This window comes from Neolamprologus multifasciatus, chromosome 12 (genome assembly GCF_963576455.1).
Source record: "Neolamprologus multifasciatus chromosome 12, fNeoMul1.2, whole genome shotgun sequence".
NCBI classification, from domain to species: domain Eukaryota; kingdom Metazoa; phylum Chordata; class Actinopteri; order Cichliformes; family Cichlidae; genus Neolamprologus; species Neolamprologus multifasciatus.
This window is the reverse complement of record NC_140450.1, coordinates 1,003,797-1,073,323: the sequence shown is the minus strand read 5'-3', so window position 1 is coordinate 1,073,323 and position 69,527 is coordinate 1,003,797. Positions and strand designations below refer to the sequence as shown.

At 44.6% G+C, this 69,527-nt stretch overlaps 5 protein-coding genes and 1 long non-coding RNA gene across 9 annotated transcripts in view; 2 read left to right on the top strand and 4 right to left on the bottom strand.

Annotated features, from left to right (window-relative positions):
- The first annotated feature begins 1,262 nt into the window (after window positions 1–1,262).
- LOC146506098 (GTPase IMAP family member 8-like) lies at window positions 1,263–12,089 on the top strand. Of its 3 annotated transcripts, none has more exons than XM_085179990.1 (4): window positions 1,263–1,444; window positions 2,946–2,997; window positions 6,138–7,292; window positions 7,376–10,203. In XM_085179990.1, exons 2-4 carry the CDS (start codon window positions 2,979–2,981, stop codon window positions 8,935–8,937), a joined length of 2,736 nt encoding a protein of 911 aa, XP_085036116.1. In that variant the 5' UTR covers window positions 1,263–1,444; window positions 2,946–2,978; the 3' UTR covers window positions 8,938–10,203. The 3 variants fall into 3 exon arrangements, 2 of the variants coding, with proteins under 2 accessions (XP_085036116.1, XP_085036115.1); XR_014877172.1 differs by lacking the exons at window positions 1,263–1,444; window positions 2,946–2,997 and adding exons at window positions 3,573–5,227; window positions 10,354–12,089 and having other exon boundaries at window positions 7,376–10,094; XM_085179989.1 differs by lacking the exons at window positions 1,263–1,444; window positions 2,946–2,997 and adding an exon at window positions 3,573–5,227.
- A 5,484-nt stretch (window positions 12,090–17,573) lies between these two features.
- LOC146506096 (phosphatidylinositol 3-kinase regulatory subunit alpha-like) lies at window positions 17,574–36,984 on the bottom strand. Of its 2 annotated transcripts, XM_085179998.1 has the most exons (17): window positions 36,767–36,984; window positions 33,651–34,102; window positions 32,780–32,909; window positions 30,280–30,372; window positions 29,738–29,809; window positions 29,536–29,652; window positions 29,240–29,438; window positions 28,697–28,779; window positions 21,830–21,935; window positions 21,653–21,751; window positions 20,959–21,139; window positions 20,762–20,887; window positions 20,380–20,522; window positions 19,915–20,091; window positions 19,748–19,822; window positions 19,266–19,436; window positions 17,574–19,157 (listed from the first exon to the last, which is right to left on the bottom strand). In XM_085179998.1, the coding sequence occupies exons 2-17, from the start codon at window positions 33,840–33,842 to the stop codon at window positions 18,968–18,970; spliced, it is 2,154 nt and encodes a 717-aa protein (XP_085036124.1). In that variant the 5' UTR covers window positions 33,843–34,102; window positions 36,767–36,984; the 3' UTR covers window positions 17,574–18,967. The 2 variants fall into 2 exon arrangements, with proteins under 2 accessions (XP_085036124.1, XP_085036125.1); XM_085179999.1 differs by lacking the exons at window positions 28,697–28,779; window positions 29,240–29,438; window positions 29,536–29,652; ... (3 more) ...; window positions 33,651–34,102; window positions 36,767–36,984 and adding an exon at window positions 26,783–28,603.
- Window positions 31,459–32,773, bottom strand: LOC146506097 (uncharacterized). The gene is made up of 2 exons (XR_014877183.1): window positions 32,252–32,773; window positions 31,459–32,211 (listed from the first exon to the last, which is right to left on the bottom strand). It is a non-coding gene; the product is annotated as an uncharacterized LOC146506097 (long non-coding RNA).
- A 1,110-nt stretch (window positions 36,985–38,094) lies between the features above and the next one.
- Window positions 38,095–42,462, bottom strand: shld3 (shieldin complex subunit 3). Its single transcript, XM_085180060.1, has 3 exons — window positions 42,019–42,462; window positions 40,457–41,757; window positions 38,095–38,803 (listed from the first exon to the last, which is right to left on the bottom strand). Exons 2-3 carry the CDS (start codon window positions 40,964–40,966, stop codon window positions 38,600–38,602), a joined length of 714 nt encoding a protein of 237 aa, XP_085036186.1. The 5' UTR covers window positions 40,967–41,757; window positions 42,019–42,462; the 3' UTR covers window positions 38,095–38,599.
- Window positions 42,463–42,570: 108 nt separating this feature from the next.
- On the bottom strand, window positions 42,571–55,250 carry LOC146506094 (serine/threonine-protein phosphatase 2A catalytic subunit beta isoform). Its single transcript, XM_085180048.1, has 8 exons — window positions 54,837–55,250; window positions 52,622–52,660; window positions 49,812–49,982; window positions 48,400–48,573; window positions 45,927–46,016; window positions 45,274–45,435; window positions 43,930–44,048; window positions 42,571–43,272 (listed from the first exon to the last, which is right to left on the bottom strand). Exons 1-8 carry the CDS (start codon window positions 54,936–54,938, stop codon window positions 43,200–43,202), a joined length of 930 nt encoding a protein of 309 aa, XP_085036174.1. The 5' UTR covers window positions 54,939–55,250; the 3' UTR covers window positions 42,571–43,199.
- A 4,017-nt stretch (window positions 55,251–59,267) lies between these two features.
- LOC146506093 (uncharacterized) overlaps window positions 59,268–69,527 on the top strand; it is a 19,693-nt gene continuing 9,433 nt past the window's right edge. The window contains exons 1-4 of the mRNA XM_085179935.1: window positions 59,268–59,472; window positions 63,705–63,787; window positions 65,677–65,791; window positions 66,500–66,544. Coding sequence (XP_085036061.1) covers window positions 63,709–63,787; window positions 65,677–65,791; window positions 66,500–66,544 — 239 coding nt within the window. The 5' untranslated portion in view covers window positions 59,268–59,472; window positions 63,705–63,708. The remainder of the gene's footprint in view (window positions 59,473–63,704; window positions 63,788–65,676; window positions 65,792–66,499; window positions 66,545–69,527) is intronic.

Below are 69,527 nucleotides of genomic sequence, written 5' to 3'. Positions count from 1 at the left end.
TCCTCCTCACTGTCACCCAGCCGCCCTCTTTCCCCAGCTGCTTGGGGTCTGCCGGGGAACAGCTAGCGGGGCCTACGCTTTCTTCGGCTGCACCAGCTACAGGGGCCTGGCTAGCTACGGGTGAATGAAGGGTGCGAAGCCGAGTCTCCAATTCAGTAATCCTGGCCTCCAGAGCTGCAAATACATTTGTTACAGATATCATTACTGGTAAAGGAGCCCGAGGAGTAGCTAAACATCTGACACAATGAGCAAGAAAGTGCAGGAGGGACAGGTGAAGTAGCCATGGTGCTAACGGGTCGGCTACGAGCTAAGCTAAGTTATACTATGAAAAAAAGAATGTATTTAACAGTTTTCAATTAAATTGCTAAGCAGATAAGCTACTCAGAAACACCACTTGGAACAGGAACAGGAAGAGATATTCTACCACAGAGACAGCGAACACAAACTGACAGCGCCTCATTTTTCCAAACTCGTAATATAGGGATGTTGTCATGATGGGCTGTGTGGCAGGCAGGCCACAAAGGTGGACCCAAGAGCAAGACTCAAAACCAGGAGGGTTAAACTTAAGGAGCAGCTTTTATTGCTGGAAAAACACTTCTCATAAATAAACTCACAAAAACAAAACTCAACGCCGAACAGAGAAGCTGGAAGACAGGTCAGTCAGTCACCCTTCTGTTCAAAAATTATCTTCAGTATTTACAAATCACACTTGTGGTGTCTAATAGACTCCAATTTGTTCATCAAAATTGAGAGTCATCTTGAGAAAAAGTTAAGCTGAAGAGAAAAAGCAGGAGCAACTGTAACAGGCACGCACACTCATATTTTTCTTGTGACAATCTTTGTCTCACACTTTTGTTTGTAACCGTCGTTCCTAACACAGCAGGCTGGAACAGGCCCTGGATTCTTTAGCTTTCTGACAGATTAGCTGTAGTCTGTGGAGTTATTAAATTTCATGCTCTCGGCTTCTCACACAATGCACGCTGCATTAAAGTGACAGAGGGCAAATGTATTCTTTTAAACTTTAAACAACGAACATCAGACCGACAACACATCAGGATGTCGTACAGAACAACGGTGCAACCAGACGACAAACATGAAGGCGCACCGATGCAGATGTTTTGTCATCTGTTCTCCATGGATCCAGCCTCTGAACGTCGACACAAATCTGTACAAATATAAAAATATATAAAAATATAAAGCATAAATTTGTGTCGAGTAGGCTCTCCCCCTCCCCCCCAAACACCAGCACACAGAGTATGGGTGGGTGGTTGTTCCCACCCAATTAAAAGTGAAGAAAAGAAGGCTCAGAGAAAACATGAGCAGTGCTTCTAACTTCTGATTGGGTGGGCAGCGTTAAGCCCGCCTTCATACCGTCGTCAGAGGTGCAACCAAACAAAGAAGCAGACGCCATGTCTCACCTGTGAACTGAGAGGACGACAAACAGGTAAAGCACAAATTTATCTGCTGTTTTTTCTGAACAGTTAAACTCATCACTAAATGTTTTTTCATGTTTTGGATTCTCTGCAGGTTTGCTTCACCTTTGTTAGCTGTGTTTGTGCTGTGAGGTGCGCTGTGATTCTCTTTGTTAATGATAGTTTCATTTTGATCGTTACTGCCTTTAATATACTTTCAATTTTTCCTCATTTACATCTTTTCTTTTTGGTTGCAGAGAGTGAACCTTTGTGTTATGATGCTATACTATAATTCCTAATATTTGTTTTGTGCTTTTATCAAATGACTGCACAGAATGAGCAGAAACAGGAAAATTAGGTTATTTGTTATATAACATATGATGACATAAATAATTTCCTCTGAGTAGACAGAAAGATTGCATATAAACTGGAGGGTGAGACAATTGAGTGAAGAGGAATATTTTAATATTTTATCTATATGAAAATTTTAATTTCTCTACTGAAACTGCCACAACTCCCCCCTCACACACACACACACACACACACCTTTTTTGCAGCTGCTCACTTATACCCAGCAGGCTGGAACAGGTCCTGGTATTCTCTTTGTTGCTGATTGTACCGCCCACACTCAGATCGTGTTTCACTTTCTGGAGTTTTTAGACTTTCGTGATCTCATCTAATCATCATTCTCAGAAGCATTTGCTAAATTAGTCTTGTAGTAAGATGTGAATGTGGTTATGATCCAGGTGATGTGGTCTATAGTTGGTCGTTTCTGTCCGACTGTTTGGAATAATCTCGGTCCAATTATGCACTTGAATGCAGCACACATGAGTGGATCTGTGGATCAAATGGATCCATCATAATATTCTTTAATTAAAACTCATTCAAGTAATATCTTGTTGTGCACAGTAGGCTTCCTGAAAGCAGAAATGATCTCTGAGGTTGAGAACGTGAAATAAATCATCCATGTGTATAAAACACTTCTACATGTGTTCAGACTGAGGCCCCTGATTCTGATCTGGTTGATCAGTCTTGGCCTTTAAAAAGACTTCAATTTCACTTATTAAAGGTGAAAGATGTGATCCCTCTTTCAGCCGTTACTCATGATGTGGGCGACTGTGGCTCAAGAGTTGGCAGTTCGTCTTGTCAATCGGAAGGTTGTCTCGGTCGTTGTGTCCTTGGGCAAGACGCTTCACCCGTTGCCTACTGGTGGTGGTCAGAGGGCCCGGTGGTGCCAGTGTCCGGCAGCCTCGCCTCTGTCAGTGCGCCCCAGGGCAGCTGTGGCTACAATGTAGCTGCCATCATCTGTGTGTGAATGACTGAATGTAGTGTAAAGCACTTTGGGGTCCTTAGGGACTAAGTACAGTGCTATAGAAATACTATTTACCATGTCTAAATAAACTAAATGTAACTTGTGTTACACTCTTTTTTCTGCCGTTCCATTCGAACCATTCTTGCTTACAGCCCCTGTGTCCACCTACCATCACATGTCGTATGATTCAAAGAACCTAAAATGCATTTTTTTCCTTCCAGTTCATCCCCTGGTCTTTTCAGAAAATCGACATCATGGCAACCAAAACAGCTGGTGAGTCCATTCATATGTTATTGATCAGCAGTGAGGATTTTGCACTCACACCGTCCACAGAGAGTAGATTTAGAGAGTAACTGTAACATCTGTTCAGGTATTGGAAGTGAAAGCACACAACAAACAGGTGCAGCAGCAGGGTGGAGCATCATCCAACTGCCATGATCACACTGTGCTGCTGGTTTTAGAAGCAACGTTGGCTGATAAACATATCCAACATCCTCACAGTACATGTCGCCCTGTTCTGCCAACAACAACAACTTACAAGATAATCCAGTGTAACACTATCTGTACTTACCAAAGGTTTAATGCTTGGAAATCAGGATTGTTGACCTTCACTAAGTATCAGTATCAACAATTTAGCCACGATGCCTCGGCCAAAAAAATCACACAGTTGGAATCAGGTTGCAAGAACTGAAATGTGTCCCAAATATCTGGATCCCATCAGAGGCTAGTTTCATAAAGGAGATTGGCAATAGAATAGAAAAGAATAGAATAGAACAGAATAGAAAAGAATAGAATAATCCTTTAATGGTTCCACAGGGGGGAATTTGGTTCTAACAGCAGATGTCTCCTTGTGCTCGTGACCTCTCAGTCACTTTAAAGAAGACTGTTGGTTGTTTTAAGCCTGCAGGGTCTCCAAATGATGCTGTCCCTCCTCGACTCTTAAAAGAGGTGTTACCTACAGATGGACCGTTGGTTCTTGAGCTGGTAAACCAGTTTGATGTCAGGTGTTGTCCCTAAAGATTTTCAACATGCAGTAGTCAAACCCCTGATTAAAAACCCTGCTCTTGATCCTACAGTTCTTGCAAATTACAGGCCTATCTCCAAATTACATTTTCTTTCCAAAATTCTTGAAAAGATGTTTCACAGCCAATTAATGACCTTCCTGGAAAAGCAAAATATTTTAGAGGTTTTCCAATCTGGTTTTAAATCCTTTCATAGCTCTGAATCAGCCCTTTTAAAGGTTTTGGGTGGGTTTTAGGGGCACGGCACTGGAGTGGTTCAGGTCCTACTTGGCGGGGCAAACTTTCTGTGTCAGTCTCTGTGACCATGTGTCGTCCTCCGCTCCTCTCTTGTGTGGTGTCCCACAGGGCTCAGTTCTAGGCCCCCTCCTCTTATCATTATACTGCTTCCTCTTGGTTCTATACTGAAAAAACACGGCATTGCATTTAAATCAATCAATCAATCAAGGCTTTATTCGCCACATGCAGGTTGCCCTGCAGTGAAATGGGAAGAAAGAGTACAAGATAAGTTCACTCAGAGAGGGAACAAGATGTAGAATTACCGACAGGACAGGAGATGGAGAAGAGAGGCTAGAGTTAAAGGTCAGGACTGGTCAAGGACACTTGATTAACCTCCAGGGGCTGCAGCCTAACCAGAGAGGAGCAGACCTCCCTCTCCTTGGCCATCTCCTACGGCTTGTCTGGGGGAACACCAAGGCCTTCTCAAGCCAGCCGAGAGATATAATCTCTCCAGTGTGTCCTGGGTCTGCCCCGAGGTTTCCTCCAGGTGGGACATGCTTAGAACACCACAAGCAGCAGGCGCCCAGGAGGCATCCATATCAGATAGCCGTACCACCTCAACTGGCTCCTTTAGATGTGGAGGAGAAGCTCTACTATGAAGGAAGCCAATTTCCGCCGCTTGTATCTGCGATCTCGTGCAAGGTGTCAGACGTCACCTGTTGTTGCCAACAGAACTACATCATTTGTGAAAAGCAGAGATTAGATTCTGAGACCACCCAAGTGGAAGCCTTCCACCACTTGGCTACAACTAGAAATTCTGTCCATAAAATTATAAACAGAATCTGTAACACAGCCCTAGTAGAGTCCAACACCCACTGGGAACAAGTCCGACTTATTGCCAACTATGCGCCCTGAGCGCTTGCAGTGGTTGTATAAGGATCAAATGACCTGTAGCAATGGACCAGCCACCCCAGTACTGCCCATACTCCATGTTCACAAAACACATCTAGACTGGTTTTGCAAACTCCCATGCACCTTGAAGTGTCCTCTAGAGGGTAAAGAGCTGGTCCAGTGTTCCAAGACCAGGACAAAAACCACATTGTTCCTCCTGTATTCAAGGTCAGACTAATGAAAGGACTCTCCTTTCCAGCACCCTGGCATACACTTTCCCGGGATGAGGTGTGTGTGCCCCCTATACTTGGAGCACACCCGCTGGTCGCCCTTCTTAAAGATGGGAACCACCAGCCCGGGCTGCCAATCCAGAGGTACTGCCAGTGTAAACAGGTTAGCTTAGAATTGTGTTGGACTGGTGCACAGTGGCTGATGTGCTCATGATCAGAGTGCTCATAATTTGCGTTTAAGCTGATGATTCATTAGCTAAATTCCAACTTTATCCCAACTCTATACTGTCTAGTGTAAAGACAGTATAAACAGTTTAGTATCAGTGTAGAGGATAGACATCAGTCAAGAAAATCTACTGAAGCTCATATAAAAAGATTTTTGTGAGTTGTAATATTTTTCCCTCTTAGGGTTTCCCACCCGCCCACTATAACCCTTGACTGTACTCATTTCACTGTTACCATTTACAACAGGCAACAGAAAATTATTTTTTTAAAGCTATCATTCAATGCACGTGTCCGAGATAACAGATTCAAACTGAGTACATTCATTAGAATTTAGATTTATGCACTAACATTATTTAATTGTCATATTAGTATAGTACAAGGTTCAGTTACCTTTGTATGAAAGTTGTTCATAGAAATGTTCTTCAACAAGTTACATTTGACTTTCTTACACTGAGCACATTTCAGAGCCTGTACTTTTCCACTTTTACTTGAGTAAAGAAGTTGCTTCATTACTTCTACTTAAGTAAAGAAAGTTTGCACCTTTGCCACCTCTGCCCAACAATATCAGGCTAGTGCCTTTAAAACCTGCCCAGAAGCTTAATAGAGAGCTGACGTGGCTGTTCAAACTTAGCCCGGCCGGTCATCAAGAAACCATATTTGAAAGTGTACCTGCCAGCTGCCGCTATCACTCAGCAACCTGTTTTAAGACAAAGTTGTAAATGATTATTTCTCAAGTGATATGATTAACAATTGCAAACTATGTAATGGAATGTGACGTAAATATGTGTTTCATAATGTTTGAGGTAAAATAACTTTTTTCTAATTGCAGCACGTGAACTCAGGATAATGCTGTTTGGAAAAAGTGAGAAGAAGAAATCAGCCCTGGAAAAGCTCCTCGTTGGGAAAAAAGAGTCTAAAGGTTTTGGAGGAAAGCAATCTGGTTCTGCCTCTGGAGAGAGGAACAGGAAACCTCCCACAGTTGTAAAAACTCCCAACATCTTCAGTCTATCTGTGGATGAGCTGTTTAAAGTGATGAAGAGCTGTGTGAGTCTCTGTCCTCCTGGACCAAACGTTCTGCTGCTGTTAGTGAAACCTTCTGATTTCACTGAGGAGAACAGACAGACTCTGAACTTGGTCCTGAGCTTGTTTGGTCAAGATGCTTTTAATCACTCCATCGTCATCCGAACACATAATGAGGAAGGGAATAACTCAGTAGATAAACTCATTGAAGAATCCAAACAAAGACAGCACTTTGTTAATTTTGACAGGAAAGACTCCTTCTCAGATTCCTCAGAGTTGATGGAAGAAATGAATGAGATAGTGAGTAAAAACTGGGGAAAATATCTAATGTTAAAAGAAGACGCTAAACCCAATCTGAAGTCCAGTGTGAACCTGGTTCTGTGTGGGAGGAGAGGAGCAGGGAAGACGTCAGCAGCCAAGGCCATTTTAGGTCAGACTGAGCTTCATTCAGTCTCCAACTCATCAGAGTGTGTTAAACATCAGGGAGAGGTGTGTGGACGTTGGGTTTCCCTGGTGGAGCTGCCTGCCTTGTATGGAAAACCTCAGGAGGCAGTGATGGAGGAATCACTCAGGTGTATCTCCCTCTGTGATCCTGAGGGTGTCCATGCCTTCATCCTGGTCCTACCTGCAGCTGCCATCACTGATGAAGACAAGGGAGAGTTAAAGACCATCCAGGATGCATTCAGCTCTCGAGTCAATGACTTCACTATGATTCTGTTCACTGTCAAGTCAGATCTGACAGATCCAGCTGCTGGTAACTTTGTAATGGAAGACAAGGACATGCAGGAGCTCCGTGAGAACTGTGGAGGAAGATCTGTTGTTCTCAACATCAAGAACAAACAGCAGATCCCAGAACTGTTTGAGATTGTGGATAAAATTAGTCAGCCTACAGGACAACTGTGCTGTTATACAACTACAACATTTTTACACGCACAAATGGAGAAAGTCTTAAAACTTGTCACTGGTAAGTAGATGTTATATTTTCCAATGACCCACTGAGTTGTGATATAACTCCTTAAGTTAAATGCAACTGTTTTCATGTTTTAGGTGGTGAAGTTGGAGAACAGGACTCAGACTGTCTCAGGATTGTGCTGATAGGAAAGACCGGCTGTGGAAAGAGCTCTACAGGAAACACAATTCTAGGAAGAGATGAGTTTAAAGCTGAATCAAGTCAAATATCAGTTACACAACAATGTCAGAAAGTACACGGTGAGGTGGACGGTCATCCCGTTCTTGTGGTCGACACTCCTGGTCTGTTTGACACAAGTTTGTCCAATGAGGAGGTTCTAGAAGAGCTGGTGAAATGTGTCAGTCTTTTGGCTCCAGGACCACATGTCTTCCTGTTGGTGATTCATATCGGCAGATTCACAGCAGAGGAGAAGGAGACACTGAAACTCATCAAGCAATTCTTTGGGAAGAATTCTGAAAAGTTCACCATTGTTCTTTTAACCAGAGGTGATGAACTGGAGCATAGCAGATTGTCCTCAGAGGACTACATCAAAAACAACTGTGATCCTTCCTTTAAGAAGCTGATCTCTGACTGTGGAGGAAGATACCATGTGTTCAATAACAATGACAAACAAAATAAAAAACAAGTCAGTGATCTGATAGCAAAGATTGACACCATGATGAAGAACAATGGAAGGCGCTGCTTCACCAATAAGATGCTGCAAGAGGCTGAAACTGCGATAAGGAAGGAGATGCAGAAGATTTTAAAGGAGAAGGAAGAAGAGATGCAGAAAGAAAAGGAAGAAATTGAAAGAAGATATAAAAAAGAAATGGAGGATATGAAGAAAAGAATCGATGAAGAGAGAGAAAAGGAGAGAATACAGAGAGAAAAAGATCTAGAAAAAATGAGAAATAAAATTAGAGAAGAAGAAGCGAAGAGGAAGCAGGAACAGGAAATCAGGGAAAAGGAGAAAAGGGAAAAGGAAGCTGAAGAAGAAAGACGCCGACAAGAATTTGAAACAGAACTTGAAAAGCTGGACAAACAAATTCAGTCAGAAAAAGAGGCAAAAGAAAATGTGGACAGAAAACTGGAAGAAGCCAGAGAAGAGATGAGAAGAAAACAAGAGGAGTGGGAGAAAGAACAGAAGGAAGGGTGGGACAAACAACGACAAGAAGAAGACAAAAGACGAGAGGAAGAGAAAGAAAAAATGGAAAAACTACAGGACGATTATAACGAAAAGCTGGAATGTGAAAAAATCAATAAAGAAGAGGATCAAAGAAGAAGAGAAGCGGAAATAAAAGGATTGGAGGAAATTCATAAGAAAACTCTGGATGATCTAAAGAAGAAACATGAAGAGGAAGCCAGAAAGAAAGCTGAAGAGTTCAACCAAGCCCAGAAGAAACACATGGATGAATTAGCAAAACAGAGGGAAGAACATAAGAAGGAAATGTATGACTTAGTGAGACGTGTGACCAAAAAGACTGAAAACTTGAACAAGATCAAGAATTTAATGCAAAAACATGAAAAACAAATGAAGAATCAGACTAATGAGGAGGACATGGAAGACCTCCAGGAAAAACAAAAGGATCAACTAAATGAGTTGATGAAAAACATTTTGGGAGAAGAGATCAGCAGCTCACCAGCCTGCAGCATTTTATGAAACGAAACGTCAGATGTTCTTCTCTTTCTGTCATTTAGATAACAGAATCTTTAAAGTAGCACTGATTTGTTGTTGTGCATGTTTTACACCTGCTGTAGATCACAGCCACAGAAACTGATTAGTGATCATCAGTCTCAGCAGTGTCATCATTAAACTACAGGTCATTACACCAACATTAAAACTGCTTCTGACTGGTGAAACTAATTCATCTCATGTATGGTAATTAGCTGTTGTTACATGTTACATGCACTTCTGTGTTCCTGAGTTCTAACGTTGATTTACTTTTAACCGTTGTCACCACATTTTATTATCGAGGCTAGAACATGCTGTTGGTCTCAAAGGCACAGTCCTATCTTAGTTTAAATCATATCTCTCAGAGAGGACTTTCTCCGTTGCTATGGGACAATACTTTTCCTCTTCTGCCCATATCTACTGTGGTGTGCCCCAGGGGTCTGTTCTTGGTCCTACTTTGTTCTCCCTGTATATGCTGCCTTTGAACTCTACTTTCTAAAACTATTAACATCTCTTTCCACTGCTATGCTGATGACATCCAAGTTTACTTCCCCCTGAACTTGGATGTCTCTGACCCACTGCAACCTTTGTTTAACTGTCTTCATGATGTTAAAGTTTGGTTATCACAAAACTTTCTCGCATCGAATGAAAATAAAACTGAAGTAATAGTCTTTGATAGACATACCCCTTTGCTTCAGAAGCACTGTGTCGAGGCTTGATTCATTTGGCCACAGTCATGTGATGTCTGGTTCTGTTGTGTGTGTGAGTATGTTGAGTTGATTTTGGTCAATCGTGTGGGTTTGTTAGGATTCTGTTCTTTTCATTTGCTTTTGTTTTGTGTGTGTTTATTTTATCTGAAAACATTAAATACTTAAAATGTCAAAAATCTGCTCTTCATAATATAAAAATCATTAAATAACTTTAAAAGACCTCCAATTGACTCTTTCAATTTAATTGAATAAAAATTGAATAAAAATATATTTTAGTTTTAATATAATCTTAAAATGTTATTCTAATAAATGTGCAGCAATTTAATTTGTTTATTCTCTTTAGCTGATAGTCAGTGGGACCCAGGAAGACCATACTCCTGCATCTCTACCCAATTGTGTTGCAGTTTCTGTGCTTTCCAGCCTCTTCTGTTCCATGTGAGAGGATTTTCTCTAAGGCAGAAGAAATTATCTCCAAGAAAACAAGCAGACTCGGCCATCACACACTGAAATAAATTATTTTCTTTAATAAAAACCAAACAAGATATCCTTAAATGCATCATGTTTTTTCATTTACAAGTTCATAAGCATTTCCCCTTTCCAGTTCACAATCAACTCTACCCCCAGGTCAAAGCTATGTATAAGAAAATTGGTCAAATATAATACTATTTATAAACGTACCTGTCCATCTCTCCAGTGATTAATTGCGTAAGTACGAAGTCACGAAGAGGTGAAGGATGACCTGAATTGCAGCTATTCAAAGACCAAATATAACGTTCCAGAACACTCCAGCTCACATGTTGGTCTGCTCCAAGCCTTTCCACAAATGTAAGTCTTTTGTTGTAGATGTTATGTAATTTATTATAAAATAATTGTTGATGTATGTTACAATAATAATATTGATTTGAACTGAATTCATTAAGCTATGCTGCTTTGTTTACTGTGGCTCTGCGGGCTAATGCTTGTTGTGCTTTGTAGGCAATCCAGCCTACAAAATGCTGGAATGCGATACAGACTGGGCACCCCCTATCAACCTGGGTCATACCGAGTTTAAAGCTGCTACCAGAGCGAGATTTGATCGGTTAAGGAGAGCGAGATCAAAACAGCCACGCAAAGTCACGCATATATGTGCCCAAGGTTTGTATTGAAGCAATCACGTGATGAATAAATGTTGTTCAGTATGTTGTTTTGAAATTATTTTTTTTCCAGTGTTAATTTGTTTTTCACCGAAGCAGCTAATAAAACACAACGTAATACAATTTTGCCTCGTTCTTGTAAGATTCTATAATAAAATGAAACAATAATGGCAGTTAGTGGCAGTTAGTGGCGCTGTCACTTGGTGTTCGCTCGCTCTGTGGTAGAGTATCTCTTCCTGTTCCTACTCAAACACAGTGGTGTTTCTGAGTAGCTTATCTGCTTAGCAATTTCATTACAAACTTTTAAATACATTCTTTTTTCATAGTATAATCTTCACGTGCTTCATCCGAAGCACACTCTCTGTGTACTCACTACCTAACTTATAGCCAAAGTATTCACTCACTGTCTCTGTACTGTTTCGCTAGCATAGCTTAGCTTAGCTTGTAGCCGACTCGTTAGCACCATGGCTACTTCACCTGTCCCTCCTGCATTTTCCTGCTCATTGTGTCAGATGTTTAGTTACTCCTCGGCCTCCTTTAGCAGTAATGATATCTGTAACAAATGTAGCATATTTGCAGCTCTGGAGGCCAGGATTACTGAATTGGAGACTCTGCTTCGCACCCTTCATTCACCCGTAGCTAGCCAGGCCCCTGTAGCTGGTGCAGCCGAAGATAGCGTAGGCCCCGCTAGCTGTTCCCCGGCAGACCCCAAGCAGCTGGGGAAAGAGGGCGGCTGGGTGACGGTGAGGAGGAAGCATAGTCCTAAATAGAAGCCCCAGGTACACCACCAACCTGTTCATGTGTCTAACCATTTTTCCCCACTCAGCGACACACCCGCCGGGAGTCAAACTCTGGTAATTGGTGATTCTGTTCTCAGACATGTGAAGCTAGAGACACCGGCAACCATAGTCAATTGTCTTCCAGGGGCCAGAGCAGGCGACATTGAAGGAAATTTAAAACTGCTGGCTAAGGGTAAATATAAATTCAGTAAAATCATAATTCACGTCGGCAGTAATGACACCCGGTTACGCCAATCGGAGGTCACTAAAATCAATATTGAATCGATGTGTAACTTTGCCAAAACAATGTCGGACTCTGTAGTTTTCTCTGGTCCCCTCCCCAATCAGACCAGGAGTGGCATGTTTAGCTGCATGTTCTCCTTAAATTGCTAGCTGTCTGAGTGATGTCCCAGAAACGATGTGGGCTTCATAGATAATTGGCAAACCTTCTGGAGGAAACCTGGTCTTGTTAGGAGAGACAGCATCCATCCCACTTTGGATGGAGCAGCTCTCATTTCTAGAAATGAGAAAAAAAAAAAATGACTATCCAGAGTTGGGACCAGGAAGCAGAGTTGCAGTCTTACACGCCTCTCTGCAGCTTCTCTCCTCCTGCTACACCCCCCCCCCCCCCAAAAAAAAAAACCCCATCTCCATAGAGACTGTGTCAGCTCCAAAAAAGACAAAAAACAAACTAAAAACCAGCAACAGACAACTTAAACATATAAAAATCACAAAGAAAGAATAATACAGTATCCACATCTGAACCAAAGAGTAAAGCAGTGAAATGTGGATTATTAAATATTAGGTCTCTCTCCTCCAAGTCTCTGTTAGTACATGACTTAATAATTGATCAACAGATCGATTTACTCTGCCATACAGAAACCTGGTTACAGCAGGATGATTATGTTAGTTTAAATGAATCAACACCCCCGAGTCATTCTAACTACCAGAAACCTCGAAGCACAGGCCGAGGGGGAGGTGTGGCAGCAATTTCTCACACCAGCTTATTAATCAACCAATCATTTGAAAGCCTGATGCTTAGCCTCGTCCACCCCAGCTGTAAAACTCAGAAACCAGTCTTACTTGTTATCATCTATCGTCCACCTGGGCCTTACACAGAGTTTCTGTCTGATTTCTCAGACTTTTTATCTGATTTAGTTTTCAGCTCAGATAAAATAATTACTGGTTTCTCGGTCGTTGTGTCCTTGGGCAAGACACTTCACCCGTTGCCTACTGGTGGTGGTCAGAGGCCCGGTGGCTTCAGTGTTAATAATGTGTTAATAATTTTACCTCCTCACTACGTACGACTCTGGATACTGCAGCTGCTGTGCAGGGGCGATTCTAGAATCAGAGCTTTGGGGGTGCTGAGCACCCAGAGAGCTGCCCATCCAGGCAAGGTAAACTTTACTTGTCACGATGAGACTTCTTCCCAATCTTTGTCAGACCCTGCATCCTTAAATGTCTCCAGTTGTCCAGGACATGTCCTTCAACGCACATATTAAACAAATATGTAAGACTGCGTTCTTCCACTTGTGCAACATCTCTAAAGTTAGAAATATCCTGTCTCAGAGTGACGCTGAAAAACTAGTTCGTGCATTTATTACTTCCAGGCTGGACGACTGCAATTCATTATTATCAGGAAGTCCTAAAAACTCCCTGAAAAGCCTTCAGTTAATCCAAAATGCTGCAGCAAGAGTCCTGACAGGGACTAGAAAGAGAGAGCAGATTTCTCCTGTTTTGGCTTCCTGTTAAATCCAGAATTCAAAATCCTGCTCCTCACATACAAGGTCTTAAATAATCAGGGCCCATCTTATCTTAATGACCTTGTAGTACCATATCACCCTATTAGAGCACTTCGCTCTCACACTGCAGGCCTAGAGTAACAGGTGTTTAGCATCGCTAACTAGCTAGCAACTAGCCTCTAACACAGTGTGTATGCTAGCAGCTAATCTAACTAACGAATTAACAACAGAGTTATTTTAGAACTATAAGATGATGACCTGTGTGTCTTTTTTATAACAGTGATGTGGTTGTATTTACCTTAATTAAACGAGTCGTCAGTCGCGGTAAACCAGCAAAAAACTCGAGCAGCCGGGCTACGTAAAAAGTGTAGGGGGCGTGTTAGCGGTCACGTCCAGCGGGTGTGTGGGCGGGAGCGTTACACAGTCGCTCCACCTCAAGTCACTACTGCACAGACTCTGGCTCCAAATTTGCAAGATGGCAGCCTCCACAAGCGGGATATTTTGGCTTCATTTTTGCAGAATGGGAGGAGGCGAGGTCGCGTCGTCCATCTTTTATACAGTCATTGGCTCTGACACACACAGCGTGTGCTTCTTGTCTCTTTGTCCCTCTGATGATAAGAAAGTGCTCTTGAGGATGGGCTGTACAGCCAATCAGTAGCTAAGAACTGCACAGCTCATCTTTGCTTTTCATGGGTTAGGTCAGGCCCCGCTGTTTGAGTGGTTCAGGATTTAACTTTATTGTCATTACACATGTATGAATACAGGGTAACAAAATACAGTTTGCATCTGATCAGAACTGCAAGAGCAGTAGGTGCAATAAGAACAGATTCTGTACAGATAGGGGTAACTATACAGATTCTGTTCATCTGGACGTCATGTTTTCAATGGAAGAAACGTTTCGTCACTTGGATGCACTAGAGACAAACGTACAGATGTAGCGGTGTGAGGTAAACAGATCTACAGAGTCCTATGAACATATCTACAGTAGTGAAAGCTACTGAACAGACTATAGTAGTGAACAATCTATGCACTATGACAGAGACTATACTGTGTCAGTGTTCTGAGTCCTACGCTATAGCAGTAACCAATGCGAGCATATGGTGTATATAGAGAATGAATGACAGTCATGATCATGGTCATTGGGAGGGATAACGGGATCTACCATCATAGCTCAAAACAATCTGAAAGATCTGTGAAGCTGAAGTTTCAAATCTGCACTGTTCACTTTACAAACACGTCAGATCAGATACAAGGAGCTGAATTCAAAGACACGCCGAAGACCAAAGAGAAAAAAGTGGCTCGTTTATTTCACTGAAATGTCATGTGACCAACTCAAAACGGTTCTCTGTCGTTTGTTTGGCCCCCACGTGATCGTGTGTATGCCTGATGACACCAGGGCCTGCTTCTAATGAGACGACCTGTGGTGTCCTGGGGGCTCCTCCCAGGTCTGGACAAGGCATCACTGAGTTCCTGGACAGTCTGAGCCACCAAATCACTGATACAGAATGATGTTACACTGATCGTGTATGTCGATCGCTCTCCTTCAAACATCTGCATCAGTGCAGGTTAATGTCTGATATCTGGCTGTCATCTGACTGTTGTTCCTCCTCTGCCTGTTCATTTTCTCATTAAAATAAACATTAATAATCATTTGTCCACTGTCACTTGAACGCAGCGTGCATTTGTGATCTTGTGAGAAGCTGAGAGTGTGAAGACGATCTGTTTGTCCGAGGCGACCTGCATGCACAAAGAATGCAGGCCTGTTCTGGCCTGCTGCTGTTTGTAGCTGCAGTAGCACAAACACAGGAAGAGTCTGACAATCAGAAACATTCATCAGGACAACAGTCAGATTAAAACAGCTGAACCAGTTTCATCAGGTGAACGATCTACGTGGAGGTTTTTTGGGTCATTATCCATCTGCACTGCAACACTGGCTCCACCATGTTGGTCACATGATGTGGTTTCCTTCAGATCATTGGCTGTTTCTCTCCTCCCGTCAGTCCGGTGCTATCGAACCTTGGCTTCATGTGTTTTTCACACCTTCAGTCTTTTGTCTGAGTATATCTGCTTCTTTTGTCATAAACATGATTAAACTGCCTGTCAGTCAACTGTCCAATTACTTTTGACACTCTGAAAATGCTCGACTTTGTTTTTTAAACATGAATAAAAACTTTGGTTTAAAATCCTCTGCGGTGACGAGCAGAGTCATCAACAGTGTCGTTATTCAGATACTAACAAACTTAACTGTGTCTCTGTAAACACCTGAGATATCACAGAATGAAGCTTTGAGTCGTAGCAGCACTCGGACCTGTGAGGCAGATGGCTGAGCTGATGTGCCCGAACGCGTCTGAACACTACGTGTAGATAACACGCAGGGACTTGAAGCAGGGCAGGCATTTAGAAAGTGAAAGTACAAACATGTGGCCGCGCTGTGTGTAAATATGTCAATAAAAACTGAGCTCAATTTTCTCATAAATAAATATTTTATTCATTTATCCTGTAAACGGTTTAAACTGGAAAATGCACAATCTTAAGAAAAATATGAGCGCAAACCTTGACACTCCTGGACCGTCTGCTCATGTCGTTTCTCCATCAACCTGGTGGTGGTGTCTGATGTAAGGGACAAAAACGACAGCTTGTAAAATAATAAACGTCAGTGTGCGTCTAGGAGCTCAGAGATAACGTAGACACTCAGCAACTATGTGCGGAAAAGCTCTTTTTCATTGACAGCCTTCATTTTCAGCAGGACTTCGTAGCAGACGAGTCCAGGTGCAGCTCCAGCCTGCAGCTGCAGTGCTGTGCTGCTGCTGGTCATGAACATTTGGTCCAAGAGTTGAGCTAAGAAACTGAAAATGAGAAACTCGACATTTCAAAATTGAGCCGCCTTCACCTCTGCAGCGGCTGATTCACCTCATCAACAACCTTTTCTGCCTCCTGCGTTCGTTGGCTCACTGTGCTTAAAAAACATCTTCTGAGAAGATGAAGTTTTGTGGAGCTCAAAAGAGAAATACAATCATTTTACTCAGATTTAAAAACATTTAGTGACCAAAACAACTTTAATGTGAATCCTTGGAAGTGAAAAGATTGTTTCTGATCGTACACTCTGCTTTCTGTTCTCAAATGTAAATGAAGTACACATCTGTGTGGGGTCAAAGCTCTGTACTCAGGAGACGATGAGGCTGAACGGACCAATCGGGATGGAGGCGACGACTCCGGACGAGCCCTGCCCCCTGGTGGTCATTTGGTGGTATCAGATGGTTAAGCTGCAGATTAAAAAGCATGTTTGAGATAAACCGGAGCACGAGGTGGTGCCTGACTCGACACAGAGCTGAGGCTTTAACGTCATTCATGGACACGTTTAAACACGTCAACCTGACAGGAAGCTTTTTTTCAATTTCTAGTACTTTAAAAATATTAAATATTTTCTGATATTTTAAATATTTTAAAAACTATTTAAAAATATGGTTGTTGTAGTAATACTTCTGGAATAATTTAGTGGTTCCACGGGATAGTACAGATACAATTAGTACTGAAAAACTTTAATTTCTTGTAAGACTAATGAAATGAATCAGTGTTGTTGGTATTATGCAGCGTCCACAGTCACATGATTTGACGTGTCAGCTGTTTTATACTCAAACCTATTGTAACATAATTACACATTTACAGCTGTTAAAATCCTCTGATGTACAATAAAAAACCTTCTTACTTTAGAATAAAACAGTGTTAAAACTTATAAACCTGTTTAATGTTACGATGACCAGCGCTGCTGGTTTCAGCCTCCTTAAAACACGAGAACAAACGTCGCAGCTTCACTTTTCACCTACAGCCTTAAAAGTTTATTTAAAACCAAAAACTTGTTTAAGTGTTTAAAAACAAAGATTCGATTATTTAAACAGAAAAGTTCGTCCTTCTTGTTCGACAGTAAATATTTTTACAAATTGAGATCACGTCATGGAGCAGTGATGCATCACATTCAGCCGTTTTGTGCAGTAACTTTAAGAAAATGTGGAAATGTTTACTTTCAAACGCTGAAAAGCATCTTTGCATCGAATCTGATCTGAAGCATCGACCAAACAGCGATGCTCGTTCCTGCTCGCGTGTCGGGGGTTAGGGTTAACACCTCCACGTAGCCGGACAACCTGCAGCTGTTACATCAGCGGAGTTTACTGTACAAATACATCAATCAGCTGATTTTCCGCGAGCACTGAAACGTGATGCTGACGCTAAACGGAGCACAGACTGACGACAAACAGACGCGTCAATGTTTCAGCGTAAAGGCCGACATTTGTTTATTCCAGCTTCCAAACAGTTCATCTCAAACATTTTACAGTTTTGGTTTTAGTAACAGGCGTCACAAAGTCCACAAACCTGAAGCATCCACGTTTCAAACGTCTCAGCGGGAGTTCAGGCCACGCCCCCGTACTGAGCGTCACAGTGGGGCGTGTCCTCTAACGAGCCACACAGGAAAATAAGAATAAGCCATAAAAACCTCGTCAGTGGTCGAACTGAGCAAACCGGTGTTCAGAAGTTCAGGAAACTCGATTCCACGACTGAAACGATCCACCGCTCGTTCATGATCGACCTCGGTTCTGATCCAGACCTCGGACTTGTGCTGACGGGCGTGGAATGAAAAGAAGAATTAAAGAGCGGCGAAATCCAGGATGCACAAACTGAGGAACCGAAACACGGAGGGGAGGGGGGACGAGTCCTCGCTCGGTCGGGTTTAGCCCTCGTCCAGAGTCACAGTGTTCACTCCGACGCCTCTTCATCATCGTCGTCCTGCTCTCGTCTCACAGTTCGGCCGAGCTGCAGCGAATCAGCGCCATGATTAAAGCGTTCATCATCCCGACGTGCCGGCTGCGCTCAAGCCGAACACGTGCCCGTATCACGCTGGATCAGACCCGTCGGGCTGAGCTTCGTTTCCCCCTCAGACTGAAACGTGTTCTTCAACAACGCCAGCGCACGACCTGCTGTGACTCTGATCCACATCACAAAGAACAAAAGGCTGAAATCAAAGAGTCAAAATGATTTTTTAACTTTTTAAATCAAACGTATTAATGTTTACATGTGTCAGGTTTGCACGAATGACAGGAAACTGTTGCACAAAGTTAGAAACTAAACACAGGCGGGGAAACATGGACGCAGCTGCAGGGTCACAGTCAGGAAACACCTTCACCTGCATTCTACCTGAACGCCACCAGAGGGCGACAAAAATACTTCCAGTCCTACAGAAGTCTGAGGAACCAATGACCTCTGACCTCTGACAACTGCTCATTTTGGGTCATACTGAATAAATCATCAAGTCTGTAAATTTTGGTCACACCAGGTTTTAGGCGACAGCAGCTCCGCCCATCCTCACACCGCCTGTGAAACACGGCGTCCCTGCCTCGCTTCTGTTCCTCGGTGACATCGATCTGTAGCAGACAAACAGCCCGGAGCACCGTGAGCGTGCTGACAGAAGGGAAAGCGTGATACGGGCACGTCTGTAACGTGTTCCTCGCAGGAAGTTCAAGCTTCACGTCGCCTTTCACAGGAAAACGTTTATCGGCGCGTCAGCCTGAACAAAAAGCTTCATCCAGACGCTGATGTGTGTCTGCAGAGGGAAATGAGGAGAGGCGGGGAGGGGGGCGTGTAAACGATGTCGGGGGGGCGGGTCACCGTCTCTGCTGGCTGTACACGGGGAAGGCCAGCGTGACGTTGAGCGAGTCGTTGTGCTGGACCAGCGACGTGTGCTGGTAGTGCAGCACCAGCTCCTTCAGCGAGCCGTACAGGTTGTAGGGTTCAGCGAAGCCGTAGCCGGTGCTCGTCTTGTTGATGACGCAGTGCTTCACCTCGCCATCCACCCTGTGGGGGAGAGAGAGAGGTGAGACTGAGGTGATAAACACTGAAGCAGGCTGATGTGCAGTAAACGGGTGAAGAAGAGGAGCAGGAGGAAGATGGCGTGTTGCTTACACCACGGAGCAGGCGTAGCAGCCCGGCTTGCTGCTGTCCCGGACCAGGAAGGTGCCGTCCCTCTTCCCTCGCAGCAGAGACTCCGCCTGGCTGCGGTTGATGTTTCCGAGGCGCCACAGACGCTCGTCGTGATGAGGAAGGTCCTCCTCATCCTCCACCATGCTGTACTCGCTGAGAGGGCGGAGACAGAGGACTGTGAGGACGCTGCTTTACTCGAGTACTTTGCTTTGATTCAGGCTGAGAGCTGCCTGCACCTTGTGTGACCTTTGACCTTTCAAGTAAATTTAACGAGGTTTCTCTCGAGAGTAAAGCCTCCATCTTTAGTCACATGACTACACAGCGTGACCTGCCATCATCGTTTTACAGTCACACTGAATTCTAAAGGCTGGACTTATTTGTGACTCCTCCTCCTTTGGGTGGAGCAGCTGACGGAGGCTTTGGGCACTAAAACAAACTGAACCGCTGGTGTGGGCGGTACTTACTCCTCCGTGGTTTCGTTCTTCAGGCCGAGCCACTCGTTCAGCCTCCTCTGCCGAACGCCTTTCTGAGTCAGCCACCTGTGAACACACACACACACACACACACACACACACACAGTTATTAGTCTATCACACCGTCACAGCCGTGCGGCGCTCTGGGCGTCACCTACATCAGGTACTGGTCCCTGGTCTTGCGGAGCTGGATCAGGTCTGGTTTGATGCTGTTCATCTTCTTGTCGATCTCTCGGTAGTCGGCCGCCTGCTTCTTCAGGTCCACCTCCAGGTGGCGCTTGCTGTCCACGATCTCGCTGATGCGGGACTTGAGCTTGTCGTAGTTCTCCATGATCCTGCGGAGACGCAGCGGGAGTTCACTGTCACGTGACAAACACGCTGCTGCACGGCGAGCGCGCAGACTCATCATCTGTAACGTTTGTGTTTCTATCGTCGTGTCGATATAAAAACATTCAGATCAAACTGAGCTGAAGCTCATTTCTGACTCCAAACTTCGTTTAGCAGCAGGTGGCTTTCTTCCTGCAGTCTCTGCTGCCATGGCAACCGGGCTTCCTTTTAGTGTGTGTGTAGATGTGCTTTTCCCCTCAACGAGCTCCGTCACAGTTGCCATGGTAGCGGCTTACCTCTGGATCTCCTTGTCGTTTCCCTCCCGGCGAAACTTCTCGATGTACTCTTTGCTGAAGCGCTCCTGAGTCTGACACTGCTCCTCGAAGATCTTTATGGTCTCATTGAACGCCTCGATGGCCGTCCTCTTCATCTGGATCTCCTGATGATGATGAGGAGGAAGAGGAGGGATGTTTTATTTACCATAATTTAAATGTAATAATTTTAATTAACTGTAGGCTCAAATCTCTGTCCTCTTCCCCGTTAACACCCTTAAACGATCAAGCACTAAAAGTAAAGAATCAGCTACTTCCTAAAACCCTGTAAGTATCCTGATCATCACTGTTTGTAGTTCTGTTTCATAAATCTGTAGTTTTATTAGAGAACTTCCTCCGAGCGTACCTGCGACGTTCTGGTGTACTCCTCGTACAGCCTGTCGTACTCTCGGTTCTTCTCCTGGTACTGCAGGTGATACTCGTGCAGCTTCTTCCCCACCGCCTCGATGCTGTCCTCCTTCACCACCTGATCCTGAACGACAACAACGCAGCGGTCAGACGCCGTCGTTAACCAAACGCAGACTCTCAGAGAGCGCGACCCACCTGTTGGTGCTTGGAGACCGGGTAGAGCAGCTTGACGTCCAGTTTGGGGTTGTACTGGGCCAGAGACTCGTGTCTGTAATGGTTGATCAGCTCCACCACCGAGCTGAAGGTCAGGGGGTCGGAGAAGCCGTACTTCCCCTCCCGATGGAAGATCTTTATCAGCTTGTTGTTGCCTCCTTTCCTGCAGGTGACGAGAGAACGGAGAGCTGGTGAACTCAGAGGCCGCGGCATCGTCCAGACACAAACCAGTCGTGCTGTGGACGTTTACTGCACAGATAACAAGACTGTAACTGTGCAAACCAGGAAATCTGTAAATCAGCTGGAAGACGTAGGCCTTGGCCCCCTGGTGGACAGTGAGGGCGCTGCAGGTGAGCAGCCACAGATCACTGAGAGTAAATTACTTTTATAGGATTTTAAAAATGTGACTTAACGAGTATAAAGTTGTTTAACTTTGTATAAATGTTTTATTCTTACAAGATTAGCAAAGGTTTCATCTGCACAATGGTTCCACATTCAGCTGAACGTTTCTCTCAGCTTCATTTGAGCCTCGTATCCACGAGTTTTGGCTCTTAAACCCTTCACGCCTGTAGATCATTCAGTCAGTCTTTACATTTAAACGTTATATAAACTTCATTTCTGCTCACTGGATTTTAAACCTGTGTTTGAAAAGCCAGTGCTGCACTGAGAGCTTTACCTCAGAGTCAGAGTGTAATCTCCGTGCATCTTGGTGGAGGCGTCTCGGACCAGAAACGTACCGTCGGCCGTGTCCCTCAGCTTCTCGTTCACCTCCTCCCTAAAACGGCAAAAACAGACTCTGCATCACTCCGTACATCCTGCATGTCCTCCCACGCTGTGTGTGTGTGTGAGTTACCTGGAAATGTCTCCCCAGTACCACTCGGCGTCCTGCAGAACCATGCTGTTGTTGAAACTGGTGGAAGGAGCCGGAGCCGAAGACTTCACAGGTTTAGGAGGTAAAGCTGAAACAGAGAGCGAGGAGGAGGAGTCACACCCGTTGTCTTTTTGATGGATGAATAATCAGGCCCCATCTTATCTTAATGACCTTGTAGTACCATATCACCCTATTAGAGCACTTCGCTCTCGCTCTGCAGGCCTACTTGTTGTTCCTAGAGTATTTAAAAGTAGAATGGGAGGCAGAGCCTTCAGTTTTCAGGCCCCTCTTCTGTGGAACCAGCTTCCAGTTTGGATTCAGGAGACAGACACTATCTCTACTTTTTTTTTTTTAATAGTTTCCATCCTATCCGGTCTTTAAGTCTGACGTTATTAGCTGTTATTATTGTCCCAAAGTCAAATGAACACTGCGGCATCACTGAGAGTTACAAACTGTCTTTCATCTGTAATAAAATGATCAGCGTTGCTGCTTTACCAGGTGTAACAAAGTTTAACATCCAGGCATCCATGAAAACAGGATTTATTACATTTAACAGAGTTAGAAGTTAGCAGGACGTTAGCTCGCTAGCTTCCACCTAAACATGATATAGCATGTTCTGACTGAGAGATTTCTGAAAATTCAAACGTACAGCTCTGCTGTCACTTCCAACATGAATGAAGACAGAAAACTAAACAGCAGTGACGTTTGTAGTTTAGTTGGGCTAGCTGGTATATAATGATGTGCTACGTGATCGCTAGCGACACAGCTATGTTAGCATAACATAAACAGTGAAGCTGGAGGATGAACGCTAACTTTGTTCCACTCTATAAAAGTTAACGTGAGGGTTCCTGATGGTTAGAGACAAATGCAGTCACATGGCAGGATGCTGTAAACGGGCCAAACTTCAGTCAGGAGAACAACTGAGATAATCCATCCACAATACGAGGTTAGTCATTAATATACTGCTGCTGGGCTGCAGTTACAGTAGAAGGGTTTAAAACACTGAGCTTTAAAACAATTAGCGGCAATAAAAACAGTGATCACTGACTGTTTTTAGGGGCTTTTTGAGATTAAGTAGAACAAGATACAAAACATGTTAAAAACACAACAGCCTTATTAAACGCAGAGTAGTTTGGGCCCGGAAGCAGGTTTCATCACGTCATCACTTAAAGAGCGGATTAAAACAGAGTTCTTCCTTCCCACTGTCACCAAATGCTCCAGGGTGAGTTTCTCTCTCATGCTGTAGAGCAGCAGTAGGCAACTCCAGGCCTCGAGGGCCGCTGTCCTGCTGGTTTTAGCTCAATGATCTCACTTTGGGTCAACACTCCTGAATCAAATGATTAGTTCATTACCAGCATCTGGAGAACTTCAGGACATGTTGAGGAGGTCGTTTAGCCGTTTGAATCAGCTGTGTTGGATCTAAGACCTGCAGGACAGCAGCCCTCGAGGCCTGGAGTTATCTACCGCTGCTTTAGAGTCTGTACCACATGAAACACCGTGAGGTAAGTGCTGTTGTGAACCGGTGCTCTCCTCCTCACAGCCTCACCTGTTCTAAAGTCACACCACCAGGGGGCGCTAACAGGTGAGCATTTGAGTGTGGAAATGAACAAAGTATTTAAACCTTTGTTAACCCTTGTATGGTGTTCGGGTCTGTGAGACCCGTTTTCAGTTTTTTTCAAAAGAAAAATTAAACAATTATTTTTTCAACCTGAAACTCATTGGCTTTGGCTTATTTTCTGTGAAGAACATAAATCCAAACTAATTTTCAATGACCTCATACTGTACCTCCCCCCACGCATTTACATTACATACAAGGTGTTCGGGTCCACTGGACCCAGGTCTAATAAAAGTGTTGAAAGTGTCCTGTGTTCCCACTCTGTCTTCCTCCTTTCTGGTGCTGCTGATAGTGTTTTCTTCCCCTCCTGCTCCGCACAAAGTTGCAACAATTCAACTATCAACACGTCTGCTCTTACATTCCCACACATTTTACCCTCTTTCTTGAGGGATCCAAATTTTATTTTCTCATACCCTGTCCCACCTGCAAATTAGGGGCATAATACTATAAATAAGACTTTGCCAGTGTGTTTCTTTATAACAACTGATCAAGATGGCCAAAGATTATCTGCTGCGAGGGCCATCCAATTGATTTTGGAAGAGAGAGGAGCTTTGGATGATGATGTTGACAAAGAGGTTTCAGAATAGAGTCAGAGTCTGACAGTGACTTTGAAGAAGAGGATGAGCTTGAGCACCATTTAGTAACAAAACGAAGATGAGTAGCCCATCTGCAGCCAGCTCCAGAACCAGAACAAGCCCACCAGACAGCAAGTGAAGAAATATGGATGTCAATAACTGGTGACATTGAATGGTCTTCTTGCCCAAGAAATGAGCCACTCTGCAGAGCTGTTACTGTGATAAGCCAGGGCCAACACGGCTGACAGGTACTCATGTGCAGGTCAAGTCTTCATTTGAGCTTTTCATCCCAGATTCCATCCAGAAAATTATTCTGGATTGCAGTAATCCAGAATGAAGGTGTGTTTTTGGAGAGAGGTGGAAGGAGATGGACCAAATTCATCTAAGAACTCCAAAGGCGTACTTTCTTTCTTATCCTTGCAGGAGTTTTCAGGTCCAAAGGGGAATCCACAGAATCCCTGTGGGATGCAGAAACCGGCAAGAACCTTTCCGTGCATCAATGTCTCTGGAAAACTTCCACAAAATTTCCAGGATTATCCGCTTTGATAACCGAGACGACAGAGCAGCTCGACGGCAGAGAGACAAGCTAGCTGCCATCAGGACAGTGTGGGATAAGTGTGTGCACCACCTCCCCCTGTTTTACAACCCTGGGCCTAATGTCACCATTGATGAGCAGCTGATCCCATTTAGTTGTGAAACATGTTGCTTCGCGTGTAAATGTGTTGTGTCTTTCCACTCACTCCACTTGATTATAACTGATTTATTTTTATTAAAAAAAAAAAAAAACGAGAAGCACATTAATTCATAAATGTGATCTAACAAAGGGAAAGGGAAAAAATTAACCCTGTTTGCCGTTCATATGGCTCGTAGTTGGGATGAAGTAAACATCTGTTGAGTAATTTAACATAAAATTGTTTGATAGTGTTAATTTGGAAAGCCAAAACTCTACTCATGAACACTGAGTAACAAAAATACGAACACCACACAAGGGTTAAATCAGCCTCACAAACATCCTGCGACTGTGTTGATTTATGGCGCTCACTGACTGACGTTCACCCTGATGTCAAAGGTATCTGCAGTCATGTGACACATCAGTGACTGATGAGGGGAGGGGGGAGGAATCACTTTGTTGCGCTGGCGGGGCTTTTAAAGCTCCACGCCAGATTGAGGGACGCGTCTTCATCTGACAGCACAACCAACAGAAACCTCAGCGACGTGCCGGCAGCACGGAGGAGACTCCTCACTGAGAACAGGTGCTGCACAAACACCTGCTGTGCAGTCTCAGGTGACACACACCTGTGCACCTGCTCCACACGTCACCGGCTGCAGCAAAGTGAGCTCAGTCTGACACGATATTTACATCAGCAACAGGGCGGAGTCTAAAGGGGGGCCCGGGGGGCACCAGACCACAACTGTTTCAAGGCTTTAGTAACTTTATTTTCAAGATTCAGATTCACATAAATATGAACAAAATGTTTATTAAATCGTCTAAATAATTGAAATTATTCTTAACATTGATTAAGTATTTATATTAACTATTAATTATTAACACCAGAGCGTCTGTTTTCAGCAGGAAACGTTGCATCACATCAGAGAGTAAAACTCAGCTCTCTCGCGCACACACACACACACACGCGCGCGCGCACACACACACACACACACTTCCTTTTGTCTGACTCTACAGGTAAATATATTGACAGCGTTTAGATTCTTTGCAGGTTCATATTTATTATTTCTCATTAATGAGACATTTAGTATTTCTTATCCAAATACTCGATTATTCGACTGAATACTCGATTACTAAAATAACCGAGCATATTAGGACCGAGCTGTAGAGTAAGAGCACCATTTTGTTTGTTAAACAGGAAGTGAAACTGAGCTTATCGTCACTCACAAATAAAAAAAGTGACGGCACGCTGCGTTCAGCCCATCCGGCCTGAAAACAGCAGCCTCCAAATCGACTGTGTGCTCACCAAAATAACGTTTAACACGTTTCCTGTTTCTCTGGGGAACACCTCGCCCTCTCCTGACTGGGAGGAGGCGCACAGGGAGGAGGCGCACAGGGAGGAGGCGCACAGGGAGGAGGTGCACAGGGAGGAGGCGCACAGGGAGGAGGTGCACAGGGAGGAGGTGCACAGGGAGGAGGCGCACAGGGAGGAGGCGCACAGGGAGGAGGCGCACAGGGAGGAGGCGCACAGGGAGGAGGCGCACAGGGAGGAGGCGCACGCCATTGATAACAAGTGAAAACCAGAGGTTTGCAGCACAAAACACCTGAAACTAAACTAAGCGTCGGAGCCGTTTCTCTGAGCTCGCCGCGTCTCGTGGCCATTTTTAGGTTTGAACTTTGAGCTCAGATCAGGTTTGACACCATTTTTCTTTCTCACGCGTGGCAGGAAATCGCTTCAGACGTATCTGCGCTTCGGGAAACACTCCGACACTCGCTCGGGTGAAATCACCACGAGATGAAGTGCGGGGTCATCGTGTGCCGACAGCGACGTCACGTTTTTAACCTCGACTCCATCGGACATCTGCATTCAGACCGCCGGGTTCAGCCTGAACAGGGTGAATTTGGGCGGGGGTGGAATGACGAGAACATCAGGAATAACATGGAAACACATTTCGAGGCTTCACAGCAAACAAACTTCCAGCTTCTGATGCAGATGTTTAACCCGACACAGGTTTAGTCTCGCCGCTACGGCCATCTGATCAGGCGCTGCTCCCTCCAGGTGGGGGCTTGACTCCTACCTGGGCTCTGCATGTTGATGTAGCAGAGGATCTTGTCTCGTCCCCTCAGCGCCTCGGCCCCGCCTCCCTCCTCTCGCTCCATGTCGGCCCCTAAACCGTCACCTGTCGAGTCCTCGAGTGTTCCCTCATGTCCCGCTGCTTTCAGCCCGTTCGGCCGCCAAAAATCTGACGTCATCTCAGCTACATCTTCATTTTCAGTCACCTCGCTCAACTCAGGCCTGCTGGACGTGGCTTCGCTCTGCACCTGCAGCTCTGCTCCGCCTCCACGGCCTCAAAACCTCCTTTTTTATTTTTCCAGCTCGCCGTCCGCGGCTCGGAGACGTTTCCAAACGACGCAACTTTCTCCCGTCCGTCTCTCTCTCCCTCTCTCTCGCAGTCTCGGTTCAAAGCTCAGGAGAGCAGCTTGGAGATGTGTGACATCACCGATGGCTCCAGCCAATCCTGTGATGGCAGTGATATCACCAAGGCAACACCCCCCTCCTCCCTCCCCTCTTCATCTGCTGCATCTCTCACTCTGTGGACGGGTGATGTCATCGTTTCAGCTGCTGACCGGCTGACTCAGAGCCGAGCAGAGTGGATGGAGGAGTCGATGAATGAGCGACTAACGCAATCAGAGCTGCTCGTTGACCCACTTAACTGACCCAGAGATAAACGCCAGCGATCATGTGTGCTTTTTTTAAATCAGCTGATTTAGGCTTTAAATATTCCCTCCATCACATCTGAGAGGTTTTATCTGCTAAAACCTTCCATTTCTCTCCAAATCCATCTTTCCTCTCTGTTACCCACAGCACCCGATCCTTCAGCCAATCATCATCCTGAAAAAACAGAAAAAAAACAAACTCCTTCCTTCCTTAATGGGACAGGAATGAGCTGCAGAATTCCTGAACCCCCAAAATGGCAAATGTATGACAGAAATCCTGCCTCTTCCCCCCCCCCCCGAAGAGCCAATCATCTGCTTTCTAACAGCCAATCACGTGTGCCGGTGCACACATGAGGACCAATGTTAACAACAGCTGCCAAAAACAATCCAGGAGTGAGCGCTGTAATTACACCGCGACACATTATAAAGTATGAAATAATAATAACAACAATAATAAAGACAGAACAGACGTTCAGACGTTCGGTGCTCTGGGTCATCCTCGCTGTGAAAAACATGAAACAGGAAGTTCTGGAACCATCCGTGAGCTGCGCTGCGTGAAGCTTTCATCACGAGCATTATTTCAACCGTTTCCACCGTCTGCTGAACAAAAGTACCAGACTGTACCTCAGCACAGGCTGATCACTTCCTGTCACATCTTAACCCAAAGGCCTCACAGACGTTGCCAAAGTAACCGCGAGTTTAAACGGCGTCTGATTCTTCTGTACGACGTGTAAAACTTAAAAACATAAACCTGTCGTTCGACAGTGTGAGGACGGCGCTCAGGCCTCAGAACGCTCTAAACACTCTTGGATCTGTGTGATGTCAGAAAGGATGGATAAGCCCCACCTACTTCATGTTCACGAGGAGCAGCCAATAGGGAGAAAGACATCCCTGATCATCTTAAAGGAGGAGGAGCCAAAACAACTTGAGTGTAAGACAAAGGAGGATAATTTTTGGACTTCAGCAGAGTCCGAGAATAAAACTGTGGAGCTGGAAATGAGCCAAAGTCGTCAGCCTGAGAGCTTCAGTACTTCCCTGAGTGAAACCAAAGCCTCGTGCAGTCTTTACCAATAAACCCCGTCATCAAATCTTTGTTGCTGCACTTTTTCAGACTCATCTTTCCACCGCCGTCTCATCTGACCCGTTCGATTGAGCAACAGCTGTGCGTGACACAGACTAAACATGACGGCCAGGAACTGAAAGCAACCATACGGGAGTTTTACACACATGCACATCAACGCTCAGCCACTCGAACACAGGCAGGTGTGTGTTACCTGGTGCGGCCTGGTTCATGTTGAGCTCGCTGGTTATCAGAACCTCCAGGACCTGAACCAGAGGATCCAGACCCGACTCAGACCTGAAGACAGAGACACAACATCATCAGTGCTGTTAACAAAATGGGTCAAAGGTTTTCTCTGCTTCATCTTATTAATCATCATTAATCATCACACTTCCTGTGAGTGTGGCCTCAAATATGTGCCAGGACCTGCAAGCAGCTGACGTCCTTCCTGACATCAGTGACTCCCTGAACCAGAGCAGCGTGACCCATCTAAGCTAAACTTCAGGCCTCAGGGTTTGCAAGCCAGACAACATGTTTCTCCATGTTAGCTGCTCTTAAGAGTCATAAAATGATGCGTTATGAAACATTCCTTCAACTTAGTATGGAAAAGAAAATAAAGTGTGTATAAATAACCCGCCACGCGTGTATTAATAACCCGCCACGCGTGTATTAATAACCCGCCACGCGTGTATTAATAACCCGCCACGCGTGTATAAATAACCCGTCACATGTGTATTAATAGCTGTGGATCACTGACCCGGCGGTCTGTCTGAACAGCAGCGGGCTGAAGCTCTCTGCGAGGTTTCGGGGGCTCAGCTGGTTCCTGGAGCCGTGCAGGCAGAGTCGGGCCAGGTGTCTAACCACGCTGAGCAAGGTCAGCCCATACTGGGCGGGGCAAGTTGGCGAGCTGGCCACGCTCCGCAGCAACTGGGCGCACTCCTCTAGGTCTCTGACCTCTGGAAGCAGGAACAGGAAACAGGACAGAAGTGTGAACAAACTACCAGATCCGGTGTGAAAGAGGGAGACGGGCGGGATCGTGGGGCTTCTTCTGACCTTGAACGGCGTGGATCATGTCGGCCTGCAGCGAGGCTGGCAGAACGGGACCGGGTAGATCCTGCAGGAACCGGACCACCCCGTCACACAGGGACGGCACCTCCAGCTGCTCCAGGTCTGAAAACAAACACACATCAGTTTAAGCAGAGATTTCACGATGCAGTCGTTCTGTAATTCACAGGTGAAAACACGTCCTCCTCACCTGTGTCTGCGAGCTGCTGCGTGTCCACGCCGCCGCCGCTGAGGCTGCGATACACGCCGGGGCTGTCCAAACCTGCAGCAACACACGCATGTTACAAACACCAGCTGAAGACTTCGTCAGATCAATATTTCAAAACTTCACACTCACAGTTTGCTTTATGTTCAACCTGACATGAGGAACATAGTTTAAATAGAAGTTTTATAAGCTCCTAAACTGAAGCTGGATCTAATAAAGTGTCCACAAATGCATTTCTGAGAACTCTGCAGAACTCTAACTGCACAAATGAGAAACTGTGAAAAAGTTCCTACAGACTGAAAGTCACGAAGCTTCAAATGTTCAGTTTAAATGCTGGAAAACACCAACGCAGTGACATCAGAGTGAAGGAATAAAAGGTCAGAATAAAGCTGTGAATGCATCTGAAGGGTTAGTGTGCTGTTTGCAGATGTAGGCGTCTCGAAGCTTCAGAAGAACAACACAGATAAACTCTGAAACCAGACGCAGAGACAGGAACTGGTTGGAAATCACGTCAGTGTGTTCGGTACCTTTGGTCTCTATGGCCTCCATCAGTCTGCTGAGGAGGGGCGGGGCCGTGTCCGGGGGTCCGAACTGCTCGGGGAGGTCCGGCAGCACGAGACCTGAAGAAGAACAAACACGCAAGATTTCAACTCAAAAGTAATAAGATAGCTTCATAACGACACATTGATCTCCCTCCCTTAACCTTTATGATGTCATAAAGTATACAAGGAAACCGGGGGGGAGGGGGGGGACTAAAATTATGGAGGACATGAGAGCATATAACAGCTTTTACTTTGAAAGGATGTAGGCAACAGGAAGCTGAGTGAGCAAAACAGTTCTGTGAAACACGCAGGTAACAACAATAATCAGGATTCTTTAACCACAGCGCGCACACACACACACACTTTCTGTGCTCTGTGAGGCGGGTGGCAGCAGATCTGTTCACTCAGCAACCGCAGCCCTGACTCAACCCGAGCTCTGTGTGTGTGTGTGTGTGTGTGTGTGTGTGTGTGTGTGTGTGTGTGTGTGTGTGTGTGTGTGTGTGTGTGTGTGTGTGTGTCTTTGAGGAGTGTATCAGGACGTGAGCGTCTCTAATCTGCTCGAGTGTTCTCAGGCTCTAGTTTCCAGGTGCAGGGTCGTCACACACAGGTGTGTGCTGTTGCTCTGAGGAAGCAGCTGAAGGAAACTGAATCAGGCTGAAACCTTTCAGTTTCTTCAGCGCAGAGCGACAAAAACAAGTTTCAGTGTCGGTTTACAGATTTCACGGCTCCCTCTTAGAGCCGAGACTTTCAGGCTGTCGGCTGGTCCCAGATCAGAATCTGTTCTGGCTCCGTGTGACGGCGAGCATCACGTCTACCTCGAACTGAAGGTTTAAGGAAGCTAACGTGTTCCGTGACTGTGGCGTGACGTTTGGATGTTTTGCAGAGTGGTTGCTGTGGTAACAGCTGATCAGGCTGTTTCAGAGTTTATCAGATTATCACATTATTACTAAGAATTATCAGATTCTTAGTTGTTGAGTTTGCAGTTGTGAGATCACGAAGCCGGGATCAGAGCACTGCAGCCGCAGGAGGCGGCGCCTGTGTGACGCTTCCCTGCCGACCTCCTCGACCCGCCCGAGGAAAAAATATAAACAAGAAATAGCAATAATTTACATTTTTATTTACTCGCTTTATTATTTACCGTCTTTATTCTCTTGCTGTCTTCCCGTGCATCGTTTTAATCAGATCTGCTGCACAGCTGATCATCTCTGAATTTGCATTTTGTATTTTTATGCCAACTTTTCTTCTGTCTTCTATAAAATCAGCAGAAAATACAGGATGTGTTTGTTTTAGCAGCCTAATGTTTCTCATCCACGTCGCTGTGCTCACTGGTTCATAAACTGGGGAACTGGTTTCTGCTGCTGTGCTGGGATGTTGGGACGGCTGACGCTCGAGCTCAGTCTGCTTTTAAAACATCAGCACTTCCTCTCAGAGCGCTTTTATAAAACCCGGTGTGACACCAGGAGGACGGCTCCACATTGTGTCACGCAGGCACGTCGGCCTCTTTATTTGGCCTGACGTATGACAAAATTCAATAACATGTTTAAAAAATGGAAAAGGGTGGAGTGCCCACTCCGGGTCGGGGAGGAGTTTTAGTATTTCGGGGTCTTGTTCACGAGTGATGGGAGAAGCGAGCCGGAGATCGACAGACGGATTGGGGCTGCAGCTGCAGTGATGCAGACGCTGCACCGGTCCGTCGTGGTGAAGAGGGAGCTGAGTGTAAAAGCGAGGCTCTCAATTTACCGGTCGATCTACGTCCCTACCCTCACCTATGGCCACGAGCTGTGGGTAGTGACCGAAAGGACGAGATCGCGGATACAAGCGGCGGAAATGAGCTTCCTCCGAACGGTGGCTGGCCTCTCCCTTAGAGATAGGGTGAGAAGTTCGGCCATCCGGGAGGGGCTCAGAGTAGAGCCGCTGCTGCTCCACATCGAAAGGAGTCAGCTGAGGTGGTTCAGACATCTGACAAGGATGCCTCCTAGGCCTCGGGAGGAGGCCCCGGGGCAGACCCAGGACACGCTGGAGAGATTATACCTCTCGGCTGGTCTGGGAACGCCTTGGTGTTCCCCCGGATGAGCTGGAGGAGGTGGCTGGGGAGAGAGAGGTCTGGGCTTCTCTGCTTAGGCTGCTGCCCCCACGACCCGGTCGGATAAAGCGGAAGAAGATGGATGGATGTTTAAAAAACACGTTTAACAGTTTCAAAAAAACAAAAAACAACTCTAGAAGCAAACGAGCTGGTTTGAAGCAAACTGGTCACACAGTTAAACCAAAGTGGAAACCTGTAATCTACGACTTCTGTTTGCAGCTTCGTCACTCGTATCAAACACCAGAGAAGTCCTGGGTGAACGACTACATGACAGATCATTAGGAGGGTCCATGGTTACTGTTCAGGTTTGAAAAGTTGGACAAGTTTCTGTGGATTCACAGAAAATTTCAGCAGGATCAGACGTGGGAAACAAACTAAAAGCATCTGAGCGACTTGACTCACCCTCTGACTCCGAGTCGGCCCTCACCGACGCTGCAGATGGGGGCCTGGGTGGGCGGGGCTTCGGGGTGGGTGGAGACATCCGCTTCCTGCCGACAAACTCCACATACGTTCCCGGGAAGTCGCCTTTTTCCTGTCGTACACGAATCAAAGATCGCAGATGTGAGAATCATATAAAATCAGTAACGATCATTTTTTTGGAGACTAGTTTGGGTCACACAGCAGAAAAGCTACGAGCGTTCCCGTTAATCCCACCATCATTCCCAACAGACCGGACCAAACGTGAAGGTCGGAAAACCTGAGCTCCTCGCTCTGACCGAGGAGGTCAGAGGTCAGAGCGAGGAGGATGTGGGATGCAGAGCTGTTTGTGGAGCCGTGCAGCTACGCCGCTCCTCCACTTTTACTTCAGCTTCGTTTTCTCTTTGCATCACCGAAAAGAAGCCGAGAGGAAACAAGTAAAATATCTCACTCTGACGAGTCAACACGGAGCATTTCCTCCATCACATGTGCTAATATAGTGAGAGCTTCACTGACTGCAGGATTTATTCGAAGCGCTGCTGCAGGCGTGCTGACTGAACGAGCTGGACCAGGGTTCAGTCTGCACAGCAGCTTTTAAATGAACAAAGACACATTTCTGTGCCCAGACTGAGCTCTGCCTCACATCTGTGCGTTACAGGTTATTAGCCTATCACAGAGCTTCCACTGCTGTAACCTTTGATGTCACCACATCAGCTCGTTCACAGGGAGGCCAGCAGAGCCAAAAAGACTCCAAAATAAAGACTAAGAACTTTTATTACTTTCTTCTGCTGCTTCCTGTGACGGGACAGGTTCGTGCGGTCTGAAAGCACTTCCTGTCTCTGCTGCGGCATCGTACCTGTGTGGTTTCGTTGAAGCCCGGCAGCCAGCCGATCTCCGACGGCCGTTCTTCGGCTCCGTTGGTGCAGCCGAGCGCCAGCAGCGCCCCCTTAGTGACCAGCAGCACGTCCCCGACGTGCAGGTCGATGTCCTCCTCCCTCTCCTTCTTGTAGTCGTAGAGCGCTCGGTACTGGAAACCCTCCGAGCTCATCCTGACTCGAGTATGGCTTCACGAAAACTAACAAAACAGCTGAGTGAAAAAATATGAACATAGGTTTGAGTCCGTGTCCTGAGGGGGTCTAAAGAGGAGAATCCACGTGGACGCGCGTCTCCCCTGTCTCCATGTTGGTCCGCCACAGTCCTGTCATCCCTCCAGGCCGAGCCGCAGCCGCTCGATCAGCGCGTCCTCGCGGTTCATGAACAGCAGTCTCAGCAGAGGTAGCGGCCACATCTGTGGAGGCGACGGGTCACCTGAGAGACGAGAGGTCAAAGGTTACAGATGAGCGTGAGGAACGCGATGCGGCAGAAGACGCTTTCATCATTTAATGAGCAAAAGCTCCAAAACAAAAATGCTTTTTCTACACAGTCTGTACCTAATAAACTGCTCCCCGAGCGTTTATTTAACCTTTAAAACGAGGAAGAACCAACTTCCTGTCAGTTTATTCGTTGGTTCTGCTGCAGTGCTGGGTTTCCCCCACCACAGCGAGCCGCTGTCATTCCCGCTGCCTCGGATCTCCTCAGAGTCCGTCGGAAAACATCAGCACACTTAAATACAAAGCTTCAGATCTTCATCATCTTCATGAAGATCATCGTGTCTTCATGATGCTCTCCGTTAGTGCAGCCAGGAAATATTCTCACTTATTTTAATAACCAACCGTTTAAATGAGGGTGTCAAACATGCAGCCCGTGCATTGACATGAAGAAATATGACACACATGTGACTTCCTGTTGGAGAAGATTTGTTTGTTGTTGAGTCCTTTAAATGACTTCATATGAAGGCCACATGAACACAGTGTTACAGACGTGTGCTGAGTGAGAGTCACAAACTAATGCGCACACGCATGTCTGCAGTTTGTTACACAGGAACACGCTGACAGCAGCGCTGCCACGTGTGCGCAGAGAGCACCAGTGTGTGTCTGATAGTTCAATGAAAGGATTCAGTCAAGTTTGCAGTTTTGTTTTTTATACAATATTAGAAATGTAAAAAACTACATTTCCTGGAGTTTTTGTGGGAGTTTCCCTGTTTGGTTTGTATTGCTTGAACACTAAGGTGGGCTCACGTGACACCACAGTGCCAGCAGTGGCTCACAGCTCGTTTACGTTATGATCTACACGGTTGTTTTATTTAAATATTTACATTTTACATCATAAAAACATAAATTATATAAGATAATATGCAAGTTATTCCAATCCTATTAATAAAAGAAAACGGAACAAAGACAATGAGACATTTAAGTTCTGTAACACGTTTCACTGAAGCTGTGAGCATCAGACGTGACTGCACGCCACCAGCCTCAGAAACCTCCGAGTGCTTCAGCGAGTCACGGCCGGCTGCAGTTTTGTGCTTAAACACAGACTCTCTCTGAAAAAGACACCAGAGCAGGTCGAGCGTCACCTGCCTCCTCACACCGGCACCGCCTGACGGAGCAGATGGTTCAGCTTTAATGAGGCCTCCACCCAACCCCCCCCCCCCGTCAGGGACGCTGGCTTTGAACTGAGTGCTGATGACCTGCAGCATCCATGACCCAGACCTCAGACTTTGATTGGTCAGACTGGAGGACAGGTGCATCGGCTGCGGTCAGAGAAGGCGGCGCCATGCGTGAACACCATCATCAAGTCTAACACAGGCCATCAGCAGACCATCAAAATAAAAGCTTTCAGATAAAAGCTGCTGCTGACAGCTCCTGTTATAACTCAGACACTCCAGGTCTTCATCAGGCGCCTCATCATTATTATCATCATCATCATCATCGTTATAAATTCTTTTGTTCGAGGATTTCACAACTTTTCTCATTTCTGCAGAATGTGGATGTATAACAATAAAAATGAGACAACATTGTTATTATACAAACAAAGCCTCATTTTCCACAGTGGTTCACCTTTTTATTTATTTATGAATCACGTGACAAAAATTATCTGAGGATTAATATTATTATTGTTATTATTATTGTTGTTAAGCTGTAAATAACTGTAGTTTAAATCCAACTACAGAAATGAAACATACGTTTAGTTTTTGATCATTTAAATGTAAAAATCGCCTCCAGTTAATCCACAAACTGCGTTCTGTTCACGTTTATAATGATCACAAGATTCGAGCTGGAGAGCTCAAATTTTAATTTTGAACTTTGGAATTTGTGAAAAATATTTCTGGCATTAAATCATAACATAAAACATGAAAATAAGAACTGAGAATAATAAACTGGGACAACAATGAGTTACACGCCGTGTGGATGCTGCACAACATTTTAACAAAATCAGCAGAATAAGCTCCCTGGTGACGTTTAACAGTCAGACGTTGACCTAATAATCAGAAACAGATTTGATGTATTTAATTTCCCGTGTGGCTGAAAAAGGCTCACTCGAAGCTGTTTAACACCCAAAACACAAAGTCCGGAGCTGAAATCTGAATTTCGGCAATTTCTCTTGAATCATTAATCGACGAATTTTAATTAGTTCAGGTTCAAGCGGACATGCTTTAAGATTTAATTTAAATAAACTGGAATTTATGGATAAATTGACGTATAAATGAAAACAAAGCGACGACATTTAAAAATGTTAATAATTATAAAATACACGCAATTTACAAACATTACACACCAAACAGAGAAAATTTGTCGGGTTTTAAAGGGACTTTCGTCACTCAAAGAGCAGAAAAGGAAGAAAACCCCAAAAGTCTGACTTTAAGGGGACTTTCCACCTCGCGGGGTTTATCCCACAGAGCCTAAAATCAAACACTTTCATTTTATTTTAGCCACATGAAATCTTAATCGATACAGAGTTTAAGTAAAGCTCCCAGAAGCTGTAAAACAGCATCAGGAGCAGCTTTCAGACGATGGATCCCCTCAGGAAACGGGAAACGACAATGCATGCCAGCGCTAGCTTAGCCACCTAGCTTCAGACGCTCAAACGTCTCACCTTTATTTCTTGATGTTTCACCAATAAAAGCCTCCAACAGCACGAGCAGCGGGCGCCATGACGAAGCAGTGAGGGCACACGACCTCCTGATGGAGTTCAAAGCTGAGATGTGCCGCTGTTTTATCGATTATTTCCCAGATGAAGACACTCGTGCTTCGTCCGTCTGTATTACAGCAGGGAGACAGGTGTCAAGTGCGCGTGACAGACAGAGGTTCCGGTACGGGCTTTCAAAATAAAAGGGATTTTTAATTTTACAGCGCGAAGCATCGGCATAAAAGTTCGATTTAACCGTAAATGCTTTGTTTTCAGGATAATAGTGTTTATCAGAATCCAAAATCTAAATGTTAAAGTTATTTATTTTCTGCTTAATGTATCAAATATGTGTGTTTCTTTTAAATAAAACAAGCGATCAAAATGTTACATTTCCGAATGTCTTTCACAATAAACCTGAGGATACGAACGAGCTTAAAAATCAATAGTGGTAATTTCAAGCAGGTGAGACGTTTAGCAAACCGAAGATAGTCACGTATTCTGCGTTTCCTTTATTATTGCATCATATATTTGAGAAGTTAATAAGCCAGAAACACGGATTCAAGATCTGACAAGCGATTAAAGCTGAAAACGGGGGCTGGGTGCTTACGTCACATCCGGTAACCCAGATTTTGTTTTTTTAACGCAGTGTGCAGAGAGCCCACAGCAACAAAAGAGTGCGTGTGAGAGGGATGGGGGTTGTACTGTATTCATGCTGCACTCATTCATTCAGGCAGCTCGGGGTGTGTGTGTGTGTGTGTGTGTGTCCAGCATCATGTGACTGCTGCAGCTTTTCCAGAACAGTCACATCACATCACATGCAGCAACTCCAGACACTTATTACAAATATTAAAAAAGCTTTATTGGCATCAGAGAAGGATGACAAACATCAGTATGAAAACACTTTACAAACACACACACAGACACAACACACAATCCAACTGGAGCACACCCCCCCCCTCCCCCCAGCTCATGAATAGTTCAGTAGATTTGAATAAAATATGATTTCTGCCCTTGAAGCATTTGATGAAGAGGAAAAACAGCTTTAGCTTAACTTAGATATATTTTTACATCCTGTGTGGACGCAGAGCAGCGCTGAGAGGTAACAGTGCACAGCTGCAACAGCTGATCACATATTACTGTTTCACACAGGTCAGGCTTACTGGTGGAAACTGGGTTTGATCTGCTCATAAAGCCAGTATGACAGAAAACTTGATGAATATTCACCTTGTTTACTTCAGAGAAAGCCTGAACAGTGGATAAATGGCGGCGTGGATTTGCTGTTTGATGAGCATATTTCATTCACACACAGCCTCGCTCTGAGCGTGCACTCTGTAACACCAACTGTTCTTTTTAATGTGCTCTGTGAGGTTTTTGTTAATGGACTCTGGTTTATTTGAAGACAGAGCAGAATGTTAACTTGGTTTTTCTTGGAGCTTCTTCGTCTTCATCAACAGTTTCCAGCTACAACCTGATGTGAACAGCTGATAAACATCAGCTGGATTATGTCTGCATCTCTAAAACAAGAATGTTAACTATGGCAGAAAGCTTCCTGTAACAGCGCGTCTCCCTGAGTGGGTCTGATCGTTTCACTGTTGCTTCCTTTTATCACTTTTATTGTGCTGATTATTATCAGACTGGTGTTTGTCAGGACTCACACTGTGACACTGATGCCGGCCGGGCCGAGCTGCAGGTTAAACCACAGTGACAAAGAATAAGACCGAAGCCGCCCCCGATGTCACCGCAGCCTCCGTCTAAGCTGCGACGTCTGCAGAAACCCAAGCAAGTGCAACAGGGAGCGCTCTACATGCTGAAGACGTTTCCTAGCCGGCGCACCGACAGGCCGATCCTCCCCGACAGCCGCAGCTCCTCCTTCAGGAAGCGCCCCACCTGCTCGGAGTGCAGCACGTCGCAGAACACCCAGATCTCGCCGCGCTCGCGCTGGATGTTGGCATTACACGACGGCAGGCAGGAAGTTCGCGCCGAGCGGCTCAGAGTCCGCCACACCTGCGGGGAGGAGGAGCAAACTCCACGTAAACAGTGTGACATCAAACAGCTGAGCAGACTTATTTCTGTGGGACATTTAAAATGTGACGAGCTGTGGAAACGAGGTGAAGGTCGGACACTCAGATAAGGATCAGCAGACACAGCACGCAGGAAACACGCACACGCTGGCGCCGTCCACAGGTAACATTTAACCAGCAGCAGACTCACAGTCCTCGTGCCCGCTTTAACAGTTAAAGTGTGAAGATGATCAGAGATGCAGTTTCTAAGCACGTCTGACTCACACACTCGTCATCGCGAGACGTCGGTGGGAAACCTGGAAGCTGCGAATCTTTGTCATTTTTCTCTGAGAGACAACAAATTATTAACTTTGACGAGCAAATAAAGTTTTATTTCTGTGGCTTCGTTCTAATCTTTAACGTGTGTGTGACACTCACACCTGGTGATTACCACGAATGGTCCAGATTAAATATTCCACAGTCACTGATTATTAAAGTTTGTGTTTGCTTGTTTTTGTAACGCATTGTTATGGCTGAAGGTGGCAGTGATGCACCTAGAAGCTGTCTGACCAGCAAGAATGGGAGAGAAGTACTCAGACTCGTGACGATTTATCAATCGACGCCGCCGCCAGCATTCGTACATGTGTGAAGTTTCCCGTGCGTGCTGTGAGCGCAGGTGCAGCAGATGTGATGTCACAGATGTTTCAGACGGACACGCTGCTGGAAGCGACCGCTCCCACTGTAACTTCATCTACACCCACACACTGCAGCGTTTATTTCTACCAGGCAACACCTGAAGTTCAGAGGAAGACTGCAATGAGTCCAGCACCTCAGGCACCAGGAAGTGGTCACAAGGCTGTAATGATGTCACAGTAGCACACGCAACAACCAATACAGCGAGTGTAAAGTCACGGCGCCGCCATCATTAAAGAAACGTCTCTGAGGAAGAGTCGAGGAGTTCTCGTTACACATCGCCCTGCGCTTCTACTCGAAACCACCTGTAAACACAAACATCAACCTCCTGCAGTTCCTCTAACACCCAGCAGGGGCAGCAGTGAGTCAGTCCCCATAGACTCCCATGTTAAAACTTCACAGTGTGTTTCCAGCCTGATAAACAAACTGGTCTCTGTGGATAATTTCCTCCTTCACAACAGCTGTAGAGGGGACGACGCTTTAATAACGGACCTGTTCTAGTAAGACTTAAACATTTTATTATATTATATTATTGTTTTGTTTACTTTTATGTTCCCTGCTGCTAAACTTATCTCCCCTTGTGGGACAATGAAGAATTTGAATTGGGGGCGTGGCCTCTTTGACTGACAGCTGGATCTAGCTGCTAGCTGTCTGCTAGCTTCACCTGAACTGGGCCTCTGCAATGTGTTTGTTTGCTTAATGACATCATGTGACCAATAACATGGCTGCTGTGAGGTCAGTGCACTGACCCCAGGAAGGCTGGCTGAGTTTTACTCAGTGACATTCTGGGATTTTGAGTGAATGTTACTGAGCACTGATTAGCAGGTGTGTGTCTGTGTGCACTCCACCGTCTCACGTCTGGCTCCAGTCTGTGGTTTTCCCTCACTTTTAACATCTTCATCAGCCTTCAAACAAAATTTTAAAACATTGTAAAGCTTCACAGTTTCTACAACATTCCACCGACCTCCTCGATGTCTCTCGCTGCTCCGCAGTTCAGCTCACCGATCACCCACTTGGCCCTCTGGCGGAGGTGGAGCCCGTGGACGGAGACGGCGTGGTGAAACTGTTTGGACAGCGACTGCGAGCTCTGCTGCAGGACGCCTCTCTGCGTGAAGACGCTCCACCTGCTCCGCCTGACCTCCGAGCCGGTGCCAAGGGCACCATCTTTGTCCTTGTGTGGCTGCTTCTCAGGTCTGTTGTTAGGAGACACAGGGTGGAGATCACAGTGGGTTTCTGGGTCACCATCTCTGGGTCTCACCTCTGCTGCTGGTGAATCATCCAAACACGTGATGACAGGAGCTGGTCTCGCAGGTCTGATGGGCAGACGGCGGTCTCCGGTGAGCGTGGGGAACCACGGCGTGAAGGCCGGAGGAGCACGGAGAGGGAACGGCTCCAGGAGCTTCTGCGTGGTCTCCAACAGCGAGCCGAGCTCATCAGCTGATCCAGGCTGATAGTGCAGGACTACATCCTCCATACAGGCGGACGGGGTCAAGGGACCGGCTGCAACACCCTCCTCCTCACCATCTTCCTCTGTGTGACGTCAGTCCAGGCAGACATGAAGCACGTTTCATTCGACCGACAGCCCGTTAACGTCATCAAGTGGTGAATGGATTAACTGTTAAAAATGCTCAGCAGAAATTATACTGCGCATGCTCCGCAGTTCACGTTTCTACACACGCTGACAGAAGCGTTCACACTACACAGCATCCCGACCGAAATGTCCCATTCAAACAAATCTTTACCGACTCCGTGACCTTTGAACTTTGCGGCTTTAAAGTAAACTCGGGCTCAGCTCGCGCTCAGGTACCAAACTTCCCTCGAGCACCGGGGGCTAATGTTTTTAGCCTCTGCTGCTAGCTCACGTTAGCTACCGGGCTGACCGGTGAGCAGAGCCGGTATTTACCGGCGGGCCTCTCCGAGCTGACAGGTGATGACTCTAGCCCACCTCCACACCTCAGACCCGCGCGCCTCCATCAAACAGCCGCGAACCACTCCAGGAAGCTAACATGGACGAGCAAATATCGCTCCAACTCTCGCGATATTTGATGTAACGCTGACGTGGAAGTCATTTTCAGTTGAAAACGTGTCTTTTTTACAGTCGTTGATTTTCATCAAAGTTTGATATCATAAACAGTAACATCTGGAAACATCTGCTCATCATCCACAAAGGCAGAAACATCCAAAGAAGAGCTTCAGGAAGCCCGGAGAAGTTTGTGCTGTGAGCTCCGCAGCTCACAGCATTTCCATGTATCTATTCGCATTTTCCTGCAAAAGATGGAGAAACGATGGTTGTTCAGTTGCATAAAAATAGCAAAAAGTGGAAAAAACTTTTTAAACTTTTACCATAAATTCAAAAATAAATGATCACTATCAAATTTGTCTTTAAGGCTTTTTCTAATTCTCGGTTGTAAAACTCGCTCTTCAGAAATCATTTAAAGAAAAAGTTCCTGCTGATTTCTACAACACACATCAGCCAGTTCATGTTCATCGCCTGATTTCAGAACAGCTGTGATTCACTTTACTCACTCATACTTGCCGGCGAGCTCCGGTTATAGTTTCCAGCAGTAGATGCAGGTGTGAAGCTACAGGCTGCTCAGCACTGTGATGTTAGTCTTTCATCAAAACAAATAAAAACATCTTGCAAAGTACAAAGTAGTCTCATTTAACACTTTTAAACATTTCAGATTTCCTTCTGAATCTCTGCATTAAAATATGTAAATAAAAAATATATACATTTCCTGCCAGCATTCTCAGACTTGACCTTAGAGCACAGGTGTCAAACTCCAGGCCTCGAGGGCCGGTGTCCTGCAGGTTTTAGATGTGTCCTTGATCCAACACAGCTGATTTAAATGGCTAAATCACCTCCAGAGGCCTGGTAATGAATCATTTAATTCAGGTGTGTTGGCCCAGGGTGAGACCTAAAACCTGCAGGACACAGACCCTCGAGGGCTGGAGTTGCCCACCGCTGGGCTTAAGCTGAACATGTGTTCTGAGCACGCTCAGAACAACAGAACTGCAGGACAAAGTTTGAACCTCCAGGTAAAGCAGAAGAAGAACGAGGTCGACTCACAGAGGAAGTTCATCAATAGGACATTTTATTTCATACGTCTGTTGTCTTTATTCAAATTACAGTAATATACTTGCTGAGATGACCACCGGCTGCAGCCCGGACAGCTAAAACTCACAGCTGTACTACTAGAAGCAAACTTAAATCAGTTTTTAAAATTATTTCGCAACAGAAAAAAAAAAAAAGCAGGTATGCCAGGAGACGTGTGGTGTTGGCGATGACGTCAGGTCTGTTTTAGTGCTGTGGTCTTTAAAAAAAGAGAAAGGAAACAGAAGAGGAAGAAGGAGGAAGCCTGCGTTTGCGTTGTACATGTGGTAAAGGAGCAGAATTATGGCACATTTGGTCCACGTTGGTAGTTTTATTCTCTCGATTTCAAACATGTGAGAAACAAAAAGAAGAACAGATCAGAGTTTACATGTTTCTGCAGCACAGCATTAAAGACAGCATACTGAAAACACGACTGTAGGGGGCGCCCTCTTTAAAATCTGGATTCAGCCAATCGTTTGTCTCTATTCATCATCATCATCATTATCAGAAGAAGGATTAGAATGGTCTTTCCATCCAAAATGACTGGGGGGGAGGTGGGGTGGGGAGGGGTGGGTGGAGCTTCGTGGATGATGGACGGGGATGCTTCGGACATTCACAGGAAGTAGTCAGGAGTGCGTCTGGTCACATGGGGCTCACCGCGGCGAGGGGCGGGGTCAAACTGAAGGCTGAGGAGACAAAAGAAACCTTGTTAGTGATGACTTCCTTTAAGTCGAGTGAGGTTAGATCAGTTAAACCTTAGCTTCTGTATCCATGGTAACACAGACAGTCATGTAATTTTAGTGGATGAGAGTCCTAGACTGTACATAAAAGATGGTCAGAGTGATGTAAAGCCTTGACCTGGCGTTTTAAAATCAGATGTTAAGGAGCGAGCCGTGGAGCTGCTTGTCTGTCACAATGAAGCCCCGCCCCTAAGGCCTCCCCCTTTCTGGATGTTTCAACTGTAACAGGACCAAAACTTCCAGAATAACAACTTTTTATTCAGACCAAAAACTCATCAGGTGAGTTTACTGAGCTCAGCTCGTGTCAACCTTCAGGAGTCGCCCCCTGCTGGCAGCTGTCAGTGTGTCCATGAATGAAACTGAATGTGTGCTCTGATGTTTCTGACTCAACGTTGCGCAGAAGCACAGTCTGAGTGTTCATGCTAAACTTATATGAAAGAAGAGAAACATTAAAAAAGGAATCTGGGGATTCGTGATGTTTAGTGTGTCCAACCCTCAGTGTCCCCACACGGCTCACTTCATGTATTTTACATGGATCTATTCATATTTAACCTCAGCACCGTTCGGCCTCTCATATGATGTGAACACATTCTTCGTACTTACAAAGAATATTTCAGAGTGTCGTCCAGTTCCATGATGGCCGCCTGGTTTCCACAGCGGTAGCAGTAGTTTGGAGCACTGAAGATGGTCACCACGTTCTTGTCATGGCCCCAGTTGTAGCCCTGCAGGAACAAACATGTCAGTTACACTGGGACACCTCTGATCAACAGGGGGCGCTACTGAGCTGAACGAGCAGGGTTCCATGTAAGTAAGTAAGTAAGTAAAATTTTATTTATATAGCACATTTCTAGATAAAAGATCACAAAGTGCTTTACAAGGTAAAAAAAAAAAAAAAAAAAAAATGGGCTCCATGGGCTCAAGAACAAGTTTCATTTCTTTGTTTTTGACATTTCACCGCTGCGGTCGTGAAATGTTTTTGAGTGAGAATCAGCCAGTCTTTAACCGACCAATCAGCACAGAGAAGCAGAGATATTTTACTCTGAAGGACAAAATCGTCTGTGAGAAAAAAAAAAAAAAAAAAAAAAAGGACTACAAAGTCGTATTTCACTTCAGACACATGAAATTGTCAAGTTAACCGTGAACTGAATGGCGTGCCAACATCAACAGGAACAGCTCTCGCAGATCAGTTCAGGAAAACTGACGAGAACTTTTAACATTTCCAGTGAGAATAACGGTCAAACCAGGAACTCTCAGCTCAACCTGCTCTGATGGAACCAGCGAGGGTGACCGCTCTGTTGGGACGAGCGGAGGGTTCATCTGTGGGCGCGGCGCGTCCTCGGCCGCCTGTGATCGGCGCTTTCCTTCAGCTGCAGATGAAGTTCGTGCAGCTGCTTGGCGAATCTTCTGAACAGTGAACTGAACCTCCGTGGGAGTGAAACTGGGACACCAGAGAGGAGATGAGGAGCCTGCTCCAACTTCATGTTGTTGCCATGGGAACCAGAGGATTTTTATAGGACCCTTCAGTCCACTGGCTGTGTGAACACGTGTGCCAGGTTTAACATAAAAATAACAGGACATGTGAGCGCCGGTCTGCGGGGTTCATCACGACAAACCTGCAGCAGCGTGGGTTTCTGAAGCTCATCATCATGACATCAGAGGACAAACAGGTCACCTGACCAGGATAACGAGGTCACCTGACCCACAATAAAGTGTTTTGTTTTTTTCTTTCTAATCTGAATCATCATCTCTGCGTATAAACAGGCTGCTAACAGGTTGGATTTCCTTCTTTTACCTGAAAAGCCAGATTTGTTTGTTTTTTTAAAGTGAACCCCCGAGGAGATTTGGTATAAACAAATATTCAAACTCATTCTTTGGTTAAACAGCACAATATTTTCACATAAAAGTGACACCGTGCTGTGAAAAAGCGTCCAAAAGTCATCGTTTTACCTCCATGACCAGCTGATGGGCGCGAGACACCAGAGTGAGTCCGTTGGCATGATTGAAGGTTTCAGAGATGTCCTGACCGAAGGTGTAGCCGGCACCTCGGGGAGAGATCCCCCACCCACCGCGGTCATCGGGGTCCGACCACAGCAGGTCACACATCGGGCCCTGAAACAGAAGCAAACAGCAAAATATAAACCTGATAAATGACGCTTCGAGTTTAAACTAGAAGCACAGATCGTAACTGCACTGTACGCAGAAACTCATGATGGACAACAGACGTTATTGAAGGTTTGAGTGGTGTTGCAGAGCTTTGCAGAGCACTGATTTCTTTAATAAACTGCTCTCCTGTTCTTGCTTTGGTGACAATTTTGTACATAAAGCAGTAAAATTACTACGTGTGAACAGATGAGCTGTGTCTGTAGTTTTTAATGACACAATCAGGTCTAAGCCTCGGCTCTGGCTCCTCTGCAGCTCACGAATGAGTGTCAGCATCGAGCCGACCGACGCGTTTGTTCTGCCTATTTATCACCATGTGGTGCCAAACGTGGATCAGTGTGAAAATAAAAGCTCCACAGAGGCCGTCTCTCAAACAACCGACGGGCTTTTGCACGGAGAAAAGCTGTCGTACCATAGGCACGAGGAGTGTGTGTACCTACCTCATGTGGAACTTCTTGCAGGCGGTCCAGAGCTCGTATGTGATCCAGAGTGTCTATGGAAGGAGACAAGCCTCCGTGGAGACAGAAGATCTGAAACAAAGAACAACAAAACCTCCAGTTAAATAATTAACGAACAGATTCACCAACAAACAGTTAAAAATATCTTTATTCAGCTTTAAACTCAGGCGGGAGTGTGTGGACGCTCAAATATTCACTCATGAAGAAAGAAAAACCCAAATAAAACTGACAGGATGTGGCTGAAAAACAGACAATAGGGTAAATGTTTAAGAGGCGGACAGACCGCAGACACGAGAAACAGGCGATTAAAAATCAGAATCATGATCTATGCTGACCGTTTTTAATGTCAGATTCATGCTCAAGAAAAAGATTTGCCACGTTTGCCAAAAACAATATGATCATCATTCTTTCATGTGTTCAGGTTTCTTTAATCAGCTACAGTTCACAGCAGATCTCTGCACTCATCTTTTATTCTAGCCTTTAAAAAAGCACGACGTGAGGAGATTTCATGAAGTCATTTAAATAGTCGTTTCTCCCATTTCTACTCTCAGCTAAAAACATGCCAGCATCACCAGCAGGAGGCAGTGATGCAGCTACAAAACGTTTACCAACCAACATGATAATAAACACAGTGTCATACCTGAAAAAAGGAGCACTGATTTAACCTTACACGCAGGGATGGGATACGAGAACCGGTTCTTATAGTAGAAGAACCGGTTCTTGGAATTCTACTAGTCTACGTGCTTGAATTGTTAGTCTGCCTGCCTATAGATCCTTGCACACTTGGCTACGATCAGCTGGTTTCAGTTTGCGTGTTGGAGGAGGAAAATAGTGGCGCCGTCTCCAGCGTGGACGCAATGATAACATGGAGACTCCTCCAGGACAGAAGCGCCTGCATCATACTGTTAACACACGCTCTTTAACAGCATGCTAATGCTAAGCTAGTCAGACAGCATGCTAATGCTAAGCTAGTCAGACAGCATGCTAATGCTAAGCTAGTCAGACAGCATGCTAATGCTAAGCTAGCCAAGAGCCCAGAGTGACGCTAAAGCTGAGTGAATCCCAACACCACACCGCGCTGCGACAAAGTGACCAGCCAGGCTGAAGTAGAATCCCCATGGCAACCACTTTACAGTCTCTCTGCTGGTTTCAGCTCTGCTCATACCTCATACCTAAACACTAAGAACGATCGCGTGTCCTCATCAGCACAGGGATCTGTGTTGGTGTATGCAGCTGTAGCCTCAGGTTTATAATGTTAAACAGTAACTGTGACTCCGTGTCAGGGTTCATACGCCTATTTCAGGGTCAAATTCAAGCACTTTCAAGGTCCCTTTTCAAGCCTTTTCAGCACCCCCCCCCCACCGCCCAACACAAAGAATGCCTGTTTCAGTTCGCATCACCTCAGTAAGACCATGTGAAAATGAAAACAAATCATCCTGGGTGAACTTAAACACCTTTGTTCCCCTTTCGTTAAGACAGAAAAACGCACCACACAAAAATACTGCAAAAAAAAAAAAAAAACTTATACACATCGTGTGAACTCAACATGCACATTTCACTTAAAAATTAAGATGTGAAAATGTGAACAAATCAACTTGTTAGAGATGTTCTTAAAAAAAAAAAAAAAAAAAAAAGAAAAGAAATGAGTCTTCTCATCAGATATTGATGCTTCTTTCCTGTGTGACAAAAAATAGGAGACTAGGTTTGTTTGTTTTTTAAGTTAATTCCCAATAAAACTGTTTTTTGCTAACTACGTTGCTGTTTGTATTATTGCTGAAGTCCTAAACGTCACCTTTAAAGTGTTTGTGCTAATAACATCATGTCAGACAGGCACGGAGAACAGCACTGACTGGGAGGCTTTGAACACATCACATAGTTCAATTCAACATATAAGACTTTAAGAACGCACAAACATCTACTTAAAATCTATTGAATTTATCATCTGTGATATTATTATGTACAATTCCAATGTACTTTGTTCATCTGCCTTAGATAAACAGGCAGCCTTAAAGTATGAAATATTCATATACAAACACACATAACTGTGTGTACTGTCTCCGTGGCTGATTGTGCCCCACAGGCCTCAGTGTGAGCTTGAAGACATTTATAATGTTTAAGTGTCGGTGCTGACCAGAAACACATTCTGAATGAAAGCCGGGGAACTTTGGTAGCACAGAAACTAACGTTTTTACTTGACTTTGAGTATTGACCCAACACTGATCACAACAAACAGGAACTGCATGAACTGATATGCTGCTCAGTGACGGTGGCCACTCTCAAAGCAGAGCCAACGAGAATCAATAAGAGAATTAATAAGGAATCAAATCGATAAGTAATATTAATAATGGAATCTGAATAACTAAATTCTTATTGATTCCCATCCTAACTGCAGGTCTGATCAGATGAAAACATCACAGTGAAACTGGGATCAATGAAAGGGCGTGGCGCGTCCTACCTGTCCGTCGACCAGCGCGGTGAGCGGCAGGTAGTCGAACAGGTCTGTGAAGTACTTCCACACGTTAGCGTTGCCGTACTTCCTCAGGCACTCGTCGTAGAAGCCGTAGACCTGTGTGATCTGCCGAGACTCGTGGTTCCCTCGCAGGATGGTGATTCGCTCCTGGAAACGAACCTGAACGACAATTTAAAAATACATAATAACGTTAAAGACGATCTAAACCCAGGTCAGACCGCCAGAGAGCAGCATGCTGACTCAGCTACATGTTTAATGACTGTTCAGTCAGACTTCATGATGTAAAATAGAAACGATTAGCTAAAGGAAACCATCACGCTGTGATACCAAGACGGGAAAGAAGAAGCACTCAGACAAAAGTGTGACTCTGCTGGCAGCCTCTAGAACAGAAACAGGACCACCGCTCCCCACCGGGGGAGGAGTCTGACGGCAGGACGAGACATACCGGAAGAACCTTTGAGACAGGAAGCTAGCTGGATGGCATTAACTATACTTTCAAAATAAAAGCAAAGAAGTTGTAAACTACTAAAGCAGCAGCGCTGTTCTCTCAAACAGGTTAAAAAAAATTATAACAACCAGGTAAACGTGTGTGAAACATGCAAGTACAACAATAACCACAGTGATGCAATTTTCTAAATAAAGTTTCTTTGCATCATTTTTATTTGTCTGTGTATCATTTTAACTACATTACACTAAACTTTAAGAATAAATAACTTTGTCTGAAGGGCCGATCACGCCGGTGTGTTCCTGTGAACAACCATGTTTCTGTAAACTCAAAGCTCACAGCCTGTGAATCCTGCAACAAACCTGATATCTAACAGAATCACACGTCAGAGTCGAGGTCTGACACGTGTTGTGGTTAGAAAACAAAAAAAGGTCATTAAAGTCTATCAGTTTCCTTGAGATTTACACGCTGCAGTTGTACTGTGAACACAGTCAGAGTCAAACTAGTTCACATCATTTTCACATCATGTGGTTGCTTCTGTTCAGACCACATTTATCCGCCGACTGCTCCTCTGTGTGCAGCAGAAACATTGGCCATCCCCTCAGTCAGCTGATTTCCCCTCACATGCCACCAATTCATGTTTTTATAAAACGTGTTTATGATGCTCTAAAACTTTACAGAACCATCAGTCCTCAGATTAAACGTCTGCTCAGCTGAGCTGATGTTGATCTGTTTGTTTGAAGTTCAGACGAACTGCAGATGATTTTTGGAAGCTTTCAGACTGACAAACAAGTTCAGTCTGCTTCTTATCAAAACAAACAAACAGTCTGTCAGCCTGTGGCCACCGAGAGCGCTGTGATCCTAACAGGAAGTAAAATCAGAGAACATCAGCTGACATCAGAGCGCTTCCACGCAGCAGATGTGAACGCCACACAGAAACACAGAGGTTTACCTTTAACGTGACGAGCAGCGTGACCGTCTCCACAGAGTAGTAGCCTCTGTCGACGTAGTCCCCCATGAACAGGTAGTTGGTGTCGGGAGACTTTCCTCCGATCTTAAAGAGCTCCATCAGGTCGTGGAACTGACCGTGGACATCGCCGCACACCGTCACCGGGCATCGCACCTGAGGGGACAAACACATGGTCAGCACCACAGAAACTGTTCAACGAAGCTCATTTGTTTTGTTTTTTTACACCAAGCCAAAAGGAAGCCAGCGTTTTTTGTTTTTATCTTCCTGCTCTAACATCCACTCCAAGGCCTGATTTTAGATAAAAGCACAAATATAGTTCTTAGATACTGGCCCCGATGACTGATGATCAAATAGGATCCAACTGCTGGGTCATATTAAATAAATTACATTTTTATTAGGATACAAAGCTGAAGGAAAAGTCAGGGATTTTCTTTAACCCTGAACAACCTGGCTTTTATGTTGACATGACTCATGTTTGTGTCTGCAGCAGAGGAACGTCAATATTTAGGCTGATAACAAATGAACACACAGACACACACACACACACACACACACACACACACACAGACACACACACACACAGACACAGACACACACACACACACCTGAGCGACAGTACGTGAATATTTAATGCTGGGTTTTATTTGGGATGCACTGACCTGATCTTTGAATCAGAAATTTGATCTCAACCAGGTTGAACTGGGTATCCATGACAACAGGCTGATATACTCTAGTCAGTTCTAGTTTTTACTGTTTGTTAGCCTTTTGGACACAAATACATCAAACCTGCAGGAATCAGATCAGCAACAAAGACGATGAAAATGATCATCGGTGTAACACTGTTGGACCTTCAGGTGACTCACCTGTGCTCACTATTTACCAGGAATGTGTGCGACTCATCAATTAGATGTTTAACAGCTGCTGCACTCGACAGTTACATAACTACTCTGTGGTTAAACTGAGCAGTATTTCATTAATCTACAACCACAGTTTCCTGTAAAGCTAGCACAGTTTATCGGTGGGCCAATATCAGCGTCAGTATATAATCATGTCAATAAGAAACAAAAAAGATGTTAGAGACATCCATTTGTTTTGTTTCTGAAAGAAAAAAAAAACATTCCCAGCTGATCTGTTGGAATATCACTAAATATCCACACTGGTGTTAAAACTCCTGCATGTGTTGGGCTCTAGTTTCCTGGCACACTAACATAAAACCACGGGACCAACGGGCCCACATCATGCACATGATGGCTGCAGGTGCTAGCACTGCTAACGTTAGCCTCACCGTGCTGAGTACACTGGCATGTTTGTGCAACATCACACTGAGCGCACCAATTACTGCCAAGGCACAACACCGAGTGACGTAAGGTTTCAACACACCTGCGAGGGAAACGTCTTCACGTCACCTGTAACAGCATCAAGCTCTCTTCAGGATAAGCTCACTGGATCATAACTGGTCTTATCAGACACTCTGGTTCAGATCCAGCTTCCTTTTAGAGGAGGAGGTTTCACTGAAAGCTGCCGACACCTCGGCACACCTGATGTCGTCAGGCAGCTTTCACTGTCATTTCTCTCGACTGCGTTTTCCTTCAGGTTGTTTCTCCAAACGTCAAAGGGATCAGTTTTACCTCTTCACCATCAATCAGGCCCTTTCATGTGTTCACACACAGTAAACGTAACTTTCACTCGTTCCTTTTAGCACACCTGAGTCTCAAAGAACCCACTACTTCAGAATGTCAGCGTTTGCTTACTTCAGGGTTTAAAGAGGTTCTAAGCTGCTGACAGAAATCCTCATTTTTGTTATTGTTTATAAATAATAAAAAATGAAGGCACCAAAAAATGTTTAAGAACTGCATTAAAACAAAAGACAAATCTGATCCGATCTGGCAACTGCTCTGTTGACAGGAAGTCAATATGATCAATTAAAGTTCTTTAAGTCCGAACACACACGAGGAACAATTTCCTCAAATCACTTCCACCTTCCTCACTGCAGGTGAATCAGTAACAAGCAGCTGACAGGAGCGGCTGTAAATAGGACGCTCACCGACGGCTGGATGTTTGGATCAGTTTTGTGCTTTTGAGGGAAAACCGTTTCCATAAAAACATGGCGGTGGGCATGTGTGCGAGCCCACGCCTCAGCTGTAGGCCGTGTAAACAGGGTGTGAGATTGCTCAAACACCCCACAGGGAACAAACCGCACACTGAAATCTGTTCCTCAAATCTTTTCCACACTTTGATACAAATGAAAGAAAGAATTTGGACAAACAGGAACCTTTCTTCACCTGTGCCCTGCAGAAACACCATCAGCAGGTGGAGAGCTCATTTAAAAACAGGCTGGCGCTCACCTACACGTGCTGATACCTGGGACCTGGAAACTGTCCATCATTTCACAGCGTGTTTCTTCATGCTGCTTTTATTGGGGGGGGGGGTTTAAGAGCAGCCTGGAGGTGTTTATGAGGAGAAAGGAGCCTGTCACAGTTTACAACTCCACTATCTAGAAGGCTCCCTGGGCTGGACCTACTTCAAATATTGTCAAAGGTACCGTGGCTCTGTGACAGTGCAGCTCAGGTTAACACAGAACTACGGATGCATGTAAAATGTTAACCTGAGCTCCGCTCCACCCGAGTCACATCTTCACTCTGAAACACATAAAGGACTGATGACCCATAAACGGCTGACTTGGATTAGAATCTAATCGTTTGATATTAGCTCTGGTTTTATCCTCTGCTTTTCTTTTTCCTCGTGACTTTCATTTTTCCATGAATAATCAATAATGAGTTCGGAAAACTCACCTCCTGAACGTTGGACTCCTTGGTCAGGATCTCCTTGGCCTGTAGAGGAAACAGATTTAATGAGTGTCTTTGGGTTTGTTTGTTTTTTTTTAAGGAATCCCAGTTCAAACAGTGGGGGGGGGGGGGGGGGGGGGGAATCATGTGAGGAGCTGACAGGAGGTGAAATCAAACTCCTACGTGCCCAGAGTCACACACACACCGCACATGACCTCAGAGGGCACTGTACTGTTTGGAAACCTGCTCTCCTCACCCCCACAGCTCTTTTAAATTAGTGACAAAATAAAGTTGATCTTATTTTAGAGTTTTAACCATCAATCACTCAGCAGCTGAACTTCCCTGCTTCCCATCAGAATTCACAGGTTACACAGGTAGGACTGGGACTGCCTCATTTTTGACCAGCTAAACACGTCATACACATGTGACATTTAAGCTGTCGTTTTTTTTTAATTCTCTTACTGATAAAGTCAAGTATTATTAATTTATTTTACTGGAAACTGGAAACAGCTAACCGGGCAAAATGCTAAATATCTTTTTTATGCTGTACCAACAGTGTCCTCCAACCAGAACCCTTCAGAACAGCAGGTTATAGTTCCCTCTATTCGAAATAACGCCATCTTTGTTAGTCAAAATGTCAGAAATATCCAAACCTCACACAGCCCTTTGTTAAGCACAGTAAACTCATCAACACTGAGTCATCAGCTACACGTGGACTCGCTGTGTGAGGCTCATTTAGAGCAGGAAAAACTTGCTGCAATGAATAATGCAACAGCTTAAATACGTGGAAATATAAAATCAATAACCTTTAAAAATGTACCCACCTAAGGAAAAAGTCCATAAACATGTTGCTGGTTTTTAATCAAATTTACTGCAAACAACAATGTGTAGGAAGAGCAAAATAAAGACTTATCAGTACTTTTTACATCCCTTCAGCTTCACTCATAGCTGAAAGATGACAGCATGTAGCTACAACAGGCCAAACTTCATTCATCTCATGAATGTTACTGTTATTAACTGTAATAAGAGCCCCCTCAGTAATTGATTAGTTCATATGAAGTCAGCTGGCAGAACCTGGCTGCGCTCAAACCTCCTCACCCATCTGACCAATACCACCTGGATACTTTCATTTCCCCTCAGATTACTGCAATAATCTCCTAATGGAGATCAATCAGATATGAGCCGGTCTGTGCCATGTTCATCATACCTCCATTATATTCTTCTGTCCTTCAAAATTTCACGCAATGTTTATCCAGTTTTTACTTTGAGACTTTCATCTTTTTATTATACTGAAAATCTAAGAAGACAAAACGGGGACACCAGAACCTGTACTATGAGTCTCTTTATTTATTTATTTATTCATTTTTTAACATCTAAACCATCTCTGACTCTGATTAGCTAGAAATAAATAAATGACTGATTAGTACAGACGGTTTCAGCCCTCATTTAGATGTTAAATGGCACCAACAATGGATTCATCTTCATGCAGAGAGCATAATAAATCAGGTTACAGACATTTTACGCTCTGCTGTCTCGGACGTGGATTTTCAGTTTGATGGGTATTTTCTCTGAACATCGCTGCTGTAATAGAAATGTCTTCAGATCAGATCATTTAGTCAACGCACACTTCTAAAAGTATGCAACGAGGAATATTTCGGGTTTAATCGCTTCGACAGAGGACGAGAGCCGCCACACGGCTGAACAAACGGCTCAGTTTTAATGGTGCAACCAACCTGCCGTTTATGCAATCAAATGGTTGATCAATACATTAAGGGCGCGGTACTAATCGATCAATCGCGACACACATTAACAGATGATTAGCCTTAACAGAGAAATAAGAATAAAGCCCCGTACAGTGAATGGCTGAATCAGGCTGAATCCCGGCCTGTGCGCAAAAAGCAGCGCAGGTAATAACCGGGCAGTAAAATGGGCTGCGTCTATTTCTTGGCACTGGGCTAGAGATGCGATTTTTCGGCCCGTGTGTAATGAGTCGACGATAGTCGGACAACCGTTCACAGTGGGGATTATTTAATAGAAATACACACATATATATCACACCTGAAAGGGAATTCTGACTCAGAATGCGGAGGAAAATTGGGCGCAAACAGCCGCCTCGTCGCTCCTTTATTCCGGAAATTAGCCAGAGCCACTTTCGCAACACAGGCCGCGCTGGACTGAGCCAGGCCTGCCGGGAAATCATGTCAAAAACTTTGGAACTTACCTTCTCACAGAGCGTCCGGACTTGGTTTTCCGATAGCTGCTTGCACTCGTTTAGCTGTTCGATCCATTGGTCTAACTCTTTAGTGAAGGATTTGTCTTCCATGACAGCCGCGGTAGCTCGCTAAGCTAGCTGTGTTAGCTACCTGAAGAAACAAGCGGGCCTGTGTCTCTACGCTAGCTGCTAATTTAGCCTTTAGCTCTTCGTATTGTTAACCCACCGGACCGGTTGGAAAAAAAATCACCGCAACAGTTTAAAACAACGACCTGTTTAATCAACTTCTATCATGATAAATGACCGATGTTAAGATACCAACGTTAAAAACACGGGTCTATCGGCCGGGGGAGTGAAAAGGATCAAAAGTCCCCGATGCGGCAGAGCGTAGCGGCAGAATACTGCGGCGTCGCAGCGGCTAGCCGATTTGCTAAAGGAGCTAGCCACAATAACATCCGGGGATTTAACCAGCGTGTGGACTTAGCACAGCACTGACACCGTGTGGACAGACCTTGAATTACGGCGCGAATGCGCGCCACAACAGTACTAGTATGTCTGTGAAGGTTCTCAGTCATCCAGGTCATTGTAGTCAAAGGAGCTTGCAAAGAAAAGCGTCTGGACTTCTTTAAGTTGCTTGAAGACGTTTCACCTTCATCCGAGAAGCTTCTTCAGTTCTAAGGTCAAATGGTGGAGAGTCCCAGATATAAACCTAGTGGGAGTTTCCCCCCACAGAGTGACAAAAGGACCCCCTGATGATCCTCTAATCGCCTGAGCCAAGGTGTGGAACTGGGTGTGGGTCCCAATCAGCCAGAGTTTCGGGTGAGTTCATTGTGAAACCTGGCCCCACCTTATCATGCGAATTCCTGAGGTCAGATGACCCAGGATGTGAGTGGGCGTTAAGGCGTCTGGGGAGGGAACTCAAAACTGGATTATAGATGGCAGAGAGTTGGTGTCGTAAACCACCGCCTCTGTTCAAAGATGGTCGCTCACAGTGGACATAGATGCTTCTTTCACTCCTCTTTCAAACCATCTGTCCTCTCTGTCCAAAATGTGAACATTGGCATCCTCAAAAGAGTGACCTTTGACCTTTAGATGCAGATGGACTGAGTCTTGTCCTGTGGAGGTGGCTCTTCTGTGTTGTGCCATGCGCTTGTGAAGTGGCTGTTTGGTCTCTCCAATGTAGAGGTCTGGGCATTCCTCGCTGCTGTACAGCAAACACCACATTGTTGAGTCTGTGTTTTGGCGTTTTGTCTTTCGGGTGAACCAGTTTTTGTCTGAGTGTGTTGCTGGGTCTGAAATGCACCGGGATGTCGTGCTTGGAGAAAACTCTCCTGAGTTTCTCTGATACACCGGCTACATAGGGGATGACAATGTTGTTGCGTCTGTCCTTCTTATCCTCCCTCGCTGGTGTCTGATCTTCTTTTCTGTGCCTCTTTGCTGACTTTATAAACGCCCATTTAGGATAGCCGCACGTTTTGAGTGCTTCCTTTACATGTGTGTGTTCCTTCTTTTTCCCTTCAGGCTTAGAGGGAACATGTTCTGCCCGGTGGTGTAGGGTCCTGATTACTCCAAGTTTGTGTTCCAGAGGGTGATGGGAGTCAAACAGGAGGTACTGGTCCGTGTGTGTGGGCTTCCGGTAAACTTCGATGTTGAGGTTGCCGTTCTCTTCAATGTGCACAGTGCAGTCCAGGAAAGGCAAACAGTCGTCCTTCGTGTCTTCCCTGGTGAACTTGATGTTTTTATCCACAGCGTTGATGTGCGCAGTGAAGGATTCCACTTCCTGTGTCTTGATTTTGACCCAGGTGTCGTCTACATATCTGTACCAGTGGCTGGGTACTCTTCCTTTGAAAGAGCCAAGAGCCTTCCTTTCCACTTCCTCCATGTAAAGGTTGGCTACAATAGGTGACACGGGGGAGCCCATGGCACAGCCATGTTTTTGTCTGTAATAGCCTTCGTTGTATTTGAAATATGTAGTGGTGAGGCAGAGGTCTAACAGTTGTGAAGTTGGTCCTGTCCTCCAAGGAGTTGTCTTCTTGTAGTCGTTTTCTGACAGTCTCCACTGCCTCCGTGGTGGGTATGCACGTGAAGAGAGAGACTACATCAAAGGACACCATGGTTTCATCTGGATCCAGGGTAAGTTTCTGGACCTTGTCAGTCAAGTCGGTGGAGTTCTTGATGTGGTGTGGGGTGTTCCCCACGAGAGGAGCAAGGATGGTAGCAAGGTGTTTTGCAATGTTGTAAGTAGCTGAGTTCATGCTACTGACTATGGGTCTGAGTGGGACAGCTTCCTTGTGGATTTTAGGAAGTCCGTAAATGCAGGGTATGGCATCCCCTGGGTAAAGGCGGTGATAAGTAAGGCGGTCAATGATTTTGTCCTTTTCAAAGTCTTGAAGGCAAGCTATAACTTTCTTTTTGTAGCTGCTTGTGGGGTCTCGCTTTAAGGCTTCGTAGGTATTGTTGTCACTGAGGAGAGTAGTGATCTTTGTATGATAATCTGTAGTGTTTAGGACCACGGTGCATCTTCCCTTATCCGCTGGTAAAACAGTGATGTTGTGGTCTTTGCTCAGGGAAGCGACGGCCTTCTTTTCCTGCATTGTGAGGTTGGACGGAGGGACTTTGGCACTGGAGAGGGTGGCTGAGACTTTCATCCTGATTTGCTCTGCTTCTGTCTGTGATAATTTATTAATCCGTATGGCCGACACTACAAGTACTAATACTAACACAGTACAAGTACAGAACTACTGCTGCTACAGCTTCATTACTGCTACTTTCACAGTACACCTACATTACTGCAATACTATTACTACACTATCACTACTGCTAATGAGGAGGTTCAAAGGAAAGTTGAAATTGTTATCCTCATGAAATCAACCGGTCAGAATGCAAAATAAAACAGCCATCAATCTGTTGCAGTATATCAGAGTTATATAGCGTAACTTAAAGGGAGACATAAGCTGTGTCCCAAAACGTAGGCTGCTTCCTCCTGAGGCCGCATTTGTAGGCCGATTACGGCACAGCGGCGCAACGAAGGCTGTCCCAATTCGTAGACTCCTCTACTCCAAATGCGTCCTCCTTTTCCCCAGATTTGAAGGATGGGTCGGGTGTGTCCTTCGTGGCCCTGAAGAAGCTTCTGGGATGAGAGGTGAAACGTCTTCAAGCAACTTAAAGAAGTCCAGGCGCTTTTCTTTCCAAGCTCCTTAGACTACGATGACCTGGAGGACTGAGGACATTCACAGACATACTCTTATTACTCTTTCTAGGTCACAAAATAAACTCACGCCTGCAGGCGATTGAGCTGCTGACATTTAAGACCAGCATTCACCGCCAAATGATCTGCCACGCTCAGTCACTGCTGGCCATCACAATTCTTGTTAAAGTTTAGAGTTTGTCGTTGTAAACATCTCAGCTTTTGTTCTCCTCCATAGCCTCCTGACTTTCACACACCACCATTGCTTATCTCTCCATAAGTCTAGTTTCTCTCAAAAATCCTAGTAATTACATTTACCTGGAGAACAGGAGCTTTATGTTTTTCTTCTAGGCTCTGTGCATCATTAGTTCATCGCTCACATTCAGTTATCTTTGTGAAAATGGTGTAAATAAAGTCTTGTAGTCACGCTCTCCACAGTCTCTGTGTGCGCTCCACTTTTGAGTCTTTTACCGGGTTTGGCCGTGACAATTTCATTTACTCGATGACAGAAATGACAGAACGCTGTTCAAGATGAAAGGAGAAGGTCGCTGTTAATATCTTTACTTTTACAGTTAAGTAATTAAATAGTGAAGATGTTTACTAATTGTGCCCATTTAAGCTTAACTTTTATTTTTATTATATTGGACATAAAAACACAAACATTAGAAATAATGTTTGCTCTGTTCTGCTTTCAGTTCATTCCTGGAATCAACTAAGTTTCATTTTTAGAGTTTAACAGAAAGTCCTCACCCCGCTTTCCTGGAAGCCACCTCCTTTCTCATTTTATCACTAGCTTTCACTTTCTGTGTGCATGCACTATAAACTTCACTTCATGTCTGATGTAAAAGTGCGTGATTAGGTAGAAGAACAATTGTGGATCCATGACCTTCTTGGGGACGCTCCCATAGGAAGCTTCTTGCATGAAACATCTTCAAGGAAACTTAAAGAAGTCCAGACACTTTTCTTTCCAAGCTCCTACGATGACCTGGATGAAAACCTTCACAGACACAAAGCACCACAACATTACAGGTTATAGTAATCCATACGTAAATGAGATGTTTGTGAATATTATAAAACATCAAAGGAGGCTGAGCGTCAACATCTTTTATATTGTAATTAGGAGCAGAAATACCTTTCACACTGTCATTACATTGGTATTAAAATAATTGTAAATTATTTTACTTAAATTTTTATATTGATAAATATTTATGTCTTTTTTGAATATTGTTTATTTTCCAGTATAGGTTGAGGTTTGTGTGTCTGCCTAAACTCATCTCTGGCTTCTCAAATTACAGTCCCAGCCCAAAGGGGCAGGTCTGCTCTGCATGATATTAAAGAGAACTGAGAGGAAATAACTCACAGAAACCTGTGACGATGTGGGAGAGTGCTACCATCTCACGCATGAACTCACACTCCAGCTGAACTCTATCATCTGAAGACCAGGATTACATTTTACAGGTGAGTCAAGCTAAAGAAAAGAAATAATTATGAACTTTATTATTTAAATTTCCAGCTGAATGATAAATGTTTTTATCATTTATATGATACATGGATTGTTATACAGCTTAAATGTGCAGGAAACAAAACTTTAGTTAACTTGGCAAAGGCTGCAGCCGACCAGAACATTGAATTGTAACTGTGTCAGATTTTTTGTCAGTGAATACAGAACTTCCACCAAAATAGCAAATATGAATATTGTTACGTTTGATGTTGAGGACTCACACGCAGGACTCCGAGGTTAGATGCACACAAGGGAATTTATTTAAGTTCGCTGGTTGTATATACAAAAGGGGACAGGGCTCCAGGGAAATCCAGGGGAGAAGCACTCGTTCCTCTTCAAACAATCCACGCACAGAACCAGTGTCTCTCGGTCCGACACTCACTCCACGTGAAACAGGGAAACAGTCCAGGGAGTCTGTACACAGAGAAACGCATAATAATACAAAAGCACTAAGACACAAAGAAAACTTGCTGATGGCTTGACTTCACTAACGTGAGTCACACACAACAATCCAGCGAAGAACAGCCGTCACTCCTTGGCTTAAACGCCAGCAGAACTAATGAGACCCAGATGTTTCTTCTTCTGAAGGTGTGGTAGAGAGACAGAGAGAGACAGAGAGAGAGAGCTGATCAGCGCCCTGCTGATCCTCCTGGCTGTGACAAATATATTAATATTAATCCACGCAGCCAAACAATGTTTGGCTTGATTATTGGCTGCAGAAAATCTTCTTATTTCATAAAAGTCCAACACCTACTGTACCAAAGTATTATTCTTTAACTGCAGTTGTGTATCAAAGTGACTCTTCATAAGTGTCCTGCTTTGGCTCTCGATGGAGGCCGTCACACTTTTCTCCTCTCTCTCCCTTATCTTCCCTGCTTGGCTTCTCATGTCCTTGTCTAGTCTCGTCTACTTTTATACTTTTACCCTGGAACACTCTCACAGTCTGTTTCTAAAACCTAAAAGAGGAATTCTGGATTTGATCAACTGGTCCCTGAATGCAATTGACACCCTTGTCTTAACGAGAAGTCTGGGCTCAGGTGAGCCTGAGTGTCCTGGAGGTACTTTCCCTGCCGGATACACGATGGATGGGTGGCGTAACTGGAGGATCCTGTGCCTGGCGTGGATTAATATTAATATATCTGTCACGGCCAGGAGGATCAGCAGGGTGCTGATCCTCCTGGCCGTGACATTAACAGGGATGGGAATAACAGCTGTTACTTTTCTCAGTAACTAGTAATCTGAATAGTTAATATTTCCATTGATACATCGCTGTTACTAACAAGAAAATGCTGCGTGGAGTCGTTACTGATTTTTAACACCCAGTGTAATGATGGGATTTCTGGCTCTTTTTAGAGAGCCGGCTCTTTCGGCTCCCAACCGGCTCTTCAGGTTGTTTTGTTGCTTTAATTAATTTATTATTAACAATAATATAAAATTATGCACAAAAGGAATTACTAATGTAAAAAACCCTGTGGTTTTATTTATATATGTTTATATATAAATATATACGGTGGCCCTTAGAGACAAAACACGTACAAACTCCAAAACACATTTCTAGCATTAACTGAACTTCCAAACAGAGCTACTAGATCACTTAAATTACAAAATTGAAAGCATGAAAGCATGTGTGTATTGTTTGGGTATTTATACACAGGCACTCATATATATTCAAATAATTTAAAAAAACGTTCATTTACCTGTTACTACCACACACCAAATCCAGTTGTTGGTACTTGCTGGCTTGTGTAGCCACTAGGTAACAAAAGCTCAACACTGCCCCCTAGCATCCTGGAGCACTTCTGTTGTGTTTTGTATGTGCTTTGTCTGTAGGGGCCACCGTAATAGGGGTGCAACGATACTCGTATCGATATCGAACCGTTCGATACAGTGCTTTCGGTTCGGTACGCATATGTATCGAACGATACAACATTTTTAATTTATTTTATCAACTTTCCTTCTGACGATGCTGTCTGTGTTGAGCGCTCAGTGGATCTGCGCTCGACAGTGCAGCCTAGGCGGAGTAGTCGAACACAGATTCACTGAGCGCAGGGCAAGCTAGAGACAGAAGCTAGGCTAGTTGCAACATGGCAAATTGAACCTCCTCCACCCTCATTCACATCTGGCGTTTGGAACTATTTTGGTTTTCATGTGACGTATGACCCTGAAGGTAAGCGTGTCATGGACAAAAGTAAAACAGTATGTTGGATGTGCCAGCAATGCTCAATTGGTGGGAACTAGTGTGTTAGCGCAGTTAGCTCGTTAATGTGTTGACGTCTTCCAGCCCCACTCTTGAGGCGATCCGCGGTAGCTCGTTAACGGAGATTTGCCGTGTTGTGACATTAATGTAATTTCAGATTAACGCTGACAGCACTAGTGGGAAGCCCAGAAGAAGCGTATAGTATAGCTTTTATTTTGGAAAGAGACATTTCTCCATAATAAACTCTCTTTTCCAAAGATGAGTGATTCCTCAATCAGATACAGGGCTCGCAAAATCGCTAGCCCGACGTCCTGGGGCTTTTTTCCAGTCGGGCTACCAAAATCTATCTCTGCCCTGCCCGTCGGCCTATCGTAGGAAGGAAAAATATATGTCAATGCTTTTGCATTCTTTCGGAAATGTAGCTGGGTAATTATGTCATTGGCATCGGCCACTGTCAATATGTGACATACTGAAATCGCGTTTGAATTTGCGCTTGTTTTTTGCTTTCACTTTGCAATCGCGTGAACTGTGTATAGAGAGCGACAGTACTGATTGGTGAGTGATGATAATTTGCGCACCAATTCCTCTGACATCGTCTTATCAATCGTTAGCTTACTATGCAAACATGACAAGTGAAATCTCCCGCAGCTTAAACATGTGAGAGGTTGATCGCGCAGAGAATCGCTGAGCGTTATGTTAGTGCGTGTGTAAAAGCAGCAGGATATATATTTTAGTTCTGCTGAGCCAAATAAGACAGGTCAGGGTGAAGAAGTGACAAAACGCAAAAGTTATGACAAATCAGACTATAAGGCAAAAAGAAAGTGCAGCTTTATGGTTTCATGGACAAAAGAATTTCTGTGGCTGCAATATGACGAGCTAAATAACCAGGGCTGCACATAAGTGGTCCGCAGGTGCGCATTCGCTGTCAAAATAAAAAACGTGCACAAGATAAGAAGTTGCAACGTGTGTTTGCGTACATAAGATTTTCTGGAGGAGGACAGACATTTGTTTAGAACTCTTAAAGATGTCAAAGAAGCTCCTTTAAGCAATTACTGTGATGTTCCTCCACCTCCAAAGAAATGTCAGGAGTCCGAACCACAAAAGAAGCGCGTATTCTCGGAAAAGTGGTTGCAGGAGGTGAGCTGGCTTCAAACAAATGATGAACGCACAGAGATGTGGTGCAGAATGTGCCGTGAAAATTTAATAAATGACAAATTAATAAAAAGGCATGAACATTTTTTTTGTATCGAAAAAATATCGAACCGTGACACCAAAGTGTCGAACCGAACCGAACCGTGAATTTTGTGTATCGTTGCACCCCTACACCGTAAATATACTTTTTTTTATTCACTCCACATAAAATGTAATAAATAAATCATATAATACAAAAAACAACTATTCACATTTCAACTTTTAACTGTTTACATTTTCAGCTTTTTCCTTTTAAACAAATTTAAAGTGAAACAACACAAAACACTGCAAATCACAACATAATTAAATATAAATTATAATATGAAAACTAAAAGAAGATGCACATTCTCTGTCATATGGACCTGCATGAATAAACTTTCTGAATCCTTTATCATCTGCAACTGAAAATAGTTGTGGATGATTACTATACCTTTCTAATGTGACGGTGTTGTCCCTGGCTCTCTCTCTCCCTCCCGCTCTGTTCCTGTGCTACTGAGTGTAACTACACAGGTGTGTGTGTGTGTGTGTATGTGTGACCAATGTGTGTGTGGTTTTTTTAAAAAATTTCATTGTAAGTGGGCTAAAACAGTTAATTAAAAGTAGTCTAACATAAATGTAATGTAATTTGATTACTTCAATAAACATGTAACTTGGATGATTCGATGCTGGTGTGACCACAGTGCACACGTCTGCTGTTGCTCACAGTGGTTTAAGGGACCGCTCAGGGAGTTTGTGTGTTCAGACACATGAAACATTAGAGGGAACATTGTGTCACAGTGTCATGTTAATCATATTTTGCAGGGCCATGGCAGGACAGAGGCAGGGCTGCTGGAGTTTGAAGCTCCTCGTCATCTTCGGCCTCCTCAGCCTCACTGAAGAGTTCGGTAAGAGACTTCCATTTTGAAAGGTGGTGTGGTGGTTAGCACTGTTGACTCACAGCAATAAGGTCCTGAGTTTGAATCCACATCCTGACCGGACCCAGCCCTGTGGAGTTTCCTTGTGGCTTCTCTGGGTACTTGAACTTCCTCCTTAGTCTGGTGTTAGCAGTAGACTGGGGACCTGTTCAGGGTGTCCCCTGCTCTATGACGGCTGGGATAGGCTCCAGCGACCCTCATAAGAATAAGCAGAAGAGAATGGATGGATAGATGTACATATTATTCCAGCTGACATCACTGGATGAGAATCCTAACATTCAGTTTCTCCTGAGAAAATCTTTGTTTTAATGGTAGCATTTTATTACACAGCCCCTAACTTAAGTTTAATTTCCATTACACTATAAGTTCTGTGCTGGAACATTTATAGGTTGTAACACCTCCAGACCTCGCAGATATCTTCACCTTACTGTGCTCCTTCCTGGCAACATAATTGTAAAACATTAAACTTTTTATAGATAAATTAATATTTACAATATTACTAAATATTTACTATGAGCTGCAAATGATTCACCTTTTTTAGAATTTTAAGTGAAAGAAGAAATAAAACTCTAGGAAAATACATCATTACAGATAAAAGTGTACCAAGCCAGGGCTCGAACTGGCAACCTTCCGATTGTAAGGCAAACTCCCAACTCTTGAGCCACGATCGCCACTTTTAAGGCTGATCCATCCATCCATCCATTTTCTTCCGCTTATCCGGGACCAGGTCGCGGGGGCAGCAGCCCAACCAGAGAAGCCCAGACCTCCCTCTCCCCAGCCACCTCCTCTAACTTGTCTGGAGGAACACCAAGGCATTCCCAGGCCAGCCGAGAGATATAATCTCTCCAGGATGTCCTGGGTCTGCCCCGGGGCCTCCTCCCGAGGCCCAGGAGGCATCCTTGTCAGATGCACAAACCACCTCAATTGGCTCCTTTCAATGTGGAGCAGCAGCGGCTCTACTCTGAACCCCTCCCGGATGGCCGAACTTCTCACCCTATCTCTAAGGGAGAGGCCAGCCACCCTTTGGAGGAAGCTCATTTCCGCCGCTTGTATCCGCGATCTCGTTCTTTCGGTCACTACCCACAGCTCGTGGCCATAGGTGAGGGTAGGGACGTAGATCGACCGGTGTTGTGCCAAAAAGTGATTGTCTGCCAAAAATTGATTTCCATTGTTTCTGTGTATTTTTTCTGTGTAATATCTTTACGTATGTTTGTAAATACACTTCGGTGAACAGGGTTTACAAAGGGGTTATATAGAGAATTAAAAAATATGTTTTTTGGGAGTTTTTAGGACTTCCTGATAATAATGAATTACAGTCGTCCAGCCTGGAAGTAATAAATGCATGAACTAGTTTTTCAGCGTCACTCTGAGACAGGATATTTCTAATTTTAGAGATGTTGCACAAATGGAAGAACGCAGTCTTACATATTTGTTTAATATGTGCGTTGAAGGACATGGTTTTATATTTTTATATTTCTGCCCTCTTTAGCAATGGTGTCAGACAGGGTGGGGCTTTATCTCCAATTTTATTTAATTTATATGTTGATGATTTGTCCATACAGCTGAGAGCCTGTAACACTGGGTGTACATTAGTTAAAACAGTGTTTTAACTAATGTACACCCAGTGTTACAGGGTAACATATCATCATCATATGTTTGCAGATGACCTGGTTGTTCTTAGTCCAAGTAGTGCTGGGTTACAGCAGCTTCTTAATATCTGTAGTGAATATGGTGTGCAATATGATATAAAGTACAAAGCTGTTAAAGTGCTGTCTTGATATGTAGAGCCAAGCAGGATAAACAGCTAAATGTTCCTGTGTTTAAACTGTCCCATTTAAACTGTGTTTCAATGTTTTCAGAGGTGAAAGAAGATGAGTGGGAGGAGCTCGGCTCTGACATCGCTGCACTGCATCGACTCCAAGGACTGTCTGAACATATGTTTGATGAAAGCTTTATGAACACCTCAACAACCAGGTATCTAAGACTGTGAACAGCTATTACTACATTACAGCTCCTGTGGGTATCATAGACATTGGTTATCAGAAGCACTGTGGGGCTCTTCCACTGTGACTGTCATAGAAGCATTTGAATAAACCTTCTCACATGTGGAAAAAACATTATTTAATATCAGGGGTCAAAGGTTACTGAAGACATGTTGGCTGTCTCTGAGTGGAGATGTTTTTCTGCTCCAACACAGACAAAGCAGCATGCACTGGCATGTGTTATATAAAATAACCACAGTCCAGTGTGTTCATGTAGGCCTCTTCACTCAGTAGGAAACTAATGGAGGAAATGTTTTTAGGAGACATGGGTGGCTGGAGATGTAATATAATGCAGTGCAGCAAAGTCTTTTCAAAAACACAGAGGTGGACACAGGAGTAAATGATAACAAGCAGAACTCTAGTGAAACCACAGAATGAGGGAGGACAAGCCAAAGGACAGGAGTTATAGTCAGACAGTAAACACACAGCAGGTAAGGAGGGCAGAGGGAACAGGTGGGAGCTAATCAGAAGACGAGACGAGGAAGCAGAACCAGATGAAGACCCAGTGACCATGACAGAAGAATGCATCTAAAGATTTCAGACTTCACTTTGAGATTTTACCACTTGTACAAAAATAAAACACACAGCAACTTTGTAAAAAGTAATCTATAACAAATAATGCAGAATGTGTTTCGTTTAGGGGAAACGACTACCACCAATCAAGATTTGGAAGATCTGTGAAAAGGTAAAGAAGCTTTCAGTCATTTACATTTTTTAAATAATGTTTAGCAGGTTTAACATCTGGATATTTTATGTCCTTTGCAAGTATTTGTAAAAGAATTTGGACAGTGCTAGTTAGTTATTAATGAGCCAAAAAGCCCGTTAGGATTTATCACAGCAGATCATCTGCCTATCTGCACTCCCTCCTTCACTACATCCATGGATCTTCTCTGAGGATTTCCTGTTTTCCTGCTGCCTGGCAGCTCCATCTTCACATCCTTAGTCCAGTGTATCCACCCTCCTCCTCTGCTCATCTCTAACCTTGTCTCCAGAGCTCAGCAGCAGCTGTCCCTCTGATGTACAATCAACTCTGTCCAACGTGGATTTAGTTTGTTTTATTTATTTATTTTAAAGATAGGGACCACAAACGGCACATAGCTTGTTTATTTTAAAGAAGTGAATAAACAACACGTTGCCACTGTCACATCCTGGTTCTTTTTTTAATAAATATTATTATTATTAAAATGGGTCAGCTGTATGAGAGTCTGATATCAGTGGGGAAGAAGGAGTTGTTGAGTCTGGATGTTCTGAACCTCCGCCCCGAGAGCAGAAGTGTGAACAGTGCATGTTGGGGGGGGTGTGGGGTCTTTGAGGATGGAGGCAGCTCTCCTCTGGACTCTACGATGGTAGATGCTCTGCAGAGAGGGCAGCGGGGTCCTGGTGATCTTCTCCATGGTTGTTATCAGTCTCTGCAGGGCCTGATTATTTAAGACCTTGCGGTCCATAGCAGTAGTGCTGCCGTACCATGCAGTGATGCAGCTGGTCAGGGTGCTCTCCACAGTGCAGCTGTAGAAGCTGCTGAGGATCTTGGCCGACATACCAAATTTCTTCAACCTCCTCAGGAAAATACAGCCGCTGCTGAGCCTTCTTGACTTCTCGTGTGGTGTTCAGTGTCCAGGTGAGGTCCTCAGAGATGTAGACGCCCAGGTACCTGAAGCTGCTGACCCTCTCCACTGCAAGCATAGCATAGCTCTGCCGCTGTTCCAGGTGACTCAGCACAGCATGGAGGGCTGTAGCGATGGCGTCTTCTGTGGATCTGTTTGCCAGGTTGTAACAGTCTTTGTGGAGGGCCTGGGTCTGAGGGAGGTGTAGGTTGGGGGATAGTGGACAGAGCGGATAGTGCAAAAAGAAATAAGAAATTTCTTTTTGTTATTTTGCATAGAAAAAACTATGCAAAATAACAAAAGAAATCACTACTAAGATAGAGAGCCAATGCAACAGTGTGCAATAAATGGATTACACGGCGGTCTTTTCCTGTTTCATATGTTAGGCTATGGTCTCTCTATTTTTGGTATTTCCACGCCGATGGAAAACCAAACAAAAACACGCTTTAAGAGGCTGTAATGTCTGTGTCTCAATTGCACGGCCCATGTCACCTGTATTTGTGGCCCGCATAATGACGTAAAAATTATTATTCAAAAAATGAGTTAATATGACGGCAATAGCAGAGTGTTACAGGCATCCCCCTAAAGCATGTAGCCTCATGGGCAGGGAGAGAAAGGAAAAGTACGAGCTGTCATCGAGCAGAAACGGGAGCTGGAAGCATGTAAATATAATAATAACCACTGCAGCTGTTAAGGTTCAAATATTGAGGAGGGGTAGAGGAGGTAATCAACTTCCATAATAACAACACTGGTCCGGCCGGGTGAAGTCAAACGATGATTTTAATGACATGCGTGGGAAGACCGCCACTGTACGCAGACAGCGCCGATCCCCGACTTACAGAGCATAGGCAGGTGTTTTATACCTTTCAGGGCTTAAATTTACTGCCGCCCTTAAACGTCACAGATACAGTTCATACATAGGTTTCAAAACCACAATGACTTAACACAGTTTAAAATAACATTGTCTCCGTCTCCACAGCAGATGCTTCCTGTCATCTGACTTTCACTTCCCGTCTGGAAAACCAGACCCACACCCTGCAAGAAACTGTTCCTCTTTTACAGAGACAATTTTAGAGTTACAAGCAAACATGATGAACCTCTCACCTATAAATGAGATAAAGTCTACTGTGTGTGCGTGTATATGTGGCTCGACCTCACCAGCTGAACCTTGTAACCTTTTCCACCAGACAGAAGGCCAGCACGTACACATTTCAGATTATAACAAGCATTCAAAAGCATCTAAGATTATAGATTCAACTCAGCAGTTTAGAGTGGTTATCACTGCACCTGTAATAAAGGCTAATTGGGTACCAATATGTTTAAACATCTGAATACAATATCAATACTGCAGATTGTATTATTAATGCAATGGTAATGATGATGATTATTAACAATAGCAGTAAAATAAGGTAATAATTAATTCCTCACACAGCCAAACAGAGAGCCTGACGAGCCCAGCTGTAAGTAAGCTATTAAGACTCGACTGTACACCGTGTTCGTGTTTTCCTCTGAAACAATAAGTTCTGTTGGAGCAGCCTTTCAACGCCTCTCTCTGTCTCTGCTAGCAAAGTGACCCAGACAACAAAGTAAAGCTAGTTTTCAGCTACGAGCCGACACAGAACCCACCGTATTAGCCAGAGGTCCCTTTTGTCACGGGCTGCGACGGCAGACCGTGGAGTAGCAGTGAAAGTAGCAGTGAAAGTAGGGCCCAAACGCGAGACTTTTAGTGAAGGACAGTGGATTTATTGACAGGGGGTGGAAAACACACAACTATATACAAAATCCAGGCACTGTGGTCCCGTGGCGATTCTCCCTGAATCCCACACAGTGCAGATGTCCGTGAAAGTGAAAAGTAGCGACTCCAAAAAACGCACTCCGCTCCAGATTCCTGGAAACACAAACACATTAAGGTTAGCAGGAAATCTATTATCTTGAAGGTTTATACAAACGTCCACGGCTGTACTGACGAGTTCTGATTTAAGGATCCAGCGTCGGCCTCAGCTCAGCTACAGTCTTAAATGCCGCTCCCTTGACGAGCGTAATCTGCTGCAGCTGGCAGAGGAC

Bases quoted from the DNA above. Each gene is read 5' to 3' on its own strand.
- LOC146506098 (XM_085179989.1), top strand. From the start codon at position 5,137: ATGAGGTGTGTGTGCCCCCTATACTTGGAGCACACCCGCTGGTCGCCC. The intron at 5,228-6,137 runs GTACTGCCAGTG...TTCTAATTGCAG, and splicing joins CCCGGGCTGCCAATCCAGAG to CACGTGAACTCAGGATAATG. The intron at 7,293-7,375 runs GTAAGTAGATGT...TTCATGTTTTAG, and splicing joins AGTCTTAAAACTTGTCACTG to GTGGTGAAGTTGGAGAACAG.
- LOC146506096 (XM_085179998.1), bottom strand. From the start codon at position 33,842: ATGAGCTCGGAGGGTTTCCAGTACCGAGCGCTCTACGACTACAAGAAG. The intron at 30,373-32,779 runs GTGAGTCAAGTC...GTTCTTCTTCAG, and splicing joins GGCCGACTCGGAGTCAGAGG to GTCTCGTGCTGCCGGACCTC. The intron at 21,140-21,652 runs GTAAAGCTCTCA...CGTCACCTGCAG, and splicing joins GATTACACTCTGACTCTGAG to GAAAGGAGGCAACAACAAGC.
- shld3 (XM_085180060.1), bottom strand. From the start codon at position 40,966: ATGGAGGATGTAGTCCTGCACTATCAGCCTGGATCAGCTGATGAGCTC. The intron at 38,804-40,456 runs GTCGGTGGAATG...TCCTCCCCGCAG, and splicing joins CAGCGAGAGACATCGAGGAG to GTGTGGCGGACTCTGAGCCG.
- LOC146506094 (XM_085180048.1), bottom strand. From the start codon at position 54,938: ATGGAAGACAAATCCTTCACTAAAGAGTTAGACCAATGGATCGAACAG. The intron at 52,661-54,836 runs GTAAGTTCCAAA...TTTCCTCTACAG, and splicing joins TCCGGACGCTCTGTGAGAAG to GCCAAGGAGATCCTGACCAA. The intron at 43,273-43,929 runs GTAAGTACGAAG...TTGTCTCCTCAG, and splicing joins GACACTCTGAAATATTCTTT to CCTTCAGTTTGACCCCGCCC.